The sequence below is a fragment of the Sparus aurata genome, chromosome 16 (genome assembly GCF_900880675.1).
Source record: "Sparus aurata chromosome 16, fSpaAur1.1, whole genome shotgun sequence".
Lineage (NCBI taxonomy): Eukaryota > Metazoa > Chordata > Actinopteri > Spariformes > Sparidae > Sparus > Sparus aurata.
The window spans coordinates 23162048-23234136 of record NC_044202.1 but is presented as its reverse complement, the minus strand read 5'-3'; the positions used below and the strand labels follow the sequence as shown (position 1 = coordinate 23234136).

General features: G+C 40.3%; 2 protein-coding genes across 4 annotated transcripts in view; one reads left to right on the top strand and one right to left on the bottom strand.

Annotated features, from left to right (window-relative positions):
* The window catches only part of LOC115566477 (glucosamine-6-phosphate isomerase 2), a 5190-nt gene extending 846 nt beyond the window's left edge, over window positions 1-4344 (top strand). For both annotated transcript variants that reach the window (XM_030392388.1, XM_030392389.1), the window contains exons 3-7: window positions 1-62; window positions 1414-1596; window positions 1735-1919; window positions 2122-2296; window positions 2976-4344. The exon at window positions 1-62 is cut by the window's left edge and continues 40 nt beyond it. In XM_030392388.1, the coding sequence (XP_030248248.1) occupies window positions 1-62; window positions 1414-1596; window positions 1735-1919; window positions 2122-2296; window positions 2976-3034 (664 nt within the window). In that variant the 3' untranslated portion in view covers window positions 3035-4344. The remainder of the gene's footprint in view (window positions 63-1413; window positions 1597-1734; window positions 1920-2121; window positions 2297-2975) is intronic.
* A 41429-nt stretch (window positions 4345-45773) lies between these two features.
* On the bottom strand, window positions 45774-71405 carry gabrg1 (gamma-aminobutyric acid type A receptor subunit gamma1). 2 transcript variants are annotated; one of them, XM_030391768.1, is made up of 9 exons: window positions 71032-71405; window positions 61499-61659; window positions 60443-60510; window positions 58855-59075; window positions 58484-58566; window positions 55767-55904; window positions 55432-55584; window positions 53619-53821; window positions 45774-52905 (listed from the first exon to the last, which is right to left on the bottom strand). In XM_030391768.1, exons 1-9 carry the CDS (start codon window positions 71106-71108, stop codon window positions 52627-52629), a joined length of 1383 nt encoding a protein of 460 aa, XP_030247628.1. In that variant the 5' UTR covers window positions 71109-71405; the 3' UTR covers window positions 45774-52626. The 2 variants fall into 2 exon arrangements, with proteins under 2 accessions (XP_030247628.1, XP_030247627.1); XM_030391767.1 differs by having other exon boundaries at window positions 45774-52908; window positions 71032-71402.
* Between the last annotated feature and the right edge of the window lie 684 nt (window positions 71406-72089).

Here is a 72089-nt window from a genome sequence, read left to right as displayed (position 1 = left end):
CTACAGAAATGGAGATATTTCTTTCAAATACGTGAAAACGTTCAACATGGATGAATACGTTGGTGAGTTATTACCAAGCACTATAGATTGGTTTAGCTGCCGTGAAGTTTTAAAGAATATGTGAGGAGTTGGCACATGGGACAGGGTTCGTACGGGTGCTTGAAATCCTTGAAAGTGCTTGAATTTGAATGTTGTGTTTTCAAGGTCTGAAAAGTGCTTGGATTTTAGTTTAAGTGCTTAAAAGTGCTTGACATTATAACTCTGTGTCTTTCACAAAATTGGGATCAGACTGGATAATTAATTTCTGAAGTTTTTGCTATTATGAAACATAATTTTAGATGTTTACAGCATAATATAATGTACATAATTGTGATAAAACGTGAAGAATAAAATCATGAGTGTATAAATATTCCTGTAGATAAGTACTTTACCCCAGCAATAAGGTGCTGGAAAATCTTGAAAATTACCCTTAAAAGTGCTTGAAAAGTGCTTGAATTTGACCTTGAAAAATGTGTACGAACCCTGATGGGAGGATATCCTGTTACGCTGGAGGCAAGCCACCACCTCACTCCTTATCATCAGTTTTAGGTTGCTCAGTAGATGCTGTAGAGAGGATGTGTAGTGAATGAGTACTTTAACCTGCAGCATGTACTCACACTTACAAGGCTGTTCAGACCTGGTACCAGCTGTTCTAAGTGATCCGATCACAAGTGGATCTCTGAGTCCTGTCAGTTCACACCCGGCACGAATGACGACTCTTGATCGCATATAACTGGAACAAATTGATTCAAAGGTTGTTTTTTTTTTTAAACAAAGAAAGAAAACATTTGATATAAAAGTGATGCTGGAATTACAAGGAGGCCCAACATAATTTATAATGGACAGCATCTCACAAAGTTTCAAAACCGCCTGTTGTGACTTCTTCTCGTTCCACAGAGGAGGTATGTTTAGTAGACCGTGCCTCAGTGTGGCCCAGGTCACATGACGGTACGCACTGGTATTGGAATGTGGTGACATGTGGCCCAGACCACATTTTGAGGTCTTGGTGTACAGGTGCTCACACGTGAGTTTAGAAGTGTCCACTTGTGATCGGATCGCTCAGGATGGATGGTAACATCAGGTTCAAAAAGCCTGTAAGTGTTTTACACTTCCCATATAGTCATTGTCCAGCTGATCACGCGGGTAGAGAGAGTCACAGCAGGTCAAGTGAAAGCCCTCAGGTGCAGCACTTGACTGTGCAATGATTGAAGACCCCTATACACCTCGGATAGCGGCAGTCTCACAGGTTTATTTCATGTCAAATGGCCGAGACGGTTAAGGAATTACTGTTCTTCATTCCCTTCAGAACATGTGTTTTCACAGCTGGATTCATGGCAAATATAAAAAAAAGCCCCCTTTTTTTTGTTTGTCCAGGTCTACCTCGTGCTCATCCAGAGAGCTATCACTCCTACATGTGGAACAACTTCTTCAAGCACATTGACATTGATCCAGCCAATGCTCACATCCTGGATGGAAACGCAGAGGACCTGGAGGCAGAGTGTCGGGCTTACGAGCAGAAGATTGCAGGGGCCGGAGGAATCGAGTTGTTTGTGGGAGGTCAGGCACTGGACTTTAAATATTGTGTTGTCTACCATATCTCATCAGTCAAATCGAGCCCGCTGGAGATGTCGGGGATCATTTAATCTCTTGTGTGCTCGGTCGCTGTTGGTTCCTTCTCATTGTCTCTCTGTAAAGGTATTGGTCCTGACGGTCACATAGCATTCAACGAGCCAGGTTCCAGCCTCGTTTCCAGGACCAGAGTGAAAACCCTGGCAAAGGACACCATTGTGGCCAATGCTCGTTTCTTTGGCAACAACCTCTCCAAAGTTCCCACCATGGCTCTGACTGTGGGTGTGGGAACTGTCATGGATGCCAAGGAGGTCAGGTTGAAAAGCGGTTAATTCATTCCTCCATTGTCCTGCAAAACCTACTCCTAAACCATGTAAAGATAACCTGTACTATAGAGTGTATGCACTATTTGTATTTACCTTAAAACTGAGCTTCAATGAGATCACCTATTTAAAGAACGTACAGTTTTGTTTCCTAGGCCTTAACATTTTGACGCTGTTGTCCTCTGCTCAGGTGATGATTCTGATCACAGGAGCACACAAAGCCTTTGCTCTGTACAAAGCCATAGAGGAGGGAGTGAACCACATGTGGACGGTGTCAGCCTTCCAGCAGCACCCTCGCACCATCTTCGTTTGCGATGAAGACGCCACCCTGGAGCTACGAGTCAAAACAGTCAAATACTTCAAAGGTGCCAACGACAGCAGCTCCGTCCTTATTCTGCTAAGTGGAGAATGAGCTGGAGAAGCGTGTTCATTGATATAAATGCGGTGTACACAATTTTAGAATCTCCTCTCATGATTGTGATACAGTTTAGGCCACAAACAGCAAAGTACTGACCTAACAAGTAGCAAATTGCACAAAAATGGACAAATCGAGGATTTTTTTATTTCTCACATTCTTCAACATTGGCTTCAATTTCTAAGGGAATAATGCATGGATCTTGATTGGGGGCAGAAAAGCAGGTGAATTTAGGTGGCTGCTATCTGATTGAGCACAAAAGGATACAGTTGTGTCTTGGCAGAGGTATGCACTCTGCTGCTATTCTACTTTTACATTTACTTAACTCGCCTTGTAGATCAGAATGGACAGAAAAATGCATCTTGTGTAACTCTGATCATGTAATTCTGGCAATTCTGAAGGAACTTAAGTTTAACGAAAACACTCATATTTCTGCAAGAGTCAACTGCAGCACACAAACTCATAGTCAATGTTTTACTTAATCATGCCACACAGCTGCGTTTCTGTCTATGTCAACATCTTTTGTTGTACAATACTGCAAAGAGTACTACCGTTGTCATTTCAGTAATATCCTGCAGTAACTGTGTGCGCGTCTAACATATTTTTTATCTTGTTCATTTTCACTGTAGGTTTAATGCATGTTCATAACAAACTGGTGGACCCAGTGCTCAGCATAAAGGACCAGTAACACAGAGATCACCGAGGAAGCGAAGTTGAGACGTCAAGCTGGTCAGATCCCGGGATACCAACTGAATGGACAGCCTTGTTACTCTGGTACTGTTGTATACCTAAGGAACTGTTGTGCCAGTGCTCAGTTAAAGACTTGAACTGCAAGCTTCAGATCGTGTTTATCTTAAATGAGGGGTAAATAAATGATCTGGTGTCTTGAATTTTAGATGTAATTATAAAAATGGCTGTGCTCATCAACAGAAGAGTTTGTCCCTCTGAGATTGTTTGTTTCATACTTCACATTTCAAGTGTTGTGCCATGTTACTGTTTTGAATCCGTGCTGGTGGTTCAGGTTGGTGTGTGTAGTGAACCAAGCTTTGGCCAATCATTGATGAAACACCAAAGGAACTAAATCCATGAAATATTATACTTCATAGACTATATTAAACCAATGAGCACTTAATTAACGTACCTATCACAAATAAATGATTTTTATAAAGGTTTTACATTTATGTAGCATATCCACAGTGCACTGTGGGTAATTTATCAATACTTATGTCACAAAATGATTTCAACTGAAGGTCCATTTATTAGCTTCTTTCAGAGTATATTGGGGTCTTTATCGATTAACAGAGTTTCTCAGTTGTCATTATGAAACTTTAGTCACATGATGGACACTAACAAGTGGTTGTACAAGCAGGGAGGGGGAAACCTCTGTCTCTGTTCAAATATGGTCTCTGGTGTCAGATGAGGATAATGGCATCATCTGTCCTTACACCCTTAATTTGAGCGAGGAAAAGCTGGCAGTACTGAACAAAAACCTCAGGAAGAGCCACAGAGCAGGGACCCCTCTCCCAGGATGAACATACATGCAGTGGATGTTGCGTGTCCAGAACAGAGCAACAAAAAAACAGTTTACAAATTTCATTGGTGTTTGGTCCAACCTCTGTATCACGTCATACACATGTTAAGTAATATCAGACAAAATATAAAATGGACCTTGATGACATTATTCAACCCAGTGACTTTTATTCACTGTCATAGTTTCCTGTCATAGCATCTGAATTCAACACTTCATTTGATAGACAGTATGCTTTTCAGCCTTTTGTGTATGTCCAGTGCAATAGTGTGATGCATTCACATCTGTAGTGTTAGGTTACAACATTCCTACCTTAGTTTTTTTGGGTTTTTTTTTTTTTTTCCATGAGGTCACTCCTTCTCTTTATCAGGTTGTTACAATGACTTCCAGTCAGTGTTTGTGTACAAACAGTATACTGTAGTTTCTACTCTTTATTTTGTAATGACAATAAAATAAAACTTTGCTAAGAATCCTCTGCTTCATATTTATCTTTTATGAGGTACGTATACAAAGTTGAGGTGGGTAATTCTCTTTTTTTTTTGACTGATCATTTCAGTCCATCTGATGACAGTGACAGAAACCACCCCTTATCCTTTGACGCTGTGATGCAGTTCCATTGTTCTCCACAGTGGGTCAGTCATTCCTAAGACTTGAAACCAGTAGTGATCCATGTGTACTCATTTTGCTTGTGCTTCTTTTTAAATTGCATTTTCCACAAAGGTTTGCAAGTGTTCATCAATAAGTAACCTCTGTCAATAACATATAGTTACTGTTGACTCACAGGTCAATGACCAAAGCAGATAATCCTTACTCTTGATGAATTCCTGACTTCATGTTTCAGTCCTATTAATACAATCATATACCATTATGATGAAGACAATAAGCAACAGAAAGCATACCCAAGCAACTCTGATTGCTCCTTAGCTCTGACCTACCTCTTATCCCTGGGCCTGTGTTTCATTTCCACGAGATACGCTGGATATTTCCCAGCAGCCCGTTGCAAAGTAACTGAAAGTAGAACAGTATATCATGGTTCTGACTGGGTTGGGTGCCTCCGTTTAGGTTTTAGACAAACCTGGCATGAATGGGGCAGTTCATCCTAACAACAGAGAGCTCCGAACATCTATTGAAGGGTGATTCCACTCATGAATACGAGTGTACAATGGCTGCCACCTAACCACTGGCATGTTTTAAGCCACAACGCAAATGGTGGGGTAAAGTGGATTGTGTCAGAGATAGTTGTGTTTGCAGCAACAAATACAGTACTTGTACATGTCGCAGCATGATTGGTCAACCAAAAGCAGCCGATGAACAGTTGAAAAGTGTGACTGTTGTGCAGTGTAGTCCAGTTGTGGTTTCAGTCCACTGATTGAAGAGTGTGACGGCAGCAGGGACTGAAGACTGCTTCTCCCTGAAAGAGCTGCCCACGGCACTCAGAATGTCCATGGAAGAAGTGGGAGGTGTTGTCCATGATGGCCAGGAGTTTACTCGATAGCTCTCTCCTCCTCCTGCTCCTCCTCCTCTTTTTTCTACTCAGGCTCCCTTCTGATGGACCACGGGCCCCTGGGACCACCTACCTTTCATGGCCCCTGTTTCTCGCACATTGATGCCTAAGGATCACCATTTTTTGGATGATTGCTCTCCTCTGTTTTACTGTGTCCTTATATCTGTATTTCTGTAAAAATGTGATGCCTCTTCACTCTGATCTTCTCTGTTTTACTGCGATTTGTCTTGGTTGGCCTGCCTTCTTTCCGGTCACCACGGTGGAGAGGAGGTTGTGTGGCTCGGGCACCAGGAGGCCAGCTCAGTCGTCTCCTGAATTCACACACCTTGCATATATAATAAATTGTACATTGACGATGTTTTGGTTCCACAATAGCAGAAGTGCCTCTGCTGTGCTGCAATTCTTAAAGGGGCTCTATGTAACAATTTGTAGAATTTTACATTGACAATATAAATAACTTGATTGCATATACAAGCCTGTAGATGATTTGTTTAAGTTGTTTCATGCTGCTGGACTGTGGGTTTCTTTGTGAAGGACTCAGGTGACATTACTGAAGAGAGGGGGGAAATGGCATCAGAGGGACAGCATATTCATGGCTAAGAAGTTACCTTGAAGATAGACATCAATTTATAACATTACATGAAGGAGAATCAGAGTTGTTGAATAAGTGGTATTACACAGGGGTCAGTGCTAGACCCTGAACTGTTCATACTATACATACATGATGTAAAATGTCTAAAACATGAACAAAACAAAGTTTTATTTACTGATGACACTTTTTTTACGCTGCTCTGGGAGAAGTTTGGAATGGCTTCTGGTTAAAGTAAAAAGGGAAGGAAATAATTTGATCTCGAAAGTTATCACTGAATTTAAGTAGCATGAAGTTTATAATCTAATCCATCAGATTATTATGAGCCAACCAACAAACTATTTATTAATTTACATGCTTTAAAACCTAGTGATCTAGTTGATTACAAAGGATGTTTGAACGGACATCGGTAATGACAAATATAAAGAAAAGATTGATTTGATATTTTTGTTCTGATCTGTTTCCATCATTTTGTGTATATGCACTGTATAGACTATTAAAACATGAGCTGCTTATATGATATGTAAGAAGGGTAACATGAGCTAAATCTATCGCCAGTTGAGGTTGATCACATGCAGGTTCAAGGCAAACAAAGACATTTAAATCTTTAGACAAAAGTGTTCCTGTCATCAATGACTTCAACATCTTTTAGACTGTGTCTAAAGGTCAAACCCAATTTTGAGGTCTGTCCAGTAATACTACATTGCCCACAAAGCAATCTCACTTAAATCAGATGAATATCCTCTTAACTTGCCGCGCTGTGGTTGTGAAAATGACACAGAAATATGTGTTTCAGTGAGCATAATGTAATTATCTAACCAGAACATTTTTTTGGTCGGGTGAACAGCATGCAAGACAGTTGATGTTCCAGTGTAAGCTTGATTAACATCACATCCATTGCGTTTTAACTTCCAGGCTTTAAACAAATGTGTCCAAGTGGTGTTTACTCCACTCCTATCATATCATGCAACACTATAAACAGTGATGTTTGCACGAAAGTTGTTAGATGCCAAGTTACCTAATGTATTGTGAAATACGCTGTTTTACGTGTCACTGTCCTTTCTCTTTACATTTTTTCTGATTAATCAGGAAGCGGTGAAATGAAAATTATTAGTCAGATTCCCTTAATTTTTTCCACTTCCAGATAAACTTCCTACCTTGAGCATGACATCAGAGGAAGATGGCCACTGTGTGAGTATGTTCTATATGAAGCTTTCATTTACTGTTGCAATTACCTGACACATCTGTTGCAACTCGATTCACCAGATGGTATCAATGGAACATCACACCACAATGTATTTTTGGTTATATTGCACCCTACTCTATTAAGTTATGGATGTAATAGAAACAAATTATCACCAGCTACATGTCAGAGCTGTTTTAGATAAGATGAAGTGATGTGATTCTTATTGGAAACAAAATCCCAAACTGTCACATTTATGTGTCTTGGATCTTATCAGTCTTTGCAGTTACAAAACACTTAGCTTTACTTGTGAGTATATTTTCTGGAGACACACTGCCACTGTGCTGCCTGGTTGGATCAGGTTCAGGAGTTCAGTGTGGCTCACAGTAGCAGTCTGACACAGTAAACAGTGCTGCATTTGCATTTCAGCACCTCTAAAATTTATGCTGCTGATTAAATATGACATATATAAATACTGACTAATTACTTTATTATGATGCAGTGAGGCCTGATTAAACAGGATGAGATCTACCCTGCCTGTGTTTTAGTTTCTCCTTTAATGGAACAATCAGAGCTTTTTGATTGTCTTATTTGAATGGGCCATAAAGCAAATAAATACAATTATTTTTGAAGGTTCCTTGTTGGTTTGTTTTTTTCTTATACGTGTGTGTGTGTGTGTGTGTGTGTGTGAGTGGATGGTTTCAGTACAAGGTTCTATTACTGATGGTTGACTGCCCGGTCGACTCTGGACAGAAAGCAGCCTTGTGCTGTAGCAATTATCCAACCGTCAATTTTGGCAATCAACATCTCAATTGTAGTTTCCAACACATTTGCCACTGGGAAATCACACAAAATGTACTGTTGGGCAATGTGATTAATATATTATCCAACTTAACTGACAAAAAAATAAATGTCTGCACAATTCTGGCTCATCAGCATCAAGGACATCATGCACGCCGCAGAAAATGTAGATCTAATAGAAAAATGTGTTCACCATCAAAGGCTACATCGACTGTGTGAGGCTGCACGTTGTCGGACACAGCATGAAGCAGGTCTCCCGTGGCTTTTCCTGAGACATCACATGGATGCTGTATATTCTATTTAAAGGCTGTGTACTACAGCAGTATGCAGCAGGTCTGTAGATATGCCTGACACAAAGTTAGCAGAAGTGAGTTAGTGGCTTTCATGGACAGTTGGTTTCAACAAGTATTGGGTTATGAAATGAAAAAACTAGAATGGTACCTCCACCAATTGCCTTTGATTTAATTATGTCTAATCCGATATCAAACTACCCCTGCATCACTCTACGTAAATGTTAAACCACCCATAACTGCTTAAAAATAATTCAAGACCAATGCATTATTCTCAGAGGAATAAATAAAAAAGAATAAATTCTGAAAAAAAAATCCTGGTCCACCCGTTTTTCCTGATCCGCGTCACAAGTTAATGCTGTCTATTTGGGACTGAGACATCCAAGTTTCATGGAAATCCATTGAAGCCCTGCTGACATACCAACCAACCAATGTACACCAGTGCAATAAATATAAAATAATGAAAAATGATACTCAAGAATAGTAATAATGAATTAACTGAATTCTAAAGTATCTAATTAACGTGGATGGCGGAGTCCACACCCCAAATATAGCAATGACAATGGGGACCAATATTGTTGGGATCACTTTCATAATTCTTGCTAAACAATAGAAAAACTGACAGTCAATCAGAATCCATCGGAATTTACAGGGATATCTCTTAGCCTCATTTAGGGGACATTTTACATTATAAGATTTAAAAAAATATTGTACACAATCATGTTGGAAGACTGATTATAATATTTGTTTCTAACTGTAACTGACCTATCATGGAAGCTAATTGAAGCATATGAGACACTTTTTTGATGGTTTCTTATAGTGATTCAGTCTCATTCATACATATATTGTATGTATAACTATACAACTTATTTGAAATGTGAATAAAGATATATAAACCTGCAAATTACACTTCAAGTAGTGTTCAAAACAATCACTGGTGCTGGTGGGGTCTCTGAATTTTGTTTCGATGTCCTTTATAAGAATCGGCAGGATAATTGATGTTGACTCAGCCACAAGTAAGCATTAAAGTTGTCTTCAAAAAACAATAACTACAGCGTTAGGGTTTCCTAACACCTCATTTTTGAAGAATCTTTTAAAACTATATACTTCTGGGGGTTTTCTTTTGTTTCTCTGCACAGGTCATAAATATTCATTTTTTCTAAACTGCTGACACAGCTGGGGCACACAGTCCATAGCACCTGTTTTACGGTTAAGGTGACTTGCCTTTTCAGCATAGGTTACTAGCTCAGAGCCTGTTGTTGCTTTCTGTAGAGTCTTTGGCTTTTGAAAGGCAGGCCCATGCCAAAAGGCCACATCGGCTGAGTCAGACTATATATAGGTAGTGTAGTTGCTTCTCTGAGTTTCATTTCAGAAAGTTGTGTTGTAAAAAGCATTGCAAAGGGTCTGTATATTGCTAGACATTTACTCCTTTAAGCCTTATTTTCTTTGCCTGCAGTTATACCAGCAACTCTGTGACACGTCTAAATGATGGATAAAGAATAAGATTTGTGGATTGTAGCATATGTTGCAGCCCTGTGGAAGCATTCAAGGGCCCTTCAGAAGTTAAGTGTTTCTGACATGCAGCAGTCAAAGATGATGACTTTGATAACGAACCTCAATTCATTTCCAGTAAACTTGACTGAACCTGGAAAAGTGAATGTCAACTCAGCATGTGGACGGGTACTCTCGGAAGTCTGGCTTGCTGTAGAAATTGATCCGTGGTAGTGGGTGGCTGCAGGTGATGAGCGACGGTCAGATGAGTTTTACTTGCATGTCAGACACTGTTAGCATCTTCTCTGATCACTTGTGCAGGAGAACATTGCCACATCTCACTCCAATATCACGTGCCGAGGGAAAACATAGCAGAAAGACCACAATACATTTTGATGATACGTGTTTTGCAAGGATACGCTGGGGGGGAAATCTTTCACATCACAAACAAGCCACAGGAGTTATATTTCAATGTATATATGTATATGTGTATATAGACTACTTGGAATGACTTGATATCATTCCCATGTTTAAAGATTAAAGATTACTTTATGAATAGTAAACTGACTGGTTGGATCTATAATGCAACATTCTATACTAACACGTACACCTGGTATTAACATTCATACTGAGTGATCTCACCATAACTGGACAGTTCTAACTTCGTCAGCTCACACCTGCTGATTACAGTGGAGTGAACACTCAGGATCAGATCTTACTTCCCTGCTCTGTCTCGAATTAACACATACATTACTGTGACAAACAGACACAGTGGTTTTTTTACACAAAGAAGGAAATGACCTCATGTGTAATATGTGATATATTTTCAAGAAGGCCCAAATAATAAATAATTAGTTGTTTTTTTGTTTTGTTTTTTTCTAGGGAGTTAGAGGACTTGCTCCATGGTCTACGGTACATAGTGAAATCAATTGAAACAGTGTCTAACTGTCAAAACAGCTGCTAAATGTTGATAGGTAAGGCACTCAGTTCAGATGTAAAAAAAGACAGGCTGCCACAGCAATGCTTGACAAACAGACTTTTTTCAAGGAAATAAACAGCTTATTGTATTGAAGGTAATATCAAAATGACGTCCTTGTCGGGAATGCATCAGGACACATTTGCGTTTACAATACAAAAGACATTGTCAAAAGCATCCCACACCACCAACTGGTTTGAGTGATCAGATCACATTGCGTCTTAGTGGTCGTGACATTTGTGTTTAGAGCCACCCACTTCTGTTCGGATCACCTGAGATGCATGTTAGTTTGTGTAAACAGCCTAATAGAGAACTCAGGAGGAACCCTAACCCCAAAAGAAACACATGTTATAGCGTCTAATCTTCCTTGTGTAGGCCTATACAAAAATATTGGGTCCATTGCTTTTCATAATTTACGTTATAACGTAATTAATATGAATCCATATCACTCTCAATCCTCTTTCAGGCCGAACACAGAGCTGTGAAAAGCCTTATGGTCCTTAGTATTACACTTTTCATTCACATGCTGTACAGTCAGCTCCTATTAATTCACAAGTAAAACATGACCTTTACCAAAATGAGATTGAAACATTAACAATACTGACGGACGGAACAATGCTACATAGGTTAATGTATTCACTGAAGAACAAAATAAATAAATAAATAAATGAATAAATAAAACATTGGATGATTGTAACTTAATCATGCTTCATATATCAATCAAATCAAGTAAATAAGTCCTTCTTGATTGGGTTTTCTGAAAACCGAATACATTTTTGGAAGACACTCAGTGTTGTCTGATTAATTATCTCTGATTTTTATAAATTATTCCATGTCACACCAAAGACTCATTTATGGTCAACATAAGATGTACATACAGATACAGTGGGAGCCCTCTGTCAGTACTCTTCATTGATTCTGTCCAAATGTCTGCATGTGTGTTGGAAAAATTAAAACCCTGAGGCTATTGCTGAACATAGAAGCCCTATAGGATGCAAACTCATGATGTTTCCAAGAGCAGCACACTTTGACATTCAACAATGTTAAATGTAATAATACTATTTCCTGTCTATGATATTTTAGGATCAGGGGTATCACTCCCTCCAAGCGGGTGTAATTTAAAGGTTTTACTATAGAAAGAAAAACTATTGAATCCAGTATTTTTGTGAACCCTGTTACCTCATGGATTAAGTATAGATTACTACTTGAAGTGTCTTTTGTAATGTACTTACAACCTGAGTGTTAAATGTGTTGCTTACATTGCTTCTTCTGCTTTGTGATGATAATTTGACAATGCCTGACAAAGATCTCTGTTGGATCGCAGAAGCTCTGTCAATGACATGTTTACTGGGAGCTATTAGTAAAGTATGTTGGTCTTTTATCTGACCTTTCCATACAGGAGCTACCTGTGAGAATAGCCAGTGAAAATACTAATGTGTTAGAAAAAACGTTGCTGTAAAAGGTACCTCATAATGTTTATTTTTGTTGTTTAACCCCATGAGGATGCAATGCTGAGCTAGTTGAAATGATTAAAATCATTAATCATTTAACACTTACATTTTGGATATTGAGTTAACCCTCCCATTACTTTCATTAAGCCAATGTTATGGATGCAATTCCAAATGTTACCCAAGACGCCTCATCATCCTTGTTATTGAAGCTAATAGGATCTTTGGTTGTGCTACAACAGAGTAGCAGGTTGTAGGTATATAGGAACATCAGAATGTGATCAGATGTGTCGGATGTAAACAGAGCAGTGAACAGAGAGCCATCAGCAGCACTGTACTCCTCACTTATCCCTGTTGTCTGCCAGTGCACTCTTGTCTATAATTCAAGATCCTGATCCAGCCCCCTTCCTTCCTCTCTCCTCTCTGCATCCCTGTCAGTGATTGTGAGGATTCCCTTTGGATGGGGGTTTGGACATCCCCTTGGCAGAGTGTGGGCACTGTCATCATGGCAACTGCCAGCCTTACTGATTGGCTAGTCCTCTGCCAGTGGTTTCACACGCCCTGAGGTCTGTGGAATCTCTCTGTGCTGCGGCTTATCATATTATATCAGCTGGGGAATTACCAAATCGGATCTGTGCGTGAATACTAACATAGCAAACCATCACCTTCTGATGGGCAATCACCCCCTTAAAAATAGCATGGATTTACAAGTGAGATGCCAGCGTATAAATGCTGTTTTTTTTAATTCTGCCTAAAATTAGTTTATAGGACTAAACTGAAGTAATTAGAAATGAGTGTGTATGGTCATATGATACTTCTAGCAACAGTGTGAGGCCTGATTGAAAATGCATCATGTGTTTCATATTCTGGTGTGCTGTTGTCAGTTGGCTCACAGTTCAGAGCTCTGACATAGTGAATGTGCTGTGTGGGCCTGAAGAAATACAGATGTTCAGTGTTTCAAAATTGAGCAATGATCAATATTTATTACCCACATCAAAAGTGTAACATCACATCCTTTTTCAAATTGAGATGTTACTCACTTTCTTCTGCTTTTTGTGATGCCAAACTTGGCCTTTTAAATCTTGAATTTTTGCATCACTCAAAAGAAATCTGTGGTTTACATCTCACTGCATGTTTGTACAGTTCCAGCAGTCATGTTCCAGCGCCTCAGGCGGACTGCTCCACTGGCAAAACCTATTTGTTGGTGGGTGCGATGCATTAATCCCATGCTGCAAATATTTCCTCACCTTGTGTCAACCTGGGCATGATTCATCACTACCACCGCTGTGAGTCATTATAGCTCCTCTCATAGTCCACGTGTGCAGGCTCCAACCTGATGCTCAGAGCACTAGTATGCTATTCATGATCTTTGTGGCTGTCTGCTTCCATGGAAACTGAGCTTCTATGATGTGGAATGGAAAATGAAGGTGACAAGAAGTCATCCAGCACATCCGGCAGGACAGAAGGTTTACTCCAGGACAGACAAGCATTGCTGTGTCCACCTAACATCGTGGCCTTGCTGTGGACTATAATACATTATTTCACACTCATTAGCATACCTTTGAATGTATCCCCGACCATCAGCTTCAAGCTAATATAGTGCCATAGTCTATTGTTTTTCATCGTATTTCCATGAGAATACACTGTGCCTCCTAACCCTGCTTCCGTATGGAGCTTACCCAATCACATTTCACATTCGGTCTTAATCTAGAAGATCAATAATGGTATTGTATGTGTTTAGGTACTGAGCCAGTAAGGATGTGGTTAATTTACCTGGTATTTTCCAAATGGTGCGATGTGCTCTCATGAATTACCACAAAGGAAACATACTTTTATGTGATCAATTAATGTCAGCTGCAGAGCTGAATTAGACAGTACCTGAATCATTATCCATTATTATTTTCTTGGCATTTGTTGTGTGAATTAGTGCCACTGCTAATTCCAGAAATGTAAATGATAAATAGACTTGTATCTATAAAGTGCTTTTCTAGTCTACCGACCTTTAGTGCTGTAAAACACTTGGCGCGCTCACCCATTCACACACATTCATACACTGATGCAAAGTGCCCCTGATCATCACAAGCGATATAGTGCTTCAAATCTTAAGTTTCCCACATAAATTCTATACTCAGCCATTCAAACACCAATGCAAAAGCCATCATGAGTATAGGGGTTCGGCATCTTGCCTCCAAGCATGCAGCCTGGGGATCTGGGGATAACACCACAGACCTTCTGATTACTGGGTGACCTGCTTTCCTGAGACACATGTTTTTTAAACGTGTTTTTACATTTAAATTACACATTTAAATTTACAATTTAAATTGTTAAATACCTTCTCCCATGGTTACAAAAATAAAAATCCGGTAAGGTATGAGGTCCCAAGTGTTGATAAAACAGATATCACAAACAGAAGTTAGACAGAATAGTAAGCGAGGGGGTTGATTTTATACTGACTCACTAGTTAAGTGGATGTAATGATGGGATAAGGATAAGAACCCCATATTTTTCTCATATTTTTCTGGATTCCTCCGCACACTAAATAAGACGTTTTTCAGGTGTGCTATATGATGTTAATTCATTTAACCATTGTCTCTGCGATGGAGGACGATTTGATTTTCAATTCTGCATAATACAGTTTTTACCAGCTTTGCCTCAGAGTAATATGATTTTTTTTTTCTTTAAGGATATTACACAAGTAATTGTTGTTATACATACAGTCAAGTTCTGATTCCCATTTATTCTTCAAATTAGGGCTGCCGATAAATCAGTAAAATCGATTAATTTGAGTTTGTGGTTTAGGATGATTTTGAAAAATGAAAATCGATTTCATCTTTAACTTCATAGTTCATAGTGGACTCCTCATTTTTTTAGGCCATATCGCCCAGCCCTACTTCAATACAAGAATGTTATTGTTAATTGTCAAGTTACTATCTAAAATGGCATAAATAGCAGATATCAGCCTTTTACTAGTTTTTAATGTTTCAAGCATTGCATGTTTTTCAAATGGGGATTCCGCAGGGATGCGAGGGAAGTCTGTATAGTTGTTGAGGATCTAAAAGTGTTTAAATAACTTATAGCTTGGAAGTTTAGATTTCTCTTTCTTAATATTCCATCTGTGATCTGATTAGGGAGTTAAATAGTGAGATGTTTAAACCACTGGCAGCATGAGCTTCATGCCATGTGGAAAAGGAGTTTAAAGTTATTATAACCAACAGCAGATTAAATGAAACGGGGCTGCAAGGTAATAGCATCTAAAATTGGGAAGATTTGGTCCTCCTTTGGAATATTAAGCCTGAAGGGTTGAGAGTTTGACTCTGGAGGCTTTTCCTTTCCAAAGAAAACTATATAGATTTGTTTAGTTCAGTTTGGGGATGTTAAATGGGATGCATTTGAATGAATATAATAATCTAAAGGAGTGTGCTCATTTTAATTGAATTTACTCTTCCAATTTATGATAGTGGAAGGTCCATCCATGTTTGTAAAATAATTAAAGTTTTATCAATGGAAGCCCACATTTCTATGCCTATGCCTTCTAAGGTTTATCTTATAACCAGAAGCAGTGCTATGTTGTCGGAAACACTGTAAAAGTTGGGGGAGTGAGTTTGCAGGGTCAGTTAGAATGGTAAAAAGTATCGTCTGCATATAATGCTAATTTATGTTCACTCTAATCAAAATTCAAAAATTCATCGCCTTAAGAGGTTGGAAAAGAAAGCTGGGTTTGATCCTGTTGAACGCCTGTGCCGCGTCCATCGACAGTAATAACATGGGATCTTATTGTGAGTGGGCTGCTTCTATTACCAAACTGAAATTGCTGCCAACATGACATTGGCTTTAGTACCGGGTCATTAAAGAAAGCAGGATCGTCATGGTTGGGACCGTATACATTGGTAAGTGTGACCTTGTTCATATTTAATTCATGCTTAAATAAAATACATTCTATCTATGATATTTTTCCGAAATGTTGTTTTTTGTTAATACATTTGTCTCTCTAAGTATGTCAGAATTTATTTTCTCTTGATTGGAGAATTGATCCCCCTGACATTCAAATAAACTAATTTTAGTAGACAAATCATACATTGATGAAAGATAAAAATGAAAAATGTTGGCTACCTCAGAGCATACTATGTATGCTCTGAGGTAGCCAACATTTTTCAGTCACACAGCTCCCATGTTATATTACATATAACATGGGAGCTGTGTGAATGACAGTATCTATAAAAGAAAACCATATTATATCCTCATACGAGACCCACCCATTAATGCCCCTTGAACTAAACATCTCTAAGTTACTCTCTACTCTCTCTACGAGGCCTCTCGTAGCTCTCACAGTTACATCCATCCATCCATTGTCTGTAACCGCTTTATCCCTTTTATGGGGTTGCAGGGGTTTTTGCTGGAGTCAATCAGCTGTCTCTGGGCTAGGGCAGAGTACACCCTGGACAGGTCGCCAGCTCATTGCAGGGCCCTCACTGATGGCAGAGGCGCCAATGCAAGGTGGCAACCGCACATCAGGAGCAATCTGGGGGTTTAGTAGCTTGCTCAAGGACATTTCATCATGCAGCTCAGCTCAGCCCGGAGCTGGGATTTGAACCAGCAACCTTCCAATCACTGGCTGACATGCATTCAATAGTCAGAATTAATAGTCAGAATAGTCAGAATAAAAGGCATGGACATGGAACCTGGTAAGTTAATGGGAACTGGTCGTGAGGTATAACATATGCCACTGGTTAGTAAGGGGAATGCCAAATAATAATAATAATTCGGCTTTTAAACAGAAAAAAGAGAGAACAGTATGAATATTGAGCAGGGGTCCTTGGCAGGTTGTTTTATCAAAGTAAGGTTATAGAGCTGCCATCTCCATAATCCATATGTACCTTACATGCGTCCTCCCCTCCACGTCACAGCAGTGCAGGTAGCGCAGCCAGGTAGAGGTCACTTGTGTGTAAAATGCGTGTAAAAACTGTGTAAAAAAAAATTCTCACCTGCTCAGCTAAATAGAATTCCACCAAGGTGGCACAAACCACCTGATGGTTCCCTCATGCGTAATTTGTAGTTAAGCTGGATGGGGCAGGGTATAAATGGTCACTCTCTCCTGTGGCCTTTTCTTGACATCCTTGAAAGGGTCTTTAAGGCATTGCAGACTCGGGCTGCTGTGATGTCATATATAAATCATGTAGTTCTTGTAATGAATCTCTCCCGTTTGTCGGGCCAGGTGTATAAATATTTTTTATTCTTTTTCTTAAAGTTAAGGAGCTTCGTGATCATGGGTCTTGGTCTTCGCACGTTGCCACCAGCGGTAGGGGGTTTTCCTAGGCGGCGTGCCCTCTCACAAGTGATCGGAGTAGAAACCTTTTCAGTGCCAAGGATTTCTGCTATGTCTTGCTCCTAAAATACAGCTGAATTACAGTCTCCAGCTTTAGTGGAGGTCGTATGAGAGACTGGACCTCTTCCTGCTCCCCGGCAAGAAGTTCCTGGGTTCAAGATCTGGCAGAAGCATGGCCTTTCTGCGTGGAGTTTACATGTTGCATGTCTCCCTGTGTCTGCATTGACTCTCTCCAGGTACTCCAGCTTCCTCCCACACTCCAAAGACACACAAAAGTTAATCGGTTACTCAATTGTGTAAATGTGAGCGTGAATGGCTGTTTGTCCCTATATGTCAGCCCTGTGATGAACTTATCCAGGGTGTACCCCGCTGTTTGCCCAATGTCAGCTGAGATCAGCTCAAGCCCGCTGAAGAGGATAAGCAGTTGGATGGATGGATGGATGGATGGTCAGCTAAGTGTTGACGACTGTGTTTCAATTTTAGAAAGTGTGGACTGGATGGTAGTGTTTTTTATGTCTGTCTTAAATTTTCTCCCTTACTTTTCTGAATGGCTGATGTAACTGCATCAGTTGAGAGTGAGGTTTTCTCTTTTAGGGGAGACGGTTGCCACTTTGGTTGTATGCGCAGGTCTGGCTGTTCATTTAGACAGCGATGGAGTATCTTTAATACCCCTTAGGTTGTACTATGCCATGCACCGTGTCAATGATGAAATTACTTCAGAGATGTTGATATTGTGGTTTTGAGAAATATATTGGAAAATAAAGGCAACTGCTGAAATGCACCCACAAGCCTCAGGTTTGCATGACTCTCCTTGTTGGCTGCAAATTGGAAGTCCCCTGAGCCACATGTTCTACAAGGTGCTTTTAACTGGTCATGAAACTGAATTTAATACTAATGCCACTATGTGACCTACATAAGCAATTGAAACCCTCAGCAAGAAGACTGACTGTTTGTATGCAATTGGTGAAGGGCAAAAGTATGCTAAATGGTACATACTTGCCACTTCAGAACACATGTGTCTGTAACAGTGGTACATTGTTAAAGTAAAACAGCAGTCCACCACACTTTTTAATTTGGGATGGCAAACAAGCCATCTCAGAAATTGCTACAATGTCGATTCCTTCCATACAGTTCCTTTGAGGTAAATCACTAACCAAAAGAAAAAAACATGTAGTCCAGATTTAAAAAAAAAAAAACATGATATGAACACTGGAACACAGTGTATTCTCACACTTGGTATAGAATCAATAAAATCGGAAGCAATGTTTCTGACTTTTATAAAGAGCGATAGTTTCAGTGGTAGGTTTGTATATGGAGTTATATGCATATTTAAAGTGACATCTGTCCTTCCATGATTTTTACTGGCAGTGACACTTTGAGTGGAGTGCATGCAGAGACATCAGTGAGACGAGTCTGACACATCAGGGGTGAAAGCGGCGCTGAGGAGACAAACCAACAGGGATCAAATAATCACACATAGGAAAGAGTAGGGCAGGAAAGCACAGCTGAGGCCTTTTTTCTACTTCACAGAAACCAGAACACAGTGTACCTGACCCACTGAGACCTGTTTACCTCCCCTGACATCTGGGTGCTACACTGAGACCAACAGCGGATGATTTAACAGGAGGTAACACAGGTGAAGAGGAACCTCAGTCACTCTGTCAGGGGGGCACTTCAAAAAAAAATATATGACTTTGTATTCACAGCTTTTAGATACTTTAATTCAGAGCTTAAAGTGGAAACAGCGCCAGTACTCCCCTGACTTACAAGTTAGCACATGTATCAGCCGGTATCAGCATAAGATCAAGTATTACTTTCTGAATTTCTACAGTGAATAAGAGATACTGCACTAGGAGATTTGACTTATTTTCACAACATACATTTATTAAACCAAGGAGACAACATTTTACAGTACAAAATAATTGACTATATATGGAAATTACTTTGTATGGTTGAGTATGATTTTAAACTGTTGAGAGGAAATGTTATGTTAGGTATATGTGTGGGTACTAAATCTGATTTAGTGCCAACCTGCACAGCTTTACTGTCAGCAATCAATGCTTACTGGAGAAAATTCCTGCCAGTGTCAGTGTCTTTAAAATCTGCAGAGGGTTGTGTTAAGTGTGTATCTCCGTGAAGACACATCAATCCCACATCCCTCCTCTTTATTTACTGCGACATCATTCCTAAAGGTTATTTATGATGCCAATACCCAAGAGCCTCAGCTTCCATTATATCAGGAATAAAGGGGCAGTGCTACACATTGTGTCCTTTAAATAATGAACCCATATGCCTTGTTGCATTAATAAGTCATGCGCCAGCTGCCTGTGAAAGTAGGGGAGTGGGGATTGATATGCCATTTGTGCAGCTGCAGGACAATGTATTAATTGATCAGTATAACCATATATCAGCTGTCCTTTCAGCTACAAAAGCAATTTAAAAGCATCTCTGGAGCTGCTGTATTCTCATGAGAATAATATGGGATAATGAAGCCATGTCCTCATTAACCTGTAAATGCACAAGCACACATGCTAACTGCATTCTTGAATATAGACATACAAATCATTTTGTTTTTCGTTTTGATTTTAAGCGTCACAGCCTGAGGGGCTAAAAGCCCACTGTGCAGTGTAAACACTGTGAACAGCTGATGGCAAGTCTTCGACCGACATTATTTAACCTGAAAAATGTATAGAAATTCCTAGCCAAATTTTGAAATTTCCAATGATACCACATATGTCAGGCCCATTTTTAGCAAAATGAAAAAAATAAGCACATTTATGTAAAAAAAATTAAAAATTAAAAATAAAATAATGGAAAGAAACCAAGAAAAAAGAAAGAAAATTAAACCCTCCATCTCCATCTGGTTTTACGACCATATACAGTATGTCGACTGCAAAAACAGATTATCAAGGCCAATTTTGATGTTTTCGGGCTCGACCAGGACCAGGTTCCACAGACGATTTTTCAGCCATCTCACTGAAAACCCATTGACGGATACAAGGTAACCAGAAGTGACATTTGCAATGATATGAACACAACATAGATCAGCCATGGAGCAGAAAGCCTGCTCAACTGTGTATTATGTGGTTCACTAAATGTCTTGTCTTTATAAGCATGGTGATTTTTGAAAAATGAACATCTCATTGTTCTTTCAACCCAGTCTTTTTGTGGGCTCAGTCTGGAATGCATCGACAAAACTGCTGCTGGCAGGTACCCGTCCTGATAAGTGGCACTCACACCTGCAGATTGTGGGCAAGTTATGGATTTGCTTTGGTTTGGCGGATGTAGACCTCTTTGCCACAGCAGAGAACACTCACTGTCCCAAACGGTCATCCATGCACGGCCAGCCTGGATCACTAGGGACATGACCTTTTATGAGACTTCACGCATTCCCTCCATTTCCTCTCCTTCTGATTTTCCTCAGGATGGTGAGGACACTATGCACTTGGGCATTCTTGGTGGTGCCAAATTGGCCACAGAGACCAGCAGTAATAGACAAGAATGAGATGCTGAGGAGCCACCTGTTGCATGTTCCTGAAGTTATTATAACTAAAGTTCAGGGACAGGATCATTTGCCACCTGAGCCATTCTAATGAAACCACTTGGGTCTCATTACGGCAAACACCCATGCCTTTTCCAATTCAATCACCTGTACAGACCTATATAGGTGGGCCTAACAATTTCTCTCCCATTTGGCCCAAGTTCTCACAACCCTCCCCCTCCAGACCCTTATCAGAGTTTAGCAACTGATGTCATGCTTACAGGGATCATCCCGTGGCTTGCCACTTCTCTATAAATATGTCAAGCTATCGGCAGCATTGTAGCAGTCTCTAGTGTTAGTTCAGAGATGTTATGGCTTGTCCCCAGGTGCTTATTCCGTCGATGCAAAGTTTTTCGGAGGGAGCAAGACGGAATCGCCCAGCCTGGAAGTGTCTGGTTCCCTCCTGGGACCTCCAGGTGTCGCTCTTTTGTCTTCCCCCTTTTGAGCCATTTGCCAGTCTTGACCTCCAGCTTCTTTGTTGTAAGAATGCTTTCTTATTGACTGTTGTTTCAGCCAATTGGGTGAGCAAGTTGGTTGTGCTCACTGCAGGTACCTTATGTCTCAGGTTTGGGGAAGGTGACACCTCCTCCACCTCATCTATTTAAAGAGCCTGAGAGACTTCACAATTTGTTTTCCTGTGGTTCTATGTTGACCACACTACATCCTTCCACACTTCAGTCAAGCTGTTTCTATCATATGGTGGGGCAGGCCCATTTCAAAGCAGTGTCTGACCCATTGGATAGTGGATCTTACTGCCCTCACTTATGGGTGCGGATACCCCTTTAAGGATTGTGGCCATTCTATGAGGGGAATGGCTTCGTCTTGGGCGTTATTTCGGGGTGCATTATTGAAGATATGTGTGATGCAACTGCTGGGGTTTCCCCGTCTCCGTCAGCCTGAACCTGGCTTCATCCACTGTTCCCTGGTCTGTTCTTGGGATGGCAGTGGATGTTTGAATATTTCATTTGTTACCTGTCTGGGCCCACTTTTGTGTTACATACCACTATTGGCTCACTTCCATTAACTATATATACACACACACACACACACACACACACACACACATATATATATATATATATTTATATGTTATTATTATTATTGTTTTCTAATATTGGCCAACTAATCGGCTATCAGCTTTTTCCCTCTCCCAACTATCGTATCAAATCGGTCTATAAAAATCCACTATCGGCCGACCTTTACTGCATAGTATGCCTTTAAGTCAGTGCTTAGTGCTAGTATGAGTGATGGTGTTATACTAGCTTAAGATTTTTTTAAATCAAAGAGCATTTTTCTATTCAGTCTATCCTTAATCTATTCGTAATAACAGCTGCTGAGACATGTGTTTGTGATAATGCTCAACTGTCATATATGTCCCACTCACATTTCTATACAGGCTATTACCTCCAAAGTGCTGGGTCTGAATGCTGCTGAGCTGAAATGGGATGGATGGAACATTTCATTCCTTCATGCTTTAAAAAAGGAAAGGGCATCTGAGAGAGCACTTCCACTGACATATATGTGTCATACATTGTTTATGAGGCATTCCACTAAAAAAAAAGGCCTGCTATACTTTTCATCTGTGCGGCACATGGATTAAGACTGAAAGAGGGAGATTTCTGTTGAAATCTTCAGATGGCTACATAGGCTGCTAAGATTAGCTTTATTATTTATTCAAGCTGATAGATGCTAAATGTCTTCATACAAATTCTCAGAATCTATCTTTATCTGTGTGTGCGTGTGTGGCTTCTTATACTGCTGGCATTGTGGGGGGCAGATTGAGTTTAGGACCTTTGCAAAGGAGAGACATTTAAAAACCTTTATGCTACAGAGGCCTTGAGCTGCCAGTTGACAAACCAACAAATACTGTGTTTAACAAACTGTAATTACTTAAAAATTAAAAACAGATTTCCTCTTTTATCAGAGACAGGAAGCTGGTGTGTTTTTTTATGTTTTATTTTTAACTTTTGCATTGTTTCAAACTTTTGGATGAATATGTGAGAATTTAATAGTTACAATTTTCTTTGCCTCAATTTTGTTAATCCAGGAACTGATCTAAGTGTTGTGCTTTCTAGCTGTGCCTTGATAACAGTGGTAGCAGAAACAATCTTAATGCATTGACGGAAAAGTGAAAACAGATGTTTATGTTAATCACAGTCAATAATTGTTGCCTCTGAAAGACTCAGGTTTCATTTTCCCATCTAAATGTGTTTTTACAGTCTCAGATCAGTTTGAAGTTGGTTAAAACAATGTTAGGGGCCTCCACAGGCTGGGTCTAAATAAACCCATCAACTGTTAGTGTTAAAACATGTACAAAAAATAGTGGACAGAGCCATAGTGACAACGTTTCTGAAGGGACAGAATGAAGCTCTAAGTGAAATGGTAATGGATGTCGCCATCTTAGCAGTACCTGACTCCACCTAGCTTCTGGCTAATCAGCAAAGGCCAAAGAGGCAAAGTGTGGATGGTGCGAGGGAGAGCCGAATGAAGGTTACTGAAACAAGAACACCTTGCTTAAAGCTACCAAGCCAGCTCTGGCTTACAAGCTAAATGTGTTCACACAATATGAAATACTAAATCACCTTGCATCATTAATTTGTGTCAGCCATGGAGCCATTTATCAGCCTTTTTTCATGCAGGGTCTTACTGACGCTGTCATCTATAAGATTGTATATTGTACGTACAAATTACCCACTGAGTGAGAGCAAGTAGACGGTCCAGTTGAGTGCTTGTCCTGCTCTTTTTGATTGTTTATTCCTGTGGTTGGGATAAGTCAGCCTGCTGCAGTTTGTCCTCCAATATACTGTCACCAGGTTGGTTTCCAACTTTTTTGGGCTATTATTTAAACAATTTTCATGGCAGACTGCTGATTATGAATTGAGAAGTCTCACTGAAGAAACACTGCTCTGTAATCTAGTGGTATGGTCCTAAAACAATATCCGTGGCAGAGGCATGACTGGAGAACAGAGGCAGAGTAGAACAGGTCAGTAGCTGGGCATGCTATTTAGCATGGTTAAATGCTCCAGAGGGAACACAACGGACATTTCTTTGTGCAGCATTGTGTCTGCTGTGCATCCTGGTTGTTCGTATTTTTTTTTTAATACATCAATGTGGACAAATGATCACAAGTCAGACCTGCATCCTCGTAGCATAACAAAATAGCGGCTTGGCCTTTCAGCAAGCTGAACAGTCATGTTTCCCAACCCATCACACACGCAGAGCATGGTTTGACACTCCAACACTGCCGTACAAGCCTGCAGCGTTTTGCTGCAGCACCTGATTTAGTCTGAACATACCCTAAAAGGAGCAGTTGCAGAGTTCAGGGAAACCTGCTTGCTAACTGTCATACTGACAGTTAGTCTTTCAGACAGACTCTTTATTTGACTCTTCATAATGATTTCACACATGGTTGGTCATCGCGGTGTCAAATATTTAACACCTCATTAATATGATAATTTTCATTGGTTGTTACCTCGCACACAGCTGCCAGTCACTGATTGGGCTGAGGATATCATCCCACTGTGCCATTACTATGCAGTTTATTATTATGGGCCAACATGGCTTTTTGTGTGTGTTGCCCCCTGGTCTGGTGGGTACCAGGGAGAGGTGTGTTCTGAACCCTGCAGCTCTGTATGTTGGAACAAAGAGGCAGAAAACTTAGCTTGCGTTCAGCTCAACTGCAGGATGTATTCTCTCCTTAACAAAAAGACATATTAGACAATTGACTTCCTGAGGTATTAACCAGAATACTTAGTATTGCGTCAGGTGAATTGCAGTACTTTCAAGGATAGCAGATATGGCAATATCTTACGAAAACATACATTCATCCATAGCATGTTAGTGCATTCAAAACAACAGCACCATGAAATAACAAAATGAATGTCCATATACACTGAACAAGACAAAACCAATTATCTCTCACTTGGTTACTGTCACGTTTTTCACAGCTTAACTCCTACCAAATTACACATAAAACTACAATATATTCTGGCAGCGAGTAACTCTCAACCTTTAGCTTTCAGCATTAGCTCTGGTTAAATCATAACAAATCAATGTGCTTATGTCTCTCCCCTAACCCACATATATTCATGCAACCACTCACATCTCTGTTAACTCAGTAACAAACAAAACAGACCCTTTTACATGTCTCATGGAACTTCAATTGTACTGCATCTTGTTAACGAGCTCATGAGCAACAGGTCCGCTAGCCTAGCATGGCAGTATATAGCGAACATCTCTATTTCCACACTTTACTGCAAAACGACTCAACTCTCAACATTACACGCTCCCACTTAGGATTCACAACGCAGTTATCCCTTATACTGGGGTACATGCTTATAGTTTTGAGGAATATTAACCCACCTGTATGTTGGAACAAAGAGGCAGAAAACTTAGCTTGCGTTCAGCTCAACTGCAGGATTTATTCTGCAGAACATGCCTCTAAAGGGTTTCAAGTTCCTCCCCAGCGCTATGCGCCACCTAGCGACCTGTCCTGAGTATTGCGCCAACAAAAAGGGCACAATGAAATCTGCATTTAATTACTATTTGAGACATAATAAAATAAAAAAATATAGGGGTGCCCATTTTTAAACCACATGACTATTTTAAACACTTTTAACTTGTTTTTAACCATGAATTAGACCTTGATCAGATACTGAACTGCAGTTTCTATGACTTTTTAATATCTGGATTGACATTTTTTCATTCTTCTTTTAACCCTTTACACTCTCCCCTGCTTTTTTGAATGTCTCCTGACATTTGATTACATGTTGAGAGATGGCCTTCAGTCTATTAAATGTCAATATGCCTGAGTGAAGCAGTTGTAGAAATAAGGTTGTGGATGTGTCAAGTGCGGGACAAGGGGGACAGTACTGAGATGACTTTGGGGAGTGTAATTTGGCCATAGTGAGTTCACACCTGCATTCCACTGCTGGTAAGACGGCTGTCCCAGTGTGCCATAGGTCAACATCTCCTTTGGCCTAACTGTCCGTTGAGATCTTCTGACTGTCTCCGCCTCAATCTGGTGTCCATCCTCCTCCACAACTATGTCATCTAGCTGTCTGTCCTGTGCTTTTCCCTCCTCTTGATTTTCATCCTCCACTGTGACATCCTCAAGAGTTCCATCCTGGTCCTGAATGTCCATGTCCTCTCTGACAGTGGGGTGAAACTCAGACGCGCCTGCACTTAGTCTTTGCTCCATCTGAGGATGGTGTACAGTTTGATGATTATCTTTCTGTTGAGATCTCACTAACCTGTAGCATGGCATCTGCTGGTAGGTGTAATCCTCATCAGAACTGTCTATGTTTTCTTCATGAGTGTTTAGGACTGTCTGATTCTGTTTTTTTAACTTTGTCTTTTCTTTCCGACATTGAGCAGGAAGTGTTTCTTCCAGGGGCAGTTCATTTACCGGCAATAGTAGGTTTCTGTGGAGCACACGCAGCGTTCTGGGTCCTTTCTCAGGTTGCACTTTGTAAACCGGCCCATTATCAACTCTCTCCACAACACGGTGCACGACCTGCTCCCAGTACGCCCGCAACTTGCCAGGCCCGCCTCTTTCTGACAGATTTCTCACCAGCACTCGGTCACCTGGCTGAAGGACAACACCTCTGACTGCTCTGTCATATTGTCTCTTGCCTTTTGCTGAAGATTTTTCACTGTTGTTTGCCGCAATTTCATATGCAGAACGCATCCTCTTCGCCCATTTGTGTGCATATGTCTGTTGGTCAGGTGGCTCAGGCTCTGTTTTGGGTGGGAACAGTAAGTCAACAGGCAAGCGTGGAGGTCGACCATATAAGAGGAAGAATGGGGAAAAGCTTGTTGCTTCATGCCTCGTGCAGTTGTAGGCATGCACAATATGTGGGAGGTGATCTTTCCACTGACTTTTCTTTTCCTCTTCCAGGGTACGCATCATCTGAAGGAGTGTGCGGTTGAGTCTTTCAACCGGGTTACCCTGTGGGTGGTATGGTGTGGTGCGTGAGTGATTTATACCAGCCAGTTGTTGTAACCTGGTGAACAAACTGTTCTCAAACTCCCTACCCTGATCGTGGTGAAGCTTCTCGGGGTAACCAAAGCGAGGAATGAAATCCTGGAAGATTTTTTCCGCTGCCGTTTTTCCCGATTTATTCCTTGTTGGGTACGCTTGAGCAAAGCGTGTGAAGTGATCCACCAGGACGAGGATGTACTCATAGCCTTGGCTTTGTTCCAGGTGGAGGTAGTCGATACATACTAACTCGAATGGGCTGCTGGTGGAGATGTGTCCCATGGGTGCTCTCTGTGGAAGATTGGGACGCTTCTGCTTAATGCAGGTACATCTTTTGTTGACATAATCCTCTATGTCATGCTGCATGTTGGGCCAGTAAAACCTCTCGCGGGCTAGGTGTGTTACTTTTTCGGCACCCACATGACCCATGTCATTGTGCAGCGTCTTAAGCACGATAGGCTTTAGCTTCTCGGGGAGGACCAGCTGCTTCTGTTGTTCAGTCTGACGGTATAGAATCCCATTATCCAGCTCCAACTTGTTCCACTCATACAGCAGTCTCTTCGTCTCTTTCCTCATGTTTCTTTTATCCTTCTCATTAGGAGTCCAGTTCTTAAGCTTCAATGAGACAACTTCCATGATGGCGGTGTCCTCTTGCTGTGCTGCACAGATGTTTTCTGGTGTAACTTTGGAAATACTCTGAGGTAGCACAACATCTGCATTCCCACCATCCAGCTGCAAGGCGGCAACCCAGGGCACGTCGCTATCTTGAACTGCTTTGCTGCCTTGCCATATCGCAGATACAAACTCAGGTGACATAGTCTCTGTGTGCTCTTTCATGCTGTCCTGAATTTTCAAAGGGTACCTTGACAGAGTATCAGCATCTGTGTTCATCTTTCCGGGTCTATACTTGATATCAAAGTTAAAGTCGGCCAGCTCACCAACCCACCTGTGTCCAACAGCGTTTAGTCTGGCAGTGCTAAGGACATAAGTCAGGGGGTTGTTATCTGTGTACACTGTAAATGTCGGGGTATAATACAAGTAATCCCGGAACTTGTCACAGATAGCCCACTTGAGAGCCAAGAACTCAAGCTTACCAGAGTGGAGATGGTAGTTTCTCTCGGCAGATGTAAGTGTTCTTGAGCCGTATCCAATGACCCGTAACTTGTTGTCCTGACGCTGGTATAGTACTGCTCCTAACCCTTCATTGGACGCGTCGGTGTGCAGTATGAATGGGAGGTCAAAGTTCGGGTAAGCTAGAACAGGCGGATGGGTCAGTATGTCCACTAGCTTGGCTACAACATCTCGATGCTCTGCGCTCCACGTGATGGGTGTTTTTGACGGAAGCTGTCCTTTATCCCCTTTCGTAGCTTTGCCTTTACTTTTAACTCGCTGGTTCTGAGTGTTACTTTCGCCAGTTTCATTTGGTTTCTGTAGCAGTTCAAACAAGGGCTTAGCCAGCCGAGAGAAGTCTTGGATGAAGGAGCGGTAATATCCAAGAAACCCCAGCAGAGACTTGACCTCTCCCACTGTGCGTGGTTCCTTCTCTTTAAGTGCTATCACCGCTGCCAGATCTTGGGGATCGATCTTGACTCCCTCTCCAGACACCAATCGGCCAAGGTAACGAACCTCTCTTTTAAACAGCTCGCACTTGGTCGGCCTTAGTTTGATGCCGTGTTCCCTCATGCGGCTAAGGACTTGTCTGAGGTGGGAAATATGGTCATCAAAGGATGTTGAATAGCATAGCACATCATCGAGGTATGGAGCACAACATTCATCTCGAATACCTTCCAGCACACCCTCCATACACCTCTGGAAAGCTGCAGGTGCATTCGTCAAACCAAATGGGATCCGTATCCATTCATATAACCCCCACGGTGTACTGAAGGCTGTGAGGTGTCTGGATTCTTCGCTCATGAACCCTTGGTGGTAGGCGCTGCCTTGATCCAGTATAGAGAACCAGGTGTTGCCCCCTAAACTGTCAAGCAGGTCTTGGATTCGTGGTAGTGGATGACGATCTGGAAGAGTCTTTTGATTCAGCCCTCTGAAGTCCACACACAGCCGCAGGCTCTGGTCTTTTTTCCGCACGCAAACAACTGGAGAGGAGTATGGAGATACAGATTTGCGGATCCAACCTCTGTCTAGGAGATTTTGCACGTACTCCTTAACCTCCTTGTATAAGGGCTTAGGTATGGAGTTATAGGACTTTTGAACAGGGTTGTTGTCGACAACGTTGATCTTTAGTTGAAGGTTTGGTATACAACCTATGTCTCCTTCCCCTCGTGCAAACACATCTGACTCCTCGAAAAGCATCTGGCGCACAGCATCCTGCTGTTGTGGATCCAGGTGCTCTAAATTGACTGGAGGATGCCACTTTTCTTGTGTGTGAGACTCTGAGTTGCGTATTCTCTCGCTAGTGTCACTGTTTGGGCTCACCTGCGTGGTGCAGATGTGGGTGTCACCATTCGGCTTTGCTGACTGCTGTGAAGATGTACTCAGATTTACTGGCCTGCTGTCCATGATTTCTTCCATACGGCCTAGGACTGTTCTTGCAGACAGGAAGATGTCATGCTTGGAGGAGTTGCAGACTGGGATTTTTACAGTTTTGGAAGCACCAGGGGGCACATTAACTAATGCAGGGAATAGTTCTAGCCCCTCTTGTAGGACACTGTCCAATGCAGGTTCAAATAGCATTGTTCCTCCTTTTGGCCATGACCTAACATGACACTTCACCTCACATATTTGGCCACTTGGGACTATGAGACCTCTCTTTCCTACTCTGATGGTGTCATTTGCGGGTTTTTCTTGGGTTGGGGAGTCACTGATTACAGAGACAATGGTTGCAGCTGTAGCCCGATGAAGCTTTAACGCTTCAGCTAGCAAATCACTTAGACTCACACTCCCTGGATTCTCCAGACTCTCTAGGATGATTTCCTCTATCACATTAAACCCTAACAAAAGACCGCTAACACAGCTCTGACTCACTAGCATGGGTACATTAATGGCTACTTGACCATGTTCTGCACTTTTGATTTCCACTAATATTTCAGTCCATCCCTCAAAAGGAACATCTGTCCCATTAGCTGCTGTGACTCTGAGTGGATCATCTGGCAAAAGGTCTTTAAGTGACTGGATTTTGGCATCTGGTAAGTGTCTTTCTAACCAGGACTTTTCTAGTATAGTTACCTGGGCTCCACTATCCAATAACATGTCAGTCTGCACACCATTAAGATGACAGGTAAGCATACACCTTTTGCCTATCAGTTTTGCAACTCGATTAGCTTTTCTTACTCTGTATGGTGGTGGTTTGAATGGTGGCTGTCTTTCAGCTGGAGTCATGGAATCATGGCTGGTTACTGTGACCAGGGACTCGCGTTCTTGTTTGGTCACTGGTGGTCCCTCCCCAGTGACCTCATCACGTTTCCCGCATGTTTAGTCTTTGACAGGCAGCCGACAGCTCTGTGCCCCTCCTGGCCACACCTGAAACAGTGGTTGCAGCTGGTTGTCCCTTGAGCTATACATGGCTTGCATCTCCCCTTTGTCACTGACTTGGATGGTTGCACAGTACTCGCTGAACTGGCCTGTGATAGCTCTGGAGTACTGGAGGGAGGAGTGAGAGCCTTCTCAATAGTCTTTGCTAAGGCTGAGACATTTGCTGTCAGTTCATGTATAGCAGCGCGGTTCGCTTGGACTTCAGCTTGAGTTTGAAGAACAGTGGCCTGAACTTCAGCTGGAGGCTGGACTGCGTGTTGATTCTCACTTTGCTGAGTGGCATTGACTGTGATTGTTCTGGTTTTGTGTGGCTGACCTAGGCGAGCCTGTCTCTCAACCTCTTCCCTCACTGACTTTGTCATTATCTCTAAGATAAAATCATCAGTTAAACTTGTGTTGGTAACGAGGGTTTTAAGGTCTCGCCTAACATATGCATGTTTTTCATTTATCCCCTGATACAACGAGTGAAGGAATATTCCATGCACAAGTTGGTTATCATACTGAAACTCTGAGCTACCTTGCTGGGAAGCAAACAGTACTCTTTGTTTAAGCCCCATTAACCGATACATAAACTGTTGTGGGCTTTCTCTATCCTGTTGTTTTGCACAGCTCAGCTCCTGAAATAGCTCTGCGCTGCTCTTGTCTCGTAAGTGTGCTCTGAGGAAACGTTTAAGCTCCGCTACAGTTAACCCATCCTTGGTCATCAGCATGTCTTTAAAAGCACCAGGCTTGATTATTTTAAGGACAGTGCGGATTACTTCTGTCTCCGTGAAATTCTCTGCTAGCCCCTCATCAATCTGCCTACACAGTGAGCTATAGCTAACATCATAATCTGAGTCAGAAATCTGTCCACTGTGTATCCTGAATTCTCTGCGAGGGAGTAAAGCAGCAACATCTGTCAATTTTATCACATCAGTCACCTGACTGGTTACAACTGGTGATCTCTCTACTCTTAACTTAGCTGGGGAAGGTGCCACAACTGATTCAGGCTCTGCCACTAACTCACATTGCTCTTCTGTATCTGCTGGAGGTTGTTGCAGTTCAGTGATGAGATCGTTGAAGACTAGCAGGCGGGTCATGCCTTGGTCCTCTTGACTTGACAGTTCGTCACTTTTCAAAAAGTCCAGAATGAAGTCATAGAGTTCCACTTCTGTTGCATCAACCCCTGGTAGAGCTTCCTTTACCCCATCCTTGATGGAGACTGCCAGCTGGTGGAGCACATTTGTGTTGGTGGAGCTAATCAGCTGATGGAGCTGCCTCTGGATTCCCTTCCGCAGTTCTTGTAGAGCAGACATCTTTTCACCTCAGGAGTCGATGGCGTAGCACGTCGATCCAGGAACGTTGAGTCAGGTTCATTTATAGGTGATTAGCAGCCATCAGGGAAAGGTGCTAATCCCGGACGAGCCCCCAAAATTGTTGCCCCCTGGTCTGGTGGGTACCAGGGAGAGGTGTGTTCTGAACCCTGCAGCTCTGTATGTTGGAACAAAGAGGCAGAAAACTTAGCTTGCGTTCAGCTCAACTGCAGGATTTATTCTCTCCTTAACAAAAAGACATATTAGACAATTGACTTCCTGAGGTATTAACCAGAATACTTAGTATTGCGTCAGGTGAATTGCAGTACTTTCAAGGATAGCAGATATGGCAATATCTTACGAAAACATACATTCATCCATAGCATGTTAGTGCATTCAAAACAACAGCACCATGAAATAACAAAATGAATGTCCATATACACTGAACAAGACAAAACCAATTATCTCTCACTTGGTTACTGTCACGTTTTTCACAGCTTAACTCCTACCAAATTACACATAAAACTACAATATATTCTGGCAGCGAGTAACTCTCAACCTTTAGCTTTCAGCATTAGCTCTGGTTAAATCATAACAAATCAATGTGCTTATGTCTCTCCCCTAACCCACATATATTCATGCAACCACTCACATCTCTGTTAACTCAGTAACAAACAAAACAGACCCTTTTACATGTCTCATGGAACTTCAATTGTACTGCATCTTGTTAACGAGCTCATGAGCAACAGGTCCGCTAGCCTAGCATGGCAGTATATAGCGAACATCTCTATTTCCACACTTTACTGCAAAACGACTCAACTCTCAACATTACACGCTCCCACTTAGGATTCACAACGCAGTTATCCCTTATACTGGGGTACATGCTTATAGTTTTGAGGAATATTAACCCACCTGTATGTTGGAACAAAGAGGCAGAAAACTTAGCTTGCGTTCAGCTCAACTGCAGGATTTATTCTGCAGAACATGCCTCTAAAGGGTTTCAAGTTCCTCCCCAGCGCTATGCGCCACCTAGCGACCTGTCCTGAGTATTGCGCCAACAAAAAGGGCACAATGAAATCTGCATTTAATTACTATTTGAGACATAATAAAATAAAAAAATATAGGGGTGCCCATTTTTAAACCACATGACTATTTTAAACACTTTTAACTTGTTTTTAACCATGAATTAGACCTTGATCAGATACTGAACTGCAGTTTCTATGACTTTTTAATATCTGTATTGACATTTTTTCATTCTTCTTTTAACCCTTTACATGTGCAGTGTTCTTGATCTCTTGTGTGTGTTTGGGGTGTTTATTACCTGCCAGTTGTAAATTGGTATGGTTCTGTTTTGGAGTATCCCACAACAGACCTGGCAATGCCATGCATGTTATATGCAAGGACACAGGCATACAGCCATGCACTACAAAAAATGAACCCAGACATGTGATGTGCTGTGCACTGAAAACAAAAGCATCTTGGGTGCTTTCACATCTAACCTGTTTGGTTCTATTAATAAGAATCCCTGCTGCATTTGCCAGTTAGTTGACCTTGTGTGAAAGCTGTCAGTAAAACCAAGGTTTGAACTAAACTAACTGGACCAAGACCATCTGAATAGGAAGATTTCTCTCCATTTCCATTCAGACTCTGATGTGTGCCATGTGTGGTGTCAGACCAACAACACAAATGTATGATAGAAGATAGCCTGGATCAGCAATGTATATTTTGTGTTAATTATTTGATAATCACTTATAACCCTGATAATCACTTATTTCTCTGTGAGCTATTTGTGACACCGGTGAACATAAATATACTTTACACAATAAAATTGTGTAGCCTGACCAGCTGTCAGTCACCTGAATTTGATTTCCTCCACGTGGCTCCTGATGATGCACTGATGATATCAAGTTAGTGAGTTACCTGTCAGTCTGCATCATGTATTCCACTTACAGCAACATTAGAATGGTTAAACTTCATTAAAGTTATAGAGCCTGTTGAAATGTTGTTTTTTTTAGTTAGTATCCTCACATAATCTATATGTACATCAGTAAAAAGGTTTTAATGATGATTTTTTTTAATAGTTTTTCCTATTTTTGGTTTTTGCTTTGTTTTGATTAGGCAACTTAAGGCTAAAAACACAGCAGTTATGTGCAGGCCTCTATCTTCCCTGAGCCCAGTGTAATTCACCACTGTGTAAAGTGTGAGGAAGCACCACTGAATCACAATGTTCTTTTTTTTCAACCACATGTTGTATTAAAAAATGCAAATCCTGTCAGCTGAGTCGTGTTGACTCAGTGTGGCAGACGGTGAATGCATTTTGTTGGCTCTGCAAAAGCAGACATAGTTATTTTGCTGTGTTGCAGGATCTCTTCACCCTCAAGCTGATGACCGGTACTCTCTGAGCTGCTGATGACACGAGATACTAAGTAACTTTCTACCGAATGACGTAGTTACTCCAACTGTACTGTGACTGAACATGCAAAAGTGACGAGAGAGGTATAAGTAGAGTGCCATAGTTTGTGTTGCATCGAGTTTGGAGAGAGAACATGTTGGCCTAGAACTCCTCTTCATCGTAAGGTTATTCCATTCTAGATGTATCTGCCATAGATGTAAGCTATATTGTATTAGGTAGATACAGACAATTGGAATACACAATTTTAAGTATATCTAACCATGAAATGTTCAATTGTAAATGAATATGATGTTTAAATATATTCTTATTGTGTGTGTATGACAGTTTTAACCTTATTCTTTCAGCTGTGAGCCTTGCAGTCTCAAACAGGCTCATGAGTAAATGAAGAAAAGAATCTAAAAACATAATTCAAAAGAGTACTTTTCCTTTAACAAGTTCAAGGACTTGGTGAATCAATGTGTCTCTGTTGTATCAGTAGAGAAGAACAGAATGAAATGGGAAAAAAAGAAGACGACAGGATGGAGCCTATGACCTGAGCACAAAACAAGCTTCACCTGATTTTCTACTTCATGAATGATGATGCCATTTTCCTGAGAATCGATCAGGTCATAGGGCAGTGCTTCTATATGTGTTGATCTGTTAACTGCAGTGTTATAAAAGTAACTACACGGGCAACATAGTGTCCATTCTTTGATAATCAATATTCCAGATTGACAGCGGCAATGACGGTGGCAGAGAGCGATAGAGATCGATAGTTTTGAGAGTTGAGAGATTTGTGACATTTAGCGTGTTTGGAGTGTATAGTTAGTGTGTTCTGTAGTGTTTAGTGTAGTGTGTTTAGTGTGTAGTGGAGTCGTTTTTTTGTTTTGTGAGTCAAAACAATGAGGGGAATACTGAATGTGAAGCAGGCAGGAAGCAGCTGAGGAGCCCTGAGCCTGGGGCGTTGCCTGCATTTAAATGTAAATAGTTACATATAACTTTGTAAATTTCAAAAACCTATGCACAATTTTGGCAGACAACAATTTGTATTTGTATTCTAAGTAATAAAATTGGTTCGTTAAACATATTTGTGGTTTTCACAGTAAAAAATCTAACTTTTTCCTACTCGGATTTTTATATTTTTTTGTGATTTAGGTCCATTGTGTTAATACAGTATGTCAAAATGAAAAAATAACTGTACAGTCACACATGTGAGGTTGTGCTGAAAATAATGACACCAAACAAGACAAGGTAAATAGTTTTTAAGGTGAAATATAATGGTAAAATCAAAAGTAGTCAAAAACGGCCAATTATACCCCAGACTCCTAAGGGTTAAGCCCACAAGGGTCCAGTTATCAAAATACTCAAAAAGGGTTTTTATCAAATGAATCCAAGTTGTGGATACTGTCATGTGAAGTCCATTGCTCCCTGTCTGCCAACTATGCCTATGGTAGCCAAACAATCTTAACCTTTACCACTGTATAATGCCCAGGTGTCTTTCTGCAGTCATTTTAGTAAAGGTAATGCACAAGTAGTGTAGCACATTATTTTGCACAGACAGCAATATTGTAAAGAAACACATTAGTCTGAAATTATAGTGACTAGTAATATTTAATACATTACATTTTAGAAGTATCTTGCCCAACAGTGGTTATCTGGAACATAACCTGCTCTGAAGCAATGGTAAAGGCTCATTTATGCTCTACGTTAGATACGCATATGGATACAGAGAAACCGTCTGTCCGAAACTTCGTGTTCATTTCATCTACATTTCTGCATGTTTTCTGAAAGCACAACCTCTTGTGGTTGTATGATTTAACATCCATATCTATGTAAAAGGATGCATGGAAGTACACGAGCAGTGACGCTTATGTCATTTGAAATTGAAGTATCTATTTTTGTATGTAAAGGGAGCATAAATGAGCCCTAAGAGGTGAACCCGCATCATAACACTGAAAACCGAAAGAGCAAAGCGCTGAGGGAAACTGCAGACTTGGTGATTATTCCATCTGGGTTTGTTATTGCAAGCACAACTTTCACATTACACACAAGATTGATTGTTAATATAAAAATGTTGATTAATGCAGATGTATGATAGTTGAGTGTTGCATATTGGCTGTGCACATTACTGATTTGGCTCATATTAAATTGGGTCATGCACAAACAAACAAAGAAATGCAGGAGATGAGAAAGAGTGGAGGAGAGTTGAAGAGTGCAGAGGCTTTACCTATAATGCCTGGCATTATGAATGTTGTATTAATGGGGCATACAGTGTAACCATTTGGCACATGGTACAGAATGAAGAAACAGTACAGCTGTACTGCAGAATTAGCAGTTTGATGAGACTCTGTGTAGTGGATCTGAGAATATTTTGTAGAGAAAATGTGTTGAATCGCTGAATGCAAATCTAATTCAATCAGCAGAGACCAGTTCATAAACTCAAAGCTCCACAGACCCATTTCAGACTAATGAGCCCTTTGTCACATAGCAACAGCTTCCCGGCAGCCATCCTCATCTACTTTTGCTGTTTGAAAAGGTAGAGGCATTGAGGGTGGAGGGGAAACAAACAGTGATTTGATCATTCACTTGACTGTAGAATTTAAATTGAAAGTGGGGGAAACGGTGAGGTGTGGCTCAGCAAATGAGTGAAGTAGACTTCTGTTAAGCTCCATTTATTTTGTAATCATACGAGTTATTACCTAATTCCATTAATTAGTGTCTCATTTGTTCCCACTTACATTAGAAAGCAGGAGACATTGTTTCTAAAAGCACCATGGAAACTGTATATTAGATTACTACAATATGTATAATGGCCTTAAAAAAATGACAATCACTACCTGGAACACAAAGCAGTGGCTCCTATAGGATGAAGTTGTAGCAGAGATGCCACACATGCACATTTTTTTTTCTTTCTTTTTTGTACGTTTGCAAAGTGCGCCATTCAGGATGTTTCAATGTGTCCACTGGTAACCAGAGGGACGCTAAATACATATGAGGTGTGATGGACCAGTCTTTTAAACTTATCTGAAAATTAAAACCTGCATCAACTCTGGAGTTGACAACTACATGAAAGATTTTAAAGAGCAACTTGAAGAGGACACCAAATGTAGCACTCTAACAAAAAGGGACCCGGCCCGGGAGTCGAACCCGGGTCCGCTGCAGGTCCCTTTTTCTGTGTGTCACTCCACCTCTCTCTCTCATCCTGTTTCCTGTTCAAGTCTTCAGCTGTCCTATCAATAAAGCCAAAAGGCCGAAAAAAAACCATTAGATTACTCTAATGGATTACTTTGTTGCTGTAACGAGTATTGTTATGCGTTAGTTCTGCAATCTAAGTAATTCTCTCTTCTGCAAGACATAAAACCTCAGGAAATAAATCACATTCCACTTTCTAACTGGCTAAAGACAGAAAATATAACAGAATAAGAAATCAATGGGTAGAATCTAATTTGTATGATAATTAAGTTTACAGTTAATTAGTAACATCACAATAGTAACTGGACAGGCTGCCGTGTTTCGAAAGCTGAAGCTCAGGTAACAATTTGGGGGTAATGAAGAGGCAAAAAGTGACAGACAGGCAGACTCTGTCCTTTCATACCCATGACTGATATGTGGATGAGCTGTTTGATTACTAAAGATGGAAATGGCCTTTATCTATTATTCACATGGATTGTGGCTTTTCCACTGATTTCACTCCGTAAATGAAGACAGTGAGTGAGTGTGCCTTTGAATATCATATTTTGTGTTCATTAAAGCATGAACTGTCACTACACTCAATTATTCCCACTTAAACAAATCTGGAACCGCACAGGGTTTTTGTAAATTTGGGAAAATAATGTTGATAATAGCCCATGCGTGTGTGTGTGTGTGTGTGTGCGTGCACGCACGCATGTGTGTGTTCTCAACACATTTGAACCATTCAACACAAAAAGAGGAGAAGACAGACAGCCCAAGCACATCAGCAGGAGTTAGTGTTTTGTATGGTCTCTACCTTTGCATGACATTCCTTCCTGAAAAACGTCCTGTGAAATGTCTGTATACATAAGCAGACAGAGCTTGTCCTGGTATAAAATGTGACAAAATAATCCTAAAACCTTGATTATTCAATCATATCATTGATAATAAATTGTTGATTACAAGCTGTGACAGGAAAGGAGATAAATTCTGTCGAGTTATGTGTAGACCTTTTCATATAAAGACTCTGCATTATTGCTGCAATAAAGAGAATGGCCTTTAAGCTGCCTTTTGTGGTTCACACTGAACCACTCTGTGGCTCTGTGGAACTTATGTGTTGTGGTGAAGGCTGGTCATTAGTCTATGTTAGTGAACTCTATTTCTAAACTAACATTAGCTACTATTGCTTTCTGTCAGTGGAGCGAGGAGAGGCCCTGAGATGAGGCAGTCCAGAACATGCATACAGAAACATCCTTTGATCAGCAGCATCAAGCAACTTAAACAAATTAGCCCCAGGCTTGTATAGGCAACCGAGAAGGATGGAGAATGTCTAATATCCCCTGTTAAAATCCACTCTCATGTGGCCAGTAAAAAAAAAAAAAAGATACATATATTTGAATTGCTTAAAACTGTTACGAGTCCCTTTAATGTGTGTTGTTTATATGAATAAAGAAATAAAGGGGTCCCCAAATTCATTCGTCATTCATCCACTGATCCTGTGCAAGACATAAATCCAATTCTATGAAAATTCACCCAATAGTTGTCGAGATATTTCACAAAAAACACAGATGTAAATTTAAAAAAAAACTCAATGTGAGAGCTTCCACTTGTAAGCACATCACAAACTTCATGACAGATAGGAGGCAGCAGGTAAAGCTGGGGGGAGTCTCATCGAGCACCTGGACAATCAGCACTGGCACACCCCAGGTATGTGTACTCGGCCCTCAGAGAGGAGATCAGGAGACCCATCTGTTAAACTCCTGAAGTTTTCAGACAACACACCTAGAGCACGACACATACGCAGTCTTTGGGGCCAATGTCAAAACCAAATATATCTGCCTATAAAACATTCATTATTTGCACTGATGCCTCAGATGTACTTATCAAACTAAAACAACTAATAGGGGCAGGACATTTTACAATAAACTTTATTGTTAAAATGACATAAGTGACTTAATACAGTAGACTTCACTGTGAATTTAATTATTATAAATCACTCCAAGCGTCGTCGTTTTTTCATAAAGTAATTATATAGGCCGATATCGACAACATGTCAGCCAATATCGGCTGGTAGCCTATAGCTAACAGCTAACCCTCTGGTGTACTGAACTAAAACCATGAAGATTACAGTGGAGCCCCCCAACATTGCCCCAATCACTGTATTTTTCCGGCACTGTATCTACTGTGTAAACCTTCGGGTTTCTGGGATTTACTATTCCCTGGGCCTAAAGTGGGCATCCAACATTGGCTCTTCATAGAAAAGGCTGAGTAGACAATATATTTCCTGCAGCTAGGCTGCATTGTGGACACGACCTGTTCCTAAATGTCAGTGGCTCACCAGTTGAGTCACTAGGCCTCTATTGTCTGGGAACATGACTAATAGCGGCCAGCTGTGGATCATGGGTAGAGCCAGCGTCTTGTTCTTGGAAGGTTGCTGGTTCGATTGCCCCTGTCTGCATGTGGAGGTATAATTGGGTAAGATACCAGACCCCAAACTGCTCCTGATGTGCTGGTCGACACCCTGCATGGCAGCCACCGCCATGAATGTATGAATTACTGTAAGTCACTTTGGACAAAAGCGTCTGATAAGTGCCCTAAATGTTAATGTGATAATAGTTGTGATATTTCAGTCAGTTTGAAGACAAGCATGGTCACACATAGAGCCATACTGTTAGCCTGGCTAATTATACTAGATTTTTAAATCAGGACTTAAGTCCTATTAGATACTTCTTGACTATGCCATTCTTCACTAAATTTAACCAGATTAAATTCAACATCTGTGTGAGTCATGGTTAGTAAGATCAGGCACACAGCTCTGTCCCAAGGCTGCTCGTTACAAATGTTAACAGATCATAGAGCTCATAATTTGGTGGAACAGGGGAAGAAAAAGAGAGATGTCTTAAAAAGTCACTTCACCTAAACCTACAGGGACCGGTCCCTGTCACATGTACTCATTGTAAAAATGTGCATACTACTACATTTACATCAGAAGGGGAACCACATTGTGACCTTTTTCTTATTCTTAGCCTTTTTATTTGTATTTATAAAGGTTGTTTGCTCTCTTTGCCTTTAAGCATATCATGGGTTGGATGGAAGACACCATAGACAGGTCACCAGTCCATTATGGTTCATATTAATTATCCCAGTCGGTATGCTAGGCAAGAGGGAGCCCACATAAATATGCATTATGCACACTGAACATACCTGGACCAGTCAGGAGAGACCAAAGCATGGCGGCACAAAAGCAATGAGTCAGTCAATCTGTACTGCTTGTAGGCTTCAGTGCATTCCTTCAGCAAGTGAAGGCTGCATTTGGGTATAAATCAAGGAAGAGGCAGTAGGAAGGAATGGATATTAATACATTACATGACCCTGCATCCAGTAATATACTGCTCATCAGCTATGTGCTGCTGCTCATCAGTGGGTCGAAGACAAACCTAATCAAGTGCTGCTGAAAGCTCAGTGTTTAGTAGTTCACATTTTAGCTGTTAGGCATGACTATAAAACACCAGAAAAATGCTAAGTGAATCACAATTGTGAAGTACATGCCAGGTGAAACGCACCACGGAAAAACAATCGCGTTTAGTGTCATGTGTTTTTTTCATGTCTCATTTAATCATCCTCTTGCACAGCAAGTCACCTCCCAGTGACTTTTACAGAACTGAGATGGACAGAGGGAATAGCAACCCACACACTGACCTCATCTCATTCAGGCAGGTGTGAAGTGAAAAGCATCCAGAGGCCGGTAGAGCCGCAGTCACCTCTAACTCTCTATAGATTAGTCAGTCATATCTGTGCCTGACAGGGAGTGAGCTGGAGGGAAACACTCCTACTGTTAAAGCTAATTATTTGGAAGAGGGCCACCTGAGAAGCAAAGATGGCTTTAACCAAGTCTGACTGCTAAGACTCCTTCATGGGTGAACCAATTAAAAAACACAAATAAATGCCAACTCCAAATATCTGCACAAATATTCAGCATATCATTATCTTATCTACTTTTCATTTTCCAGCCCAAGCAATTAGCAGTAGGTACTTCCCCAGAATTCTCTGGAACTAAATTTGAAAGAACAAGATAAAAACTCAACATTAATATCATATTACCAGCAAGGGTTGGGCACTATTCAATTCTTGATAGTGTTTAACCTTTCCCAAATTTTCTGCAGTATAAAGTATTACAACTAGCTGATTACAAACCGTAACAATACAACGAATTTCATGATCACGATAACAAAAATGCCACGATATGGGACTGTGACAATATCTAGAGTTTATATTGTAACCTTAATAATTATATACAATTTTGGAGTTTGTATATCTTTAAATGCACCTTTAAATGTACATTCCATAACCGACTAAGGTGCAATTCTAACTTTATTAGCCGTTATTTCATGCTTTCACGCAGTCTCCATCAGAGTTGTCATGAAGCTGTAGATGTTCCAGCTTTCAAAGATTTAAAGCACCAAACGGGTACTGATACCAATTTAGGGGCATTTGATCTTGTTCCTATGCCACAGGAAAGTGTGATGACTTGCTAAAACAGAGCTGAATATGTAATGTAAAACCAACCACATTTACACTGTTGAATTTAATGGTCAATGGTTAATACAGAAATGATACTTGTGCTTGGCACTATGTTTTAAATGTTGCAGTATAGTCATTCATCATTTTAATCATCGACTAAGTGCATAAAACAACCACATTATATTACCTGTCACAGTTAAACACTAGCACAGACGATGTTCTGTGTTTGCAAAGGGACCTACTAGCAGCACAGTGTTTCTCCTCATGTATCTAATCCAAAGGTTTCACACTACGCTCTCATTTGCCAGCCAGGAGGTGGGAGCTTTTCAGCTTCTCACATCTTCATACCCCATAATCATGTCACACCAGGAGGCGACAGTTGGCTTTATTTTCATCCCCTCGTCATCAACCTCATTCAGGCACCACTGACTTCCCCCATTCAGCCTACATGGTAATTGGTACCTTCCAGCGAGAAGAGAAGAAGAGAGACAGGCACAACTTAAGGGATGTGGGACCTAAACAATAAAGGAAATCTCAGAGGTTCTTTGGATAACTCACAGCCTCAAAATAGCTTTTGTAATATTGTCCCCGGCATCCGAGATTGCCCCCATGTAGAAAGTTTCCCTGGAACCCAATGTTTAATAATTACATTGAAATTAAAAACAAATCAAGAAAGAACTGAACAGTTATGAAATACTAAACAGTTTGGCAAAACACTGTTTGTCGAGAGCTCTGACAATTTGATCAGGCTCCTGGATAATACTCAGAACAGAATGAGTGTTTTTTTATATCTCCCTCCAGAGATGTGCCAGAAATCTCATTTATGAAAGCTCCTTAATCAAGTACTTTTTTCTTTTACAGTTTACATTGGCAAACCTTTTACAAAAACAAAGCAGGAAATGTAATGGCATAATAATGTTTTGATTGTATCTTTACTAATAAAGCTAATGACACCAGTAAGATGGTGGAGGACAGAGAGCACAGGGACTTTGGAGATGTGTCATTAATTTCGAGACTAGTCCCAGACTTGGCATGAAGTACTTTTGAGCCCACTAATCTCTATCCTTGTCTAATGTGTTAATGGTAGTCATAACTTTAAAGGCAAAAGTGACAGCCAGGAAATTAAAATTGCGTAAATGTAGTTAAATTTGATCTTGAGCGAATTCACCTTTTTAATTGATTAACTTTATTCTCCCTAAGGAGAGAGTGATTTGCTGTGCGCTCAACAAAATAAGCTTAAGAGAGAAATTAAAAACGCATATTCACAAACATATTAGGGAGAGGCATTCTGCACGCAAAACCAGAGGAAAGTGATATACAGGAACTGCACAGCACCAATGTGCAGCTTTATCCAAGTACAATTTGATTGATAGGCAAATGTTAACAGAAGATCCATTTATTTTGACATTTGACACTTTTACAACATAAGGTTGTATAATGAAACGAAGTTTGTTGTCCCTTAATGCTGCTATTAAAACTGATATTATGTAAATTGATTAATTAATAATAACTCTTAAAATACGCTTGACTGTAGTCTGGTGGTAGGGCAGCAGATACTTCTGTATCTTTTTCCAGATAGCAGCAGGGTGAACAGACTGTGGCTGAGGCGGGCGCTGGCTTTTAGTTTCCTTTGGGCGCTATGCAGACATCTCAGTTGGATACCTATGGTGTGCTCTGCAGTTTTCATCACCCTCCGCATAGTCTTCCCATCCTGTTCTGTGCACTGTCCATGCCAGTTTGCAATGGATCCAGTCAGAATTTCTACTGCTCCTCTGAAAAAGTTGTCAGATAACACAGGACTTCTGCTTTTTTTAAGTTGCACTATAAAGCTGTATAAAGCTGTTACTGGCCATCTTTTTTTAGCCAGGGTGGGCTATTTTTGCATGCGGCAGATGTGATGAAAGAATTCCCTACGCTGTCACATTTGGAGTGGAATATTTAATTTGCAAATGAAAACTAAATTATATGCATTTGCATCACACATGTGTGACTGAATGGGCATTAAACTTGCATATATAATCCATTCTGTCCTCACTGTAAAAGAGTAGACCACCTTCTTACACTTGAATATTTGTTGGAGGGTTCTTTGGGGTTTGACATTCCAGTCATGTGTTTTTTGAACATGGGCTGTCGGAACTAGCAATCCGGTCTCATATATATGTAAGACCTGTATTCTTGGCACAAATTAGAACACAATTTCAGTGAGGGACTCTGTCAAGGTTGCTCCTAGTCCCTGATCCTGTCTGTGATATTCACCAAAGGAATTTAAAGGCACAGATGGGGTAGTGTGTTCAGTTTTTGGAACATCAGAATCTTTTTTGTAGATGACATGGTACTTATAGGATGGCTGAGCTCAGCCTTAGATATAAGGTGAGGAGCTCAGACATCTGGAAGGAGCTTGGAGTAGAGTTGCTGCTCCTTTGTGTTGAAAGGTGCCAGTGTAGGTGGTCCGAGCATCTGACTAGGATGCCTCCTGGGTGTCTACCTTTTGAGATTTTCCGGGCATGTTTAATTATGAGAATTGCCGAGGGTAGACCCAGAGGAATTGTATAGCTCATCTGGTCTGGGAATGCCTCGGGATCCCCCAGGAGGAACTAAAAAATGTAGCTTGGGAGAGGGACATCTAAAAATACTTTGCTCAGCCTGCTGCCACCATGACCTGACCTCAGATAAGCAGACACACATAATTGATTGGGTGAATATAGTAACTATATCATTTTGTGTTTCTAAGTGTAGCTTTGATGCTTTGTTTTTGGTAGATGCACGTTTCCATTCAGTTTTTAATACGTTGTTATTTCAATGCTCTGATTTTGCTCACTTATAACATGACACACCCTGCGAGCGGATCCCCCACCTGATGCAGATTTCTTGTTTCACTAAAGATCCTTCCTTTTTCTTCATCTTCTTCAGGTTTGTGTCAGTAAATCTGACTGAAGTAAATCTGGAATTGTGGAATGGAATCACAGAGGCTCCCCACTCTTCATGAGCCCAAGATGTACATTAGAACAAAACTAGGTAGTGACACTGGACATCTGGGAGTCGATAAACTTGATTGGAGTCATCTCTGACCATTGAACAAATAGCAATTTAAAGGTTCAGTATGTAGGATTTAGAGGCACCTAGAGGTGTGATTCTAATAGGGGACGGATGCAAAAAACATGAGACATGTGCAACATTGCATATTCCTTAGAATATAAAGTAAATAAAAGCCTCATTCTGAGGTGACAAAAACAAAAAGATTCTTAGTTTTAGGTGAATGATGAACAAAAAAAATACAATATATGTAATATAAATATATCAGCTCAGTAAAAATTACTCCATTCATCCTCACCAAGTATGAGTAATAACTTTATGTATACTGTATATGACAACACTTTAAAACTACATAAAGTGCCTGACAATATAGAATTAAAAACCTGCATAAGAACATCATACTAGAGGTATGCTCTGCAATATGAAAAGATCATTGAATGGCCATTGCATAAAACTGAAGTGTAAGAAGGCATTTAAAAGATGACATTGATTTTGCAAGCCTCAACTGTTATGACAAGGATGTACAGTTACACCACTAAAATGCCTGAATAATGCACTTTGTGTCACATTTTGTGTCAGGCTATCATAAGAAACTTATAGCCTGTCTGAAGGCGTGGCTGGCCTGTTGAGTCTCTTTAAGCAATTTGAATACATTGTAAAACGTCAACAATTGCATGTGCTGGTCCATTATTTAGCCTGACCAGTTAGTATTAGTAACTATATTTCAGTAGTATAACAATCTGAAGTGCACTTTATATTTTGGAAAGCTAAATTATACTATAAATTCTACTTCAACTAAACATATGACTAAATGCATTTCTGCTAAGCTTTGTGATTACTAATCATCAATAATCAGTGAACATTGAGTCTCAGAATAACACTTTTTCCAGGCACTGCTTTATTTTCTCACAGTGTATTGAGTTAATAGTCACGATACAATATGAGCAACGTTTACAGAGAATGACATACACAGATGAGAGATGGGTTTATATGGCTTGAGTTGAATGCAATACATAGTATTATGCCAATCATGTATAACTAGTACAGCAAACAACCTTGCTCTCATGTTCACCTATCTATTGAACATGTTTTTTGAGGTTGTTGGGCTGAAAAATACAGCATTCGATTTTGAAGTCATTAACTACTTAACAAGAAGGCAATACAATATGTATGACATGTTACAGAGCAACTTTGGAATACACTAATATGGAAATGAAATACACACAAGTTGAAAAGCCATCTAAACGCACATTTTACTTTTAACATAGATCATGAAAACAATCAATTTTTGAAAGCCAAGACATAGGAGTGTTGAAGCTGAGGGAACTGAAGGCCCAATGAGACTACACTGCACTATCCTACAATGTGTAGGCAGAAGCCATCAGTGCTAAAGCTAAGACACAGCTTTGTCAAAACGTGCAAAATTCTTGGAATTACACTCTGCAATTAAATATAGTCAGCAATGTAGCTACAATATGTGGGCAAAGAAGCTCTGAAAAACAAATGGTGCTTGCATTTATTATGCTGTAAATAACTTGTATTGTAAATGTTGAACATATTCAGTTTGTATTTGGAAATGCACTTAGTAAAAAAAAATATCCTTTGGAGGGATATATTTGACCGACACTACATTAAAATGCAGTCTGCTATATTTAAAAGGATCATAATGATAAGAATCAGAATCATCAAAACATTTTTGCAACCCACATATCTACAGAATTTCCTTTTTGATACAGTCTTACCAGGTCTACCGAGTCTGCTATAAATTTTACAGATCTGATCAGTTCTAAGAATAATGTGAGTGGAGGAGGGAAATCATAATTAAGGGTTTCCCTTCTGCTGAGGTTGGGACAGGAACTGTAAAGGTGTGTGTTTTGACTGTAAAGCTTAACCATACTGTGGTGGAGCAAAACACTGATGTGTGTTGAATTTTGTTCTCTATAGTTTCTGGTTAAATTTAAGATAGGCTTGCAGTGTTTGGAGAGTTTAAACCTTAAACTCAATATATTTAAACTGGCCTGCCTCTCAATTTGAAAATATGGCACGAACAAAAAAAGGCATGTCTCATAAAAGCTGATTGAAAAAAAACATCTAAGTGCGGTTAAATTACCCATACTATAATGGGTCACATAAATTCAGAAATCCACTCATTATGTACTGTGCATTTCCATAGCACTAATTCCATCAGTTCAATAACAAAGTAGAGCTCCAGAATAACCTTTTTTTCTACTATAGCACTACTCCTTTCACTAGAGCAAAGGAGCACAAGCCCGAAAAAATTTAGCAGCACAACTTAAATTGTCACTAGGACAACAAATGGGAAGCAGAACACCTCCAATACTAATTGAAGGCAACACATTAACATTAAATCCATTGTAACTTTTATGTGTTTATTAATATATGAATGAGTGCATTATTACATTTCTTGTAAACCTGGCACTTATGCAGAACAACATATACTGTAGGTGTTTTAGAGGACATTTTCAAGTGTCCCCCTAAATCAAAGTCACATCAGAGTAAGACAGACCCCTGAAGAGAGTTCATAACTGCCACTACTGCTGTGTACAGTGACTCTTGTGGGCAATTTGAAGGAGCATGCCACTTTATACAAAACATTTATTTAAGTCCAATATTACTCTACAGTTCTCTGGTTTGTCAGTTAAGTAACTGAAGCGCAGACTGGACTCTCTTTATCAAACAGAGTGACAGTGGAGCAGGTCTAGCGCGGATTGAATAAGCATCTTACTTCTTACACGTCTCTTTTGAGAAACGGCTGTATCCTCTACACTGCATTTTTATAAACTATGATAATCTGGTCGTCCATCACCTCGCGCAAATGTTCAGGCAACATCTCATTCTGTCTTCCTGCCTTTAGGTTAGAGGCCTGGTGGGCGGAGTAACAAACACACACCACAGCAAAGCATGTCATGCTTTGGTGTGCTTAACACCATTTTTTGTTTTTTTTGTTTGGTATTTTAAAGTATGTGTGTATATTGGGATTGGGTGATATTGATAATCAAGCAGAAATAGTGTCCATCCTATGAAGAAAGGTAGGTATTATGCAATCTTGAGCTGCTACAGGGCTTTTCATGAGAAATAATGGTGCAGGTGCTGAGTTTCATTGACAGAAGCTTAACAATGACAAAAAACGGCAAAGTAGAATAGAACTGTTTACATTGAATAAGTGAGTGGGGGCAGTTTTTGTCTAAGGAATAGACTGATAGATGCAGAGTGGCTAGTACTGGTAGAATTCGTGCTGTGGAAATGTAGTTTATGATAAATCTATCAAAACAACACGCAATCAACAGTTTTTACCGAAATATGATCAAATCTACTTTTTGTATTTTTGACCATGAGAATTCTCTCATATAGTTGCAACATTGGTGCAAGCTGCATCAATATTGCTGAAAGACATGAAAACATTCCTCCCACCTATTATAAGAAAAGTCTGAGAGGTAAGAGAGGTACGTTTCAAATAAAAAAACTGGTTTAATTGTAATTGGGAAGTGAACTAAGTTTGTGAAGTAGAAAATACTGTAACTCATCAATTTGGTTCAAACAAAGGATGTACAGACATGTAATGTCATGTCAAGCATTCCTCATTTCTCAGTGCAATCCAGACTATGTACTATGTCTTTAAAATCACTGATCAATTAAAAATCATATCGATGTACATCCCTTGTTCAGACCAAACTTGGTAAACCACCAGTTGTCACTCTAGGAGAACAGTTGCAACAATGTTCATGTTTGCATAGTTTAATGTTGCTTTAGGTACATTCCGTTTTATATACTTGCATGTTTGAAAACTACTTCTGAAACGTGGGTTAAATTAACAGCTATGCCACAAACATGGCATCTTCACTGCAGATGCTCTTTAAGACTGTTTTTTTTATCTGATGTTTAACATATGGAAACTTGATTCAATCGAATACTATGTGAATCATGACATTTTTACAGGAGATGCAATTAAAGTGTATCAAACAGTTTCTTTGGTGTATGTGATAAATTCAAGAACCGCCTGTCTGCAGTTATTTAAGAGGAACATGTTGGTGTAGCATTTTTCCTCTCTTGGTATCTGCATTGTCTGCATGTGTTTCATTTCCATTCCTACATTTAAGTGTGAAAAATACCTGAAGTAGTATTCACCTTTGTTTTCTCTCTTTATCTTTTCAAATATAATGAAAAAGCCAAGGATGTAGCAGTCTATATTGATGCACAGTATAACTAGTGGATAACTAATGGGTAACTAGTGGATTTGAAAAAAAGAGTACAGCTGTTTAGGGCTGAAGGCTCAGTCTTTTTCATAGTACTATTTACATGAAATGCTAAATAACTTATTTTCTTGAGTAATAGTATGGGCTCATAATGACAGTTTAACAATGTCTGGTTTGTTTAAAAGAGGCAAAGAACTTGTGTAACCCATAATATGCTTGTGTTATAAAAGCTTATATACTTTCTGTACTGACCAGCAGAGACAATAATTATGATGCTTAGAGAAACATCACCAAAAGAAATGTTACAGTCCATCAGACTTACAGACTTATTTTTGACCTGGCCAATTATCAGGTCCTAGCAGAACAATGATCGGCTTTAACAGTATTTCCTGCACTTACCTGGGCCCGTCATATTCTCTGTCTAAACAGGTTAACTCTAGTGACGTTAATGATGTGTGTCTTGAAGCTGCTGTAATAGACTCTAGGAAAGACTATTTCCTAAAATGTTAGAGAGCTGCAGTTCTGCAGGATATTGTTGTTAGACACTTAAGAGATAATGGAACTGCATCTAAGTCTCTTTTTTTTAATCCAGTGGTGAGATAATTATGTACATTTTCTCAAGTAGTCTGGAGAAGTACAATTTTACATTTTGTAATACTTTATACTTCTACTTTCTTACATTTTGGAGGCAAATATTATACTTTTTTTACTCCACAATCATCAAATGAATTGGTGTGCTATCATATATTGATCCATTCAGCAGTATAAAAGCAATTATTAACCAGTTGAAGTGATGACACTAGTGAACAATGCATTAGTAACTATATTCCAGTAGTATATTATTCTGAAGTGCATCAGTTCATTTTATTGTATGCTTGAATTTCTGCCAAGCTTAGTATTGGATTGTGTGGTATATCACATTAAAAATGATGACATTATGAGTTTTATTTTTACTGTAAATGTATATCGGTTATAAATACCAGTTATCAGTCTTAATGACTGATAATTGGTATCTATCCTGATCATTTCATTTGGCTCAACTCTATAAACAGTTATCTACATTTGAATGCAGATAGAAAAATATAAAAGGCTGATTGAAGCGACAAGCTAGTTAACAAAAAGCTGGATGGAAAGATGGATTCTGAGACTGCACTTATGCCAATCTTTCCATCTCTTTTCCTCTCCACACGGACTGCATTTACCTGCATGCAACCAAAACCCACTCAAACATAATCTGTCAAGACTGAAAACTGACTACAAACAGAAAGCAGATTTCTTCCAATACCAAAACTTGTCCCTTGCCAACGGATTTTACTTTCAAATGCTGATAGGTGATTATAGAGAATTTATACCGTCAAACTATTTAAAACCTTCAGCTTTCAGCTTTAAGTCGATCATAACTGTCCGTTCCTTTATGAGATCTTCATGACTTTATGCTCTTGACAGATGCCACTCAGACAATATAGATACAATGTTGTGCAGAGTGTTTCTACGAAGATGCTGCTGGAAATATGATTATTTTACATGCAATAGAACTTTATAAAAGGAAATACAAGTAATTTATGACCTGTATAGTAAAGGACATTGTTTTTTCGAATCTGTTCATGGAAGAAATGCACAATTAGAGGTGGAAACTTTAAATTCAGAACACAAGTGTTTTTAAGAGTGTACGCACATTTTTTTTTGAACAGTGCATCAAAGACAATTCTTGCACTTTGTGTAAGTTATGATACTTTAGAGTATAAAATGTGGCTGCTCGAAAATCAACCATCATTGTTTATGACAATTCACTGTTTGACATAGGTGACAAATGAATACCATGCACTACTCTCTGAGCGAGGCTGGTCCAGTTTGACCTCACTGACCATTAAATTTGTGAGGTGCTGCCTAGAAAAATAGAACTGTAGGAACAATGGAGTTGTCCAGCTATCTGATGATATGCTCCATGGTTGTAATATAGTGACCAATAGTCACACACAACTGTTGTTTTTTAAATCTCAAGTGATTATTGTAACCCAGCTGAGTTTACATCATGTGAACAACTGGTCATTTTAAGAAAATCTGGGAATATACCTTTAAGGGAGGAAACAATACCACATTACCACACATATTCCACATTACAGCTACAAAGTGCAATGCACCTTTTTCGCTCTGTTTCGTTTCTTAGCAATGTCAATAGCACGGTGGCAAAGAGTAAACAAACATTGGGCAATTTTTTTTTTCTTTGATGGCAATATCTCCTCTGTAGACTGGAGTTTTACTTCCTGCAAACATTTCTGGTGTCAGAGCTGCTATGGGTAGGTCGAGGGTCTGACAGCTTGCAGACAAATCAAATCTATTCTGTTAATTGAGTCAAAATACTTTCAACTCCTCCTTTAATCTAATAAGGTTTATATACCACCACTGCAAAATCATTTTGGTTGTTGAAATCAACATTCCTTAGCCCCCACTGATATTCTCCCACTGGTTATGTCTGCCATTTTAACTGCCAAAAGCAATGTATGCTGAATAAAAATGTGGACCAGATGTACTGAAACGTTTTTCACACAACCTGATACCATGCCAAATCATGTAATAGACCCACCAGGCCACAGTCTATTTTTGTTAGGCCTCACCTTCTCATTCCGTGGTCAAGTTAACAATAAAAAGACATGCAAATATAGGCAACAAAACTAGTTGGTTAGGGTTAGGATAATGTTTCAGGTCATGGTTTGGAATAACAAAAAACACTTCATTAAAGTAATCACCATTGACTATTTGCTTCACAAAGCAGGCAAAGTCCTATTTCCTTGCTACACAGATATTCTGGCTCTTTATGCCATGTTCATTATTTGCTCCCTTTATTATCACACCCTGTTTTGTACTGCACCTTCACATAAGCACACCAGAGCAAGGGGTATATGCATAAGATAAAAATATAAACCTTTAGACAAATCTGGATAAGTGGTGGACAATGGATAGATGGATAGACTGTATTATGCACCAAAGGATCTGTAAAAGTGGAAAATAAATCAGAGTGGCATATTTGAGATGTTTTCTTGTTGGGTATAAAAATACTCAAGGAGCGCATTTCAAAGTTGAGAGAATACCACTTTGCTGCAGCACTGTCAATTTAAGGGTCATAAAAAGGAATCAACCTTGCAACCATGAATGTCCTCAACAAATTTCATAGAAATACAGCCATTTTTTTTTTTTTTTGATTCCTTGCTATGTTAAGTCATCTCCATACTGTTCTTGATGGCATACTAGCCAGTATCTGTTGACCAATCTTGCTCTGGAACAAGGAGTTGGACAAATCGACAGACTGACAGCACTCTTTTGCATTTTGCCTCATTACTAGTATGAAAAAAAACAAGGCACTGCCATTCCTAATTCATCTCTAGATTTCAGTTTAGTTCTTTTTTTGCCATACATGTTTGCTGAGTAGCAATTATTTATGCTACAAGAGCAGCTTCGCTTTAGTGAAATGTTTGCAGATGTTAAACTCCAGTTGTCCTTTTTTAAGGTACTGGTTTTATAGATACAGGTAACCTATCCAATATACCAGGTTGAAAAGGCCAAAAGCTGTAGGGAAGAATATTCGTGAGTATGAATCAATCTTGGAAACCCGCACATGCATCCTGTTCTCACGCCAGGCACCTGATCGGCAGTCATCGAAGCAGCAGAAGAAGCTGGCACAGTCTTTACCATCCAAACACTCGTAAGCATAGTCAGGCTCCTCATGGTATGGCACAATGTTATTCATCTGCAGCAGGGATGTGCCAGGTCGGATGTTCACCATGCTGGATGCTTTCTGCTGAGGAGGAAAACACACACGCAGGTATTTCAGTGTGTTACTTGTTCATGTTCATATATATATATATAAACACTGTTTATTTCCCTTTTAAATGGTGCCACATTTGATTTGTAAGCAACATCCATTTGTGGGATGAGGAGTATGTGGGTCACGCCCATGAAAAATGGGCCAAATCTTCTCTGCCAAACAATACACATTGGCGATTTGACAATGTATTAATTTAACGAAAAGGAGCCTCGGTAGTGTGTTGAAGAACGATACCACACATGAATGCCACACTTGTCAGCCCCCAGTAAAATAAGATGTTTCAACATATAACGTTACTCCAGGACTGCAAAGGTTTAACCTTACCCCATATTTTCCAACCATATAGCCTGGAAGGTATTTCATCAAGTAGAGGATAACTTTACTCTACATTGAAAAACACGACGTTAATTAAAGTCTGTTGCGGAGGATGTAGATATTCTCATCAGAAGTAGTCCTCAAATGATGATGACTCAGTGTATCCCCGCAAAATACTGGTGTACTCCCCTGCTGTCGGTGGAGGCTGCACAACCATCAGCAGCTATCAGAGCCAAGTTCAGCCAACTGTACCAATAGTTTGTGAAAGGTCCTATCAGCGGCAATTAATTGTCCGACCTCTACTTTTTTGGTCTCAAAAGAAAACGACACATTGAAAAGGAACAGAAAAAACAATGAGTGCTAGGTACCTGTGTGTTATTGTTGGCTTTTGCCTTTTTGGTCTGTCTGTTGCTGGTGAAGTAGTGCAGAGTGCCGTACTCCATAAGGGCAGCAAAGGTGAAGATGAAGCAGACAGAAACGAACAGGTCCATTGCAGTCACATAGGAAACCTTGGGCAGGGACTTCCTGGAGATGGTGCTTAGAGTTGTCATCGTGAGCACTGTGGTGATACCTAATTGGATTGTCAGAGATACACATTTGCATGTGGAATATGAAATAGCTTTTCCTCTACATTCATTTGAATGCTGGTGTAAATAAATACAATTACTTATGAATTTGACCGATTGTGTAAAAGCCAAAGTGCAAAATCAATTAAATTCCATAGCAATCAAGGGTATTGCAACAAAGTTGGACTGTTGCTTTGTGTTTCTGAGTGTTTCTAGAATAACTGCTGCAGCTTTTTATCCTTTTATGGAACTGGTGTAGGGGGCCCTGTATAACCCACAGACCAGGCATAGCTCCAGGATTTCAGTTTCAGTCATGGTAGTGGCAGTTTTGGCTGGGCCTCATATTTACACAGCTATGTTAACAATGTTTACCTTCTTTTGACAGTTTCCAGTCTGTTATAACAGAGATGATATGCAGTGGAGGGCAACTAGCAGATCTAGTTGATTTTGACACTATTCAACTCAATTGAGCTAGTCTTACTTTAAACAAGAGAGAGAGCTGTCATTGCTGTCAATTCACAAAGTTATCCCAATAGAAATGCGTTATGCTTTCAAGGCAACACTGAGACAATAGAGTTGGGCAGGAATCCTCAGCTCTACCTCCCATCTTTCCTACATTGTTTTCTAAGTTTATCGAGTCTCTAGAGAAAAGCGATCAAAAGTGATAATCTAAAATTCACATCACAAAAAATGACTCTGTTGTGAGAGAGTGTGTGAGAGTGGAAGCAAGAGGACAAGCAAGTTCTCATCGTTAGATTTAAATTTACTATTTTGTTATTATTGTACACAGTGTTTAGTATATTGTTGAAATATTTATAAAATTGAGAAAGAATAATAGAATTATACTTCATCCAATTGTACAGTGAGTTGCTGACAGCATACAGAAATTGATACAACTACTAGGCTACTTCTGTACTCTGAACTGAAACGTAATGCAAATTATACATTATGAGGTTCAGGACCTTTGCTCGAGGACATTCTCACTATCTGGACCTTTTTGAATTTTTTTTGAATACACTCTGCTATACAGCATAGAGCAACACAGTTTTGACCTCAAAAGATTTCTGGATTTCAAGGTTCAACAATTAACTCTGCATAGCTGTGAGGCACTTGTGTGAAACACTCATAGCACAACTTTAAAGACTTTGAAATGTGGCTTCAAATGTTAGGCTTCAGAGTTTGGGTTGGCAAGTTATTCTAGAAACCCTATTTACTATATTTGTATAAAACATCTCAACATCCCCACAGCAATAAATTATTCAAAAGCTCTGACAAATAAAAGAAAAAAATCCATGATCTGCCTCTGACACAGGCCTCTAATAAGCCCATCAAACCATTTCATTTGGCCCATACGAAAAGATTGGACAGGCTACATGTGAGATAAAGATAGAGATAAATTATTCACTCTCATATTTTTTTCTGCTTTGGATAGGATCCCATCACTCATAGTAAGAAATGACTGAGAAAGATTGATGGGAAATAGTGTTTGTTTTCAGGCCCTTACAGCCTTTATTTTGTTATAATATTTTGAATATTGATGGCCAGTACATTGATTTACAGAGCAAGGCATATTTGAACTCTCTTCAACTTGGTATGAAATAATAAGATGTCATACCTAGAGATGTGCGGGCTGGCACAGCATCCTTGTTGATCCAGAAGGATACCCAGGACAAAACCACAATCATACTGCAGGGTATGTAGGTCTGGATGGTGAAGTATCCCATTCTCCGACTCAGATCAAAAAAGATCGTCATGATAACATATTCACCTGAAAGTAAAAAAAAAAAAAGGGTGAATAGGAAATAAAACAATAAGACGGGACAGACATTTTCAAGATGTTAGCTAAGGATGCGTTAAATAGAGCACAGACTGGGACTTCTGGGACCCAGTGCAGGCTACCCATTTTAGATGAGTGGCAACATGTAACACTGCCTGTTTACAATATCTTACCTGACTGTGTGTGTGCTACATCAGAAGTATTTCTCAACCCTACAAAGGCAAACTGGTAGAGTCTCCAGTACCGCTGGTCTGCCACCTCCACTGCCCGTCTTTGCCACCGGTACATGATCTCATTCTTGGGATAACCATCTACAAAAATCACGCAACACAGACACAGGATACAAAGTTTTGCTAATACCCTATTATTTCCAACACGAAGCTCAGATATGTCATTCAGTGTAATGTACAGCACAAGTGAACATTGCACCATAGCAAGCCAAAGGGGAGCATTAATGATGGGTCTGACCTGCACAGTCTCATGAAATTTCTTCAAATGAGCAAGATGTCTTCAAATGCAAATAATAGGCTGTGCACTGTGGCATGTGGTAGGTCAACATGAGTTTTAATAGACATTCCTGTAACAGTCAGTGGGACATAGGTAGTTTGCGCAGGAGTAAGCTGGTATTTAGTCCGAGACAGTTCAGTTTGGAAGCAATTGCTCTATGTGAGGTTTACGATGATAGAAAAGAGAAATCCCCTTTGTCATTTTACTAAGGGTAGAAGGATTATTGGTCCTGGCCAATTATCAGTCTAATATTTAGCATTTTTTAGATTATCTGAGATTTCTCTGTCAGATTGCTGATCCAAATCCATAATTCCCCACCCACAACAATATCTGATTGTTAACGCATCACAATCAATAGCCTATAAACACTGAATAATATAAATGTTTCAAATCAATGCAGTGGAGAGAAAGTCTAATTGGGCTTCGGAATAGAACTTGAGTAAATAGTGCTTAGGTTTTTTCCATCACTAGCTGTTTGAAATTTTGACACTAAAATCTTTATTCATACTGCAAATGAATATTGGTGCCAAAAATCGTTTTTTAGTCTCCTTCATTTCTAATAATCGGTATCAGTATCAGCCCTGTAAAATCCATTTCTGTCAACCCCTAATTAAAACGTTGTAGTTTAAGTTTGTTGATGACACGATACTGATTTGACTCAAACTTGTAGAGCTTTTAAATTTGATTATTTCACACAAAGAAGGCTCATGTCTGCCTGGCTTTATATAACAAAATCTGAAATAAACATTTTTTTTTTATCAATAAGCCCTTATACATTGCCTTCCACAGTGACCTGTAAAATGCTTATTGTAAAGGTAGACTGACGAGCCTAACAAGAAAACAAATTGGTTTGTGGGATATTGTGTAAGAAATTATTCTTCCAATTAACACAAAAGAAGTATGTCGCCTGACTGGCTCTAGGATTACTGTACAAATAACAAAAAACAAAAACAACTTCATAAAATATACAAAAACACAACTTTATAACTCATCCAATCACACAACTTAATTGCTTTATTCACTGATTTGTGTAAGACTGGATCTTAGTTTATTGGCAAAATATTTCCCTGGGTTTTTCCACTGTTGTCCAGCTGCTCTGCCTTAACTGTGGCTTACTGAAGCAGCGTATCCAACCCCTGTAGCTACATGTGACAAGCCAACAGCGAATCATTTCAGAGGTGTGTAGTTTGGTTGCACCATCACCATGTGACTGACAGCAACAAATTATGAATCCCACCATGGTTCTCACAAGACCAGCTCTAGTTTGCTTATAAATGGTTATCTCACACACATTAGCTCTGTCTGCTTTTCTTGCGGTCTGATAGGGGGGTCTCTGAGCCTCAGCTCCATTGGCAGACACACTGACCATGTGGCCTCTGTCCCAGTCTTCTGCTGCCCCTCTCAGGTTCACTCATTCTCGTGCGGTTCTTCACTGCAGGAGTGTCTCTGGCTTATTAGGTTGAGCAAACAGGAAGGCCGTCTGCTGCTGCTGCTGGACGCCCTGCCACTGCTTCGCCACCCGGTCTATTGGCTCTACCTACGAGCCAAGAGACACTGCTGCTGCGGCAGCCAAGTGGTTGGTGTTTTATTGGAGTGACTACAACTCACAATTTGCTGAATAAGCAAACACACAAATCAAAAAACCCAACTGTTCTTAATAAAGTGATTTAACCTCTTAGAAAAAAATAAGTCTAAGAGGTTTTCCCTGGTCTTTACAGTTGATAAAAATAGGACAGGTCATTAAAACCTGCAGCCCACTAGCCGTTTCATGAGAACTTTGAGCGTTGTGTGTTGGTTTAACAACTGACTGCTCCCTGCCATTGAGAGCATCACAACTGCAAAAGGAGGCTCCTTTGTAAGCAAAATAAATGACCAGTGCTGCTGTTTTCATCAGATTCCATTAGTTGTTTAGTGGTTCTTGTTGATAAAATAGCAACTAGTATGTGCTCATTTGATGACATTTAGTGTGACTGTTTTGGTCCTGATATTTTTCCTCCACTCCATGAAATGGTTTTCAAATTTTTCACTTGCGTGTGGAAGATTAAAATCATGACAAGACATGAGAGGCTAAAGCACAATGCAAGAGACGAATGAAGGATGACACAGACAGCATGAATCAGACTGGGAGAGGGTGCATAATTCATTAAGTCTGTCAGAGAAAATGGGGCTGGGTGACCTCCTCTCTCCGCTGGTGGAGCATATGATAGATTGGTACAGCCTGAGAGAGGGCAGCCACAAGCAGATGGGCCTGTCGGCAAGGAGAAGGAGCAAGGGCTTAGCCACTATGCTAGCCCACACAGAAGCCCCTCTCTAGGTGAGTAACAGAAGTTGAAGTCGAGATGGCGGGTTCGAAAATGGGAGGGGAAAGCATTTGACCACCTACAGCTTGAAAACTCCAGTGGACACGAGTGTTCATCCATTGGAAAGTTATGCAGCTTAAGGTAACACTCCGCATTAATAGTCAACCTGACAAAAACAGAATTGTGACAGAGAAAAAGGCAGGTCTCAGCATTGACTTTTTCCCTCCTAGGTGTGACTGCACATAACAAATGTACTTCATGTTCTCTCTGTAACTATACCAGCAAATGCAGAAAACATAATGACCATTATATCATGCTTTTATACATTTTGATCACCTAAAAGAGAACTACACAATAGTAAATACAGATGCACACACTAAAGCTGCACAAACAACAAAGAGTTGATAGTCAAATGTTAACAATGGTCAGCAAACCAGGTGCATAGCTGTCCTACCTTAATGTGTACATGACTCTCCCATTGCTCCACAGCCTCAGCAGGCGGTTGGGAGTGGTGATCCAGTGGGCGTCTGATTTGCGGGAATTTCTGAAGAATGTGTCAGGAATCCAGATTTTGCCTACCATGTTACTATTGAGCATGAGCAGCTTCATTGAGCTGTTAAACTTGAGTCGGCTGTCATACCACGTCTGGGCAAAGAAGATGTCGATGGTGTATTCCTGCAACAGAAAGAAGAAATGAGAAGTTAAGAAATTAAACCTCAAAAAAAAGAAAAAAAAGTCAAATCAATTTCGTCTTATTAACTTGAGCTATGTTTTAAAATACCATTTCCAAGCAAGTAGGAACACCAGCCAAGCTAACTAACTGATGTTAGCAAGGCTATTGAGCAGTTAGCAGTTACTTTAGCAACAAAGCTACCGTAATGTCCATCAGGACTCCATAAATCACATTGGTACTGTAACTGCCCTCCATCATTCTTAGAGGCTGTGTACTGCCACAGTCTGGAGGTCTTAATTGAGAGGCTGCTGGTTAGAAGTAGTTGGCAATTAATTTCACAACAGGTATATTAAAGCTGAGGCAGAGCAGCCAGAGGACATCATAAATATTATCTAGTTTCACCAAAATAAGTGACTAAAGTCACAAAGTTGTCTTTTGTCCGGCCATCTGGTAGACCTTGTCCCCAGAGACATTCTGCACTGACAGCATCTGTCTTTTTTTAAACATCCAGTGCAGGGTCATACATTTTAAGAGAGTATTTGTGGAATGAAAAATTTGGATATGTCCCCGAGTGCAGGATCAACAATCATCATTTCTTTACCGTTTTCAAGGAGATGACAAACTCTAAAATGTCTTAAGAATATGAAAGTGCCTGTCTGAGCTGCAAGATATGAAATTCCCTTTATCTTTAGACAAAACTCAAAGCCATTGGGCTTGATCCTGGCATATAAAAGATTTATAGAGAAACATGTGACAAAGACAGTAAAACATTGATTTGACTTCATTTTACTTTGAAGAGGTCATATCATGCTAATTTTCAGGTTCATACTTTTATTTGGGGGCGCTAGTAGAATAGGTTTACATGCTTTAATTTTCAAAAAACACATTATTTTTCTCATATGGTGCATTGCTGCAGCAGCCCTTTTGACACTGTGCTTTGAACGCTCCATTTTAGCTACCGAGTGACACATCGCCTCTGAGTAATCTTTGGTGAGAGTTTGCAAATTCACATTAATTAATGGGCAGGACGTAGCTATTCAGAGGCAGAGTAGGGAAAGTCATGCTGAGCAAGGTAGTGTGATCCAAAATAACCATGACTGCATCCATGTACGGTACATCCATACATGTTCAAGCCCGATTCTGATACTGAAACACAGGCAGAACGAACCAAACCACCTTCGCAACCAAGACTGGAGCAGTACATTTCAGAGTGGTAAGTTATTATTTTGTAAGCATCTTTTATTTAAAATAAAAAAAATAACTTTGCAATTTCTCTACATCACAGTAGCAACTGTATGTCTGCTGACTGACTGGACTGTATATATTTTATAATATATACAGAGAGATCAGAAGAAGAACCAAGTCTTACCATGTTGATAGGGTCCACTGGTCCAATGCTGTTCACATATACAGCTGTTTCAATTATTGTTGGCCTCACTGAAACATAACAGAAGACATACCACATTGACAAAGGCAGCATCAACTTTACATTGGACGTTAGCTGACATCCAATGTAGTCTGGGCTACAGCAAAGAACAGCACTCTAGCCCTGTCACTGCAGATCCCAATGTTTGCCTAAGTTAAAGCTAAGTTAGGTTAGGCCAGAAATATATTAAAGGTTTATTAATGTTTTACATTTCCAAGTAGCTTTAATATTTGAGGTCAGCTGCAGTCAGTTTGTTGCGATGTTGGTGCCAAGTGATACCACTAAAAATGTCATTTTACCTAACTTGCTGTCAGTTTTACAGTTAGAAATCCCCTCCCTCCTCTCTACGTCACCACATAAATACAAAGCAGAAGTTGCCAGAGATAGCAGCAAATAGATGGGTGCACAGAGCAGGACAGGGCCGCCTCTTTACAGTGTTTACTGTCCTGATTGGATAAAATGGGTAGGGATACCAAAAATAATGATTGTCTCTTTTATTGCTTGAACAGGGGGGGGAGGACTGACATGGGTTGCTGACCAAACGCCATGTTTTGATAACAATCAGAATGTCACAATGTAAGACTATCGACATGACTATCAATGCTAGCAGCATCAATGACCAAAAACATAATAGTGTGCGGTTGTTTTCCACGTGTCACCCTCCTCATGCATTAGTTTAAAACCCACTGTAATATTAGGCCTTGCATCGTGGTTATTTATATGGAGTAAATCCGGTTGTTGTTTTTTTTTCCAGCAGTTGACTTGGACCTGTAGTGTAGTTTAGGCATGCTAAACCTACTATGGTAAAGGCATGACCCATTGATCAGATGCAGAGCAAGATGGTGTTCAAGTAGCATGGCTAAGTGCTAGGTCACCTAGCTGGTCTATCTGCAACATCTTTTAAATTTCTTTTAACTTTTTCATGTTGTGTTTTGTAGTAACAGTTAAAACCAAATTTAACTTGTTATAACACTTTTCCAGAGGATGAACTTCACTTGCCTCCAATGTCGGGCCGCAGTTTGTTGTCGTAACCCAGCAGCAGTTTATTTAAGATCAAAGTCACATCGCTCTCGTAGACCTTTGGTGATAGGACCCAGGTCTTATTTATGGGAACATCTTCATAGTCCTCTTCTTCTTGTTTACTAGGGCCAAATGCTGCACTGTGTGAAAAAAGAAAAGAAACGTTGTAGGAAACAAAGTTACAGGTACTTACAGTATAGTGCATATAATCCAGTGGATGTCTGTTAGTGCCAGAAAATATATGGGCGTTCATGCAGATATGAGTTGGCTTTGGAGGAGGTTTTGAGCAATTTGATGGCTTTAGGGTGACCATATTGTACTGGTTTTCAAAACTCTAAACATTTTACTCCATTTGGGGCTGAAAACCCTCTTACACAGCACTCAAGAAACCAGTATTGACTGCAGAACTGGCTGAAAGAATATTTCCTGTGATTTGTCGCTGAAGTCAACAGCCTAACAATCCCAACACCTGCATTTAGGGAAAGCCTACACCTGCGGGAAACTACCTCTGCACTCAGACAGAAATGGTCTCCCCATCCTCTGTTTACCTTCCAGTCAGAAGGGAGAAGCACTGCGTGAGATAAGATTGTGTCTAATGCTTTATGTGACATTGCTTGATTTAGTTCAAGATACCAGCAACAAGCCCTACACCCTTCAGAACATTGCCAATAGACCTAAACTTAAATTTATACTAATTCCTACATCCATTTTCTGCCATTTATCTGGCTCCAAGTGTACTCATCAGTTTAGCCCCAAATGTCCCTCTCCCTAGGCACATCCTCAAGGGATTCTGAGGTATACCCATGCCAGATGGCATACTTAATCCCCCAACCAGTACTCCCATTTTGAAGTGACAAGAAAACCTCCATTCATAAGGTATTCAAAACGGTTTGAGAATATGCACACCTGACTTGACATCTACACCTGACATCACTCATCACCACAGCCGTTTATATTATCACTAATGGCTATATGCAAAGCTTCAACCCCACTATACTGTATGTTTATACTCTAATGTCTTCTGACTTTTTTAATCAATTCGTGCTTGAGTTCCTCAAATCTCGTTCGTAGTATTTTCTGTCAGCAACCAACTACAGTTTTTACAATCCGGTTCCTATTAACAACATCAGTTGTTGCCCAGAGTACCCTAATGGCCAAGTGTTTTTTTCAGATGTGTTAGCATGGACAAAGATTATTTATGAAATTGTGCTACAACCCTTGTCTGATCAGAGATAATTTTTAGTATAGAATAGAATAGATCGTTATTGTCATTGTTCATTGTGTTTCCAAAAGTACCAGTTTTCGTGTGGACTGCACTAACATAGGTGGATTGGTATGTTGTGGGCATGCTGTGCAGATGACCAATAAATGAGCTGATGACAAAATGACGTCTGGTCATCATTAAAGTAGAAAAACAAATTGGAAACCTGGTGTTTTAGAGCCATCTCATACCTAAGCTTTTTGCTCACAGCATGTTGGCCTCATTATTTAAATATCTTATATTTATTGTGAAATTATACACATATACAGAAAATAAGGAAAAGCATGTTGATGTCAATTAGCTGTTGTTTGGTGAGATAGTAAACTGACTGTTTCGGTAATTAGTTAAGATAATTGTGAGGTACTGAGGTGCGTTGTGTTAAAACTAGTTGTACTCGGCTAGGCTTAGTTTTAAAAATTGATCACTGGTAAAATGTACAATGTACATGTATCAAACAATGAAATAATGATTTTAGACAATAGAGTTTTGAGGACTAGTTCAGGAGTCTCGTTGACACTACACTTTCACTGATAGCAATTTTATGTTTAGATTAACTAGGTTTATGGTTGCTATGTTGAATGTTTTAAGTTTCCATATTGACTAGAGTAAATAGTGGCACTACTTTTTCAAATGTTGTTTATTTCAAGAATACTTAGCTCATTTTCTCATCTCTTTTGGTTATATTTATCTATTTGATTAAACAGCATCCGTTAGGCCTTTCCTCACCTCTTTCTGTTTGCTGACCATTTTCTAAGCTCATGCTAATAAGTTTAATGAAGTTAACTTTAACCGTTACGATGTTTTTTTTATGTTGCCTCCTTCTCCCTAGCGAGCTAGGTCATAACATTGTTTTGCAAAATATCATTGTGCCATAGCACTCTCCAAGGACAAAAGCAAGGTTTTGCTTATAAAGCATGTATTTGTTCTATGCTTACTTCAGCAAACAACACAGCATAAAACCAGCTGTCACTGAAAGCTATCATTTTGTTATCACACCGAAACATTTCAATAAAGCCTCTCTTCAATTATCTCCTCTTGGGAAGTGATACATTTGTGAAGCTATAAAAAAAAGTAGAATTGGAAAAGCTATAGAGGAGTAGAATGCTTAGTAAATCCCATGAAATAAGGATAGGGTTAAAAGGATTTTAGGATGTAACCTAGGAATGACACACAGCTGTAGGCAGTGTTATGTGTTTTCTGCTGCCCTGCCATGCTGTGTCTATTACAGGCAGTTCCACACAACTGAACTCTGTCTGTGCCAAGGTGTGCCGCTGCTGTTCCCTCTTAATGAACATGGACCTGATACTGTAAAGAGACCCGAGGACTTGGCATTCAGCCCAGACTTCTGATAAAAAAAGAACATGACCGCAACCTCAGCATAATAACCCAGTGCAGAAGAAATTATCCTTACTACTCTCACCAGAAAACCAAAAAATACTTTATAAGACTTGTCCACGTCTACTGTATGTGAATCGTCTTTAGAAAATAGCAACATTTTCAGAAATGTGGTTACTGCAAATGGAGTCATTTTCCCAATTAAAAGTGGGGTTTGTTTAAGAATGGTACTTTTGGTCTATAAATATATCTGCTGTCCATCCATACAACTTGGTTGGTACCAAACGCGTATTAAGGAGCAATTTTAAGTTCAGCTTGAGGACACTAACATAGGGACAAAAGGAGTCTGGGTTCACTGGATACACAGATTCGTTGGCTATACTGCCACAGCCCACCAATCCTCAAAATCTTCAAAGGTGTGGATAACTATATCCAAATGTGTTTCAACACATGGCTGTGACAACCAATAACACTTTTTTTTGGTTTCCTCTTAGTAGGGGTGTCAAGATTGATTCAATTCTCTATCTTTTTTTTTTTCTCTTTTAGCACAGATGGCTTTGCCATTTTTAGATAGTCTAGGATAATTGTTTTTTATGCCATAATAACTCATTAAATGTTTTAATTATTTTTTCTAAAGATGGTCTAAGTAGTGTCCTGAGTCATATAACCTCCATTATTCTTTTGTAATGTATCACATAAGGCTTTATTGTCAAATTTATATATATATATATATATATATATGCCTCCGCGAAGTCCATTAACTCCTGTTTATGGACACCTCGTCGGGCATTATCCCGCTTATACCATGGTCACTTGCCAAAGAAAAGAAATTTGGACCATTAATTTACATTTTCATGCGTTTTACAATCAAAATATAAAGTTTTTCACAAGCCATAACTACGTTTCCCTGGTAACGCCTGAGGGTTTGACTAATACCTAGAACAGTCATTACTCTCCCGTCAGATTCTTATGCAACGGAGACGTTGTTCACTCCTCCAGTAAATAGGACAGATCATAGACAGATCAAGCTAACGCTATGCTAGCAAGATTCAAAGTCAATAACATTGCGTACGGTTGACAAACAGTAAATATAATTTGACAGTATGCTAGCTAACATGATTAGCTAGCAAACCAGTCATGTCATTGTCCCCAAATCAATAGCAAGATTTTCACGAACAAATGACCGGCCGTGTGTAACGCTACTGTAGCCGCAGCCTGAGGCAGAGAGTTGAACAGCGAACGGGATGTGAGATTATTCGCGTATCAGTAAATTTAGAGGGGAATTGTACTTTCTGCAGCTTGTGTGTTACAGTCGCCACCCTGTGGTGTTCAGAGGATAAGACACTGAAGGACTGACGGACTGCACTCAGTACTGGAAATCAAATATTCAGATTTGATACACCAGCTAGCGCATTAATTTACAGCGGTGAACAGTCAATTTGACTGGAACTACTTAGTAGGTGTCCATATATCAGGGGTTAATGGACACCCTGCAGCCAATCAGAATCGAGTATTCCCCCAGACCATGGTATAAATATATATATATACACACTGGACAAAGGCCCACACCCACTAACATCTGGCTTCTGTGTGCAATGTGAATGTACATTGTCTGGATTTACCTCCTGGTCAATTGATGCTATGAAGTGCTGCTGGCTTGTCAATATCTTTCCCTCCATCTCTGTCAAACAGAAAACTGTTCAGTGGGCACTGAGTTTGAAAGACAGGCTGAAGTCAAAGATACTAAAAAAGTAACCATTGTCAGTATCTTCTGTTTTTGATCTGAGCTGCCTGATCGGTACTGCGCATGTGCAACTCTCTCAACCAAGATCATAAAGAAGCAAGAACCTCCATGAAGCAACAACCAGGACTCTACAGGGTTCCTTAATTTCTTCCTAAAAGAGGGCAGAAGGGGTCTGTAAGTATTGACATCATCTGAGTGAAATCTCTCTATAAAAGCAAGGAATCTCTGTCTGTATGTCTGTCTGTGTGTGTGTGTGTGTGTATGTGTGTGTGTATTCCTCAAATATCTCTGCGGATCAGGATCAGACTGACCTGAGAGTTTCAACATGGCTGCTGCGTGGTTCAAGGGTGTGCAATTTCGCATTTGTTTGGACTGCAATGATACCGTTAATAAATTATTTCATAAATGCTTTACAAATTCCACGAGCATTGCCCACCGGAGCCACTACAGTCACGTGCGCACCAGAGCCAATCACTGCACACCGTGGCCACACGCGCACCAGAGCCAATCACTGCAGAGCCCACCGCGACCCCCCACTTTAAGAAACAAGCAGATTTATACCTGCTGCGGCGCGAGCTGGACCTGGATTTTGCCGGCGGTTTGGTCCAGTTCTGTTCGTTGCATCTAAACTGACTGTTGTGTATTAATGAGACTAAAAGAGTCCGGACCGAGTCTGTTCGGGTCTGAGGAGATCCGGAGACGCGCGGACTACAAAGTGGAATCGGAATCTGTGGATGTTCGTGTGTAGCTAGCGGCTAGCTACACGGCCCACCTCCCGATCGAGGCAACGGACCGGACTCACCAGCACGTCCAAAACCGGACTTGGGGTAAATAATGTCCGCCACGCTTTTTTGCGAACATTGCATCACGTTGGCTTTGTGTCTGGTGCAGAAGAAACGGTAAAAACGGGCTTTTGTCACGAAAGTGTCCAAGCAGCAAGTTTGGTTGTTGAGGAACAGGAAGTTGTGGGAGGGATGTAGGCAGATGAATGACAGACAGCGATACTGAGAGTTGAGAGATTTGTGACATTTAGCATGTTTGGAGTGTATAGTTAGTGTGTTATGTAGTGTTTAGTGTGTAGTGGAGTCGTGTTTTTTTTGTTTAATGAGTCAAAACAATTAGGAGACTGCTGAATGAGCATTGTCTGCATTTAAATGTAAATAGTTACATGTAACTTTGTAAATTTTTAAGGTGTATGCACATATTTAGCAAACATCAATTTATATTTGCATTATAAGTAATAAAAAATGGTTTGTTAAACATATTTGTGGTTTTCACAGTAATTCTATCTAACCTTTTCTACTCTGATTTTATGTTTTTTTGTGATTTTAGGTCCATTGTGTTAATACAGTATGTCTAAATAAAAAAGTAACTGTACAGTCACATGTGAGGTTGTGCTAAAAAATAATGACACCAAGTAAATCGTTTTTAAGGGGAAATATAATGGCAAAATCAAGAATAGTCAAAAACGGCCAATTATACCCTGGAATATCGGATTTCACAACAAACCTAAATATCCCTGACATCCCACCTTCAAACACAGCCTCATTTGGCCATCCATGAAAAAGCTGCTTAACCTCCCACTTTTCTATAGGAATACATTTTTCTTACGGGCACTGCACTAGTAATTAATAAATCTTGTCTGAAATATTCAAATTAAAGATCCTACTTATCATATCTTACACATACATAAGGCTTTACAAAAACATTCAAAACACTACAGGGTTCGCACTATATATCTCCACTTGATCATATCACTGTTCACTCTGTATAGTAAACTAGTCCTAAGCTGTTCTAATTAAAACAATGTGTCTGAACCTAACTAATTGCCTGCAACATCTTCGATTTTTAGGACTAGAAGTCCAGTCCAGCCGTCCCCAGTGATGAATTACCACCCCACCCTTTATTCTTATCTGTAGTTGGTCTCACAGGATATTGCTTGTGTTGGGTCAAAGTCTGTTCCCTCATTCATGTGTGAATCCCCTTACTTAGGGATGTGCATCTTCAACACTGAGGCGATGCGATATGCATCTAGATACACTGCCAACGATACGATACATTAAAGATTCATATAAAACAACCACCGATAAGATACGATAAGATTCTCCCACCTACTGCGATACAGTGCGATACAGTACAATTTGCTTTAACACAATGCGATACAGTGCGATACGATGCGATGCAGAAGAATATTGTACAATGGAATACAAAGTGGTGCAGATAGTTCATGTTCATTCTTTATTTCTACAGTGTGCTTCACACTTTCAACAGGGACAATGGGAAACTAAACTCTAAGCAGTGGTGCCTTTTGGCAGATTGTACAGATTGACACACATGTTGTCACTGCCCCAACTTGTTTGAAATGGGTCTATATCTCCAACTTTCCTCCTCCTTTTTTTCTTTACATCTTTAAGCTCCATGTTGCACCTAAGCTACACAATCAGTGATGCCAGTAACGTGTTACCTTAATCTGACCACTACGAGTAATCTAAAGTGTTAATATTTCCAAACCAGTAATCAGATTGAAGTACTTATTCAAGTAACTTTGCCTTACTATTATTTTTGTCACTTTCCTTCGTAAATATATATATTTTTGCTTTCTTCTTGCGTCTCGGTGAGTGACGTCATGTATGTATGTAAAAGTCACGTTTTCAGCACGAGGACAACTCACGTGTAACCACGCAGCGACACAAACACTAACATTGTGTTAGCAGCAGTACCTCCGCTGGTGCTAACCACTGGAGCCGAAGGGGACCTCTGTCACATTAACGCCATGTCGCCGCTTCAGGTGAGAGCTTAGATTGTTCGTGCTCCCTGTGTGTTTAATCACGGCACATTTTACAGATGGCATTTCTCAAATTGACCATCTCTTTTATAAAAGCCGAAGTGTCCACAAACACCAGACTTGTGAGTGACCGGCGAGTGTATCTTTTCTTCATCCATGCTTACTTTCTCTCTGACCGGCTCTGATTTCCAACTTGCTGTTTGGTGCTCTGCTGACCCCACCTCCAACTCGCGTGAGACGTGACTCTGGCTGAATTGGCCGATCGCAGCCGTGGTGATGAGAACGGAAACAAGCACTTGGTCCTACTTCTAAATTAGTTTATTTTAAGTATAGATACGAGTCGGATTTTATCGATGCAGAGATTTTATACACGATACATCTCGAGTTCATCCAGATTTTTTAACCGATGCACACTTCTGTCATCGATGCAACCACATCGTAAATGTTCATACGGATGTACCGATACGAATCGGTGAATCTCACCATCCCTACCCTTACCAGCAGGATTTGAGACAGTTCATAAACCGCATTCTTTCTACTAGATGAGTAAGTAACAAAACCTGTCAATGCATTAATAAAACTGGGCATTTTACTCTTTTTATAGCATCATGGAGTTTTCTGCTTTGGACAGTAGCCACTCTGTTAGCGGTGGACACATTACTAAAGCCGTCTTTGCAACAGCAACTACAGTGTTAGCAACATGTCTATACCACAGGGAAATGCTAGGAGTGGCGAACGTTGAAAAGTTGCTGCTGCAACTAATTCTTTATATTACATCTACCCCTCTCCTTCACTGAAAAATACAGGAATACTTATTCTTTTCTTTATGTTCCATGTGTCATGCTCAACACGAGATGCCTCCTACATTACAGACAAGGCAATTCTCACTGTATATATATAGGAATTGCATATTAGAACAGGATTGGCGTTAGCACTTGTTATATCACAAATCATGCTGGTAGGTGCTACATGATTCAGCTGATGGTAATGAATTCAACCTCGTGTTCACATACATTATTCTGCACAGTGACGCTCAAGCTTCACAGTGAAGAGAAAAAAAAACTTCACCTATTGTACTGTGGAGGGTGTCAGTTCTTTATATATTACATCCGAGCATCATCATCATTTTAGAGGATAAGAACCTGTCACACGGTTAGGGTTTGAAGGTTTGAGGGTTAAACCCCCCCCCCCCCAAAAAAATGTTACATGTTAGTTTCCTAATCCCTCTCTGCCTGAGGGAACAGGTTTATAATCTCCTGTGTGCCTCTGGAGGAGTTGTGTCAAGTCTGAGAATGTAACCTGGATGATGCCCAGTGACCATCTCAGCCCTGGCCTCAGACAACATAGGCAACAGAAAGCTTAAGAAAAAAACTATGAACAACACAGTTTGAAAGGCACAGGCAGCTACTGGACAGAGGGGGCCTAGAAAGGCAATATTAAGGTGCATTGTGGGAAATGTGGGATCCAGGTGTTTGACCTCTAGAGATTAAAGTAAAGATATCTCAACCTCTGCTGCTGCAGTTTTAAACAGTGTTCCTAGAATGACAGCAGTAGAAGCTCTGATCGGCTCTGATTGCTCTAAATGTTTTTAGCATTGACTACATAGCCTACAGATCTCTTCATGAGAACTGCAGATATTAAAGGAAGAGACAGAGCAGTTGTGACATGGAACAGACACACTAGTTGATACACAGGACGCCAATTTTAAGCCCTTCCAGGCCCCAATGTAACTTTTTTGGGTAATGAGTTTGTTGCTTAAAGAAATGCGATGTCCACTCAGCTGATCTGGAGCTTTCTACCTCACATCTTTACATTTTCCATCTGGAGGAGCAGTAGGCCTGTCCTTAGCGGACACAGTTCACACCTCTGTGATCAACTGACCCAGAGGTTTTCCTCTGGGGCTGATGAGTGAAGATCTGTGTCTTCCAAGGAGCAAAATCATCCACCATCCCTCCATCGTAATGCATGACATTCTCCTGCTTTACTGAGACAGACAAAGGCGTGAGGCTTACGACAGACCCCCTGCTGAAACTACAGAACTTAGGTGCCGGTGTATTAAAGCCATTCTTTTCCTTCGTTTCCTGTGCGCAAAATCACGCACAGATTACAAAAAAAAAAAAAAAAAAAAATGCAGACACATCAGTCACAGGTTTGTTAATTTTAAGAACATTTTCGGAGGAGGTGGAGGATAATCTCTCCCTCTGCGGCCCCAGCGAACACAATGACCCTTTGTACTGCGATCACAGACGGAGCACAAGATGCAGAACGCAGCGATTCCTGACACGAAGCCCCGCAGGAGGCGGCAACATCTGCAGCCGTTTACTGTGACAAGGCGTCCTCCTCTCATCATGGAGGCACCCTGCTCCTCCACATCAGCGCACACTTACCACAGTCCGAGGAGAGCGAAGAGCAGCCAGGGATTCATGGCTCTGCGCTGCACCGCTCTGACCACCAGCCGCTTCATCCTCTCCTCCACAGCTGGAAAACGACCTCAGCAGCGTCCTCGGAAACACAGAAGAAAATCCGGACTTGGCGTCTTCAGGTTCGCCTCTAACCGCAGCCGATGAGGGTTAAATGTAGCGAAGGAAGGACGTGAGAGATGCGTCCATGATGTGCGTGTGTGTGTGCGTGTGTAGGTGCGTGTGAGCGTGGAGGGGGATGTGGCAGAGTGAGTGAGGATGCCGGCAGAGCTGACTCTGCTCGAGTCCATCTGCAGTGCCGCTAACAGGCAGCTGACAGACGCTGCTCTGCCAGCGGCGTCGCTGAATTTTTTGTTTTTTCTTCTCGCCATTTAATGGCCGATTTACGGTCATAGAAGTGTATCGTTGCTCCCGTGTTATTCACACTGATTATTATCATTTTTATTATATATATATTTTTTAAACAGAGCTGTATGCAGATGAAGGCACCTGCTGCTGGGAGCTGCTGTGTACAGCCTCATCATGCAGTGCGTGGTGGCCACATGGGACAATCACAGGCTGTCAGCTTCTGAGCTGCTTGACCAGTTTGGGATTGGATTAAGCCCCTTGCTCAAGGGCATCTTCACAGATGTGAGGGGAAAGTGCCACATTCAGTCCATTCTACATATAATGGGTCGTCAGTCACCCAGCAGGGCCATAGCCCAGGTTTCCAAGGAGGTGAAAGTCATGAGGGCTGAACATGCATCCTCACACTGCTTGTATGGGCGCTGGGTGAATCATGAAGCAGTGAATTGTCCATTCTTGTATAATTCCCAATGACACTGCCCACAGTTCCATCTGAATATTGGTCTGCATGTCAAAGTGTCCTTGGGCAAGATACTGAACCCCAAACTGCTCCTGATGTTCTAGTTGGCACCTTGCATGGCAGCCACCACCATCAGTGTATGAATGTATGAATTACTGTAAGTTGCTTTGGACAAAAGTGTCTGCTAAATGCCCTAAATATAAATATAGTCTTCAGATTT

Bases quoted from the DNA above. Each gene is read 5' to 3' on its own strand.
- gabrg1 (XM_030391767.1), bottom strand. From the start codon at position 71,108: ATGAAGCGGCTGGTGGTCAGAGCGGTGCAGCGCAGAGCCATGAATCCC. The intron at 59,076-60,442 runs GTAAGACTTGGT...TTTCTGTTGCAG, and splicing joins CAGTGGACCCTATCAACATG to GAATACACCATCGACATCTT. The intron at 55,585-55,766 runs GTAAGATATTGT...TTTTACTTTCAG, and splicing joins TGTAGCACACACACAGTCAG to GTGAATATGTTATCATGACG.